At 37.6% G+C, this 72,089-nt stretch overlaps 1 non-coding gene and 1 pseudogene across 1 annotated transcript; one reads left to right on the top strand and one right to left on the bottom strand.

The window, feature by feature from the left end:
* Positions 1-17,129: 17,129 nt before the first annotated feature.
* Positions 17,130-17,235, bottom strand: LOC140852324 (small nucleolar RNA R71). The gene has a single exon (XR_012135226.1). It is a non-coding gene; the product is annotated as a small nucleolar RNA R71 (small nucleolar RNA).
* Positions 17,236-18,905: 1,670 nt separating this feature from the next.
* On the top strand, positions 18,906-39,510 carry LOC140852233 (uncharacterized; annotated as a pseudogene).
* Positions 39,511-72,089: the final 32,579 nt, after the last annotated feature.

Here is a 72,089-nt window from a genome sequence, read left to right on the forward strand (position 1 = left end):
ATGTTTCAACATATGAAAATAAATTTTTATAATATGTTTAACAATTAAACATACATAGGTATCTTCATTCATACATTTTATGTATCATGATAACTTTTAGATCAATACCAATTACATCATATTTAATATGTAATTCAGTTCTAAAATAATTTTATATCTAAATTTTATCCTATTATAATGAATCATAAATTATTTTAGATCTAATCTAAATATATTTATGATCAAAATAATACATAAAATTCTATTCATTTTTTTTTCATGAAACTGGATTACAACGACATCCCTACACATCATAAGAGAACCCAACGAATAGGCAAAAGAGAGATTAATCTCTTCAATCTCTTATGACCGGATGGTCTGGTGATCTCATCAATCTGAGTACTAAGCTACTAAGATCTAAAATTTAATTTCATATATAATTACATCAACATACAATTATTGACCAAACTATTTTATGTCATGAATATATCCTTGATCTCATCAATTATGTTCTTCATCTAATTCAATTAGATTTGATGTATCATTTACATCATATCAAATCAAAAATTTATCTTATACTAATTATAAAATACTAATTTTAGATTTGATATCAAATAGAAAAATAATTAGATGCAAATATGAATGCATAAAGAATTAATTTCTAGTAAAATCTATTTTCGCGCAGTGCTGAATTATGATAGGATTCAGATCTAAATATCCATCGAAACAGATATAATTTAAATCTAAAATAATTTTTACTTCATTAAAAAAATAATAAAATTAAAATTTTATTAAAATAAATTTAAAATAGATTTTTAATTCATATTATTTTTCATTAAAAATTTGACAACAGTAGAATTCTGTTATAATAGATTTACAACAACCTCAATCAACCATTGATTAGGCACCTCTAATTCAATCAAAATTAGATCAAAAATTTTATATAAATATATTTAAATAAAATTTAATATTATACAAAAAATCTCAATTATATCTCATGTAAATAATCATAAAAAATTTTATTTTATATACATATATTTTAGGCCTGCTCTGATACCAGTTGAAGGGGAGGAAACAATTTTCCTCCAGAATGCCCAAGTTGCATCTAAGAATTTTTTTTAATATTCTACTTATTTAAAGATCAAATCCTTACCTGAATCATAGTAGAACCAGAGATTAAATTTTAAATTATTTAATATAAACCTTCGCAGAGGCCTGGATATGCAGACCCTCTACTTCGCATGCACGTCAGACACCGCAGGAAAGCAGGATGAACTCTAATCTAATTGACTTCGCAACTCAATCAATCGAGGGGTGAGATATGATGGTGTGTCACCTCACATCAGTAGGTGGCATGCCCAAGAAGGATCCACACCCAAGGAGAGGAGGCGGCAATAAAGGGAGAGATGTAGAAGATGAATGACCTCTCTCTTCCCACACCTATCTCTCTCTCTTTTTCTTTTCTTTCAATTTGATTTGTTTGTTATTCTATTTTCTTCTTTCATCCATAGGTAGAGACCCTCTCTATTTATAGATGATTCTCATGACCCAATGAGAGGAGGACTCTTTATTCAAATCTGATTTGAATTGGTCCAATACTCATGAAAGAAGAACTCCTACATGAGATATAATTGCTATTACTTATGACATCCACTTTGCACCCACTTTTACACCTACTTGGGATGCCTCAAATAAGCACCAAATTAATTTTTGATCATACTTCATGAGTGTATATTTTCAGTATAAGTAGGAATACTCATATCTTATCCAAAACAGGTCCAATTCGAGTCTGATTCAAAGTCGATTCGAAATAATTTTGAAAGACTGTCAATCCTAAACTCTTTAAGACTTTTATACCAAGTCTAAATTAGATTTTGAACCTATTTAAATCTAATAAATTTAGATCTAATCTAAAATTAATTAATACTTAAATTCAATCTTTCATATGTTCCATAGATCATAGATAGAAATTGTTCATCTCCGAGATTTAACCTGAACCTTATGTGTAGTGCTAGCTAGACATAGTCAACTCTTCAATCCCGTTTGACTCATAACTCAATTCTTAATCAAGTTAGCTTATATGTTCAATCAAATCAAGTACTTTCAGATTGGACATATAAACATAGATCAATTCCTTTCTACTTTGTCTGACTTGTGTGCGTGACTCCATAGGTTCAAACACTAAGCCAGTAGCACAGAAACCAATTCCTGCACTAATCAAAATACCATCTAGCAATGGTTTTCGACATCTAGATAGGTTAAATTATCGTAAAAGAATATTTCAAAATTCATACTCATGGTTACCGCATAATTCATCCTTTTGACCCTGGATGCTCTAGGATGGTCTCAGGTTAACTGTCAACTGAGATTACTTCATCCACATTGTATTTCAACCTTTTAAATTCATCTCATGGATTACCCTGGCCAAGGCTTTACTAAATTAAAATACAGCGATACATCAACTCCAATAATTCAGAGGGGTCAATCTTATCTTGATCCACACACAGACTTTGTAGGTACTTGACTGTACCCAGTAGCCTTCCGTCACTGTATTAAAAATCTAGATAGTTTGGCACCAAAGCATAGTGAGTTGCTTACAAGTCACTATGGTGATCTCAGGTCTGAAGGATATTTATATTCATATATTTCAGGAGCAACTCTTGACAGCAGAATGCTCAGTAGGTGAGTCACTTATTCAGTGATGATGTACCTTTATATCTCATCTGTATGCCATACCAATGTCACCACACTCTTTGGTTAAGAGGACAACCAATCCATATGACACACAATAACCTTTACTCGATAAACGTCATCATTCCGTAATGACATATCATTTGGTCGCAAACTTGTTTAAGAACTATATGATAAATTTTTTCTTTATCGTACACTAACATAGTTCTAGAGACTTCATCACAGTACAAAAATTTAAGGAAGATGTCACTTTATGATGAAAAATATCAGAATAACTATTATTCAATAATCAATAATTCATATACAAGGATGAACTCAATCGTTACACGATTGATTTTAGGATATAATTTTCAACAATGAACAATCAGAGAGAACTTTCAGATCTATATTCTCGATCATGAAGTTCGACTATCCATACTCAGGTATTGGGTTCAGAATCCTAGAAGTGATAGATTAGATCTATTACTAAATATTATTTTTGGTTCACATGCTTGTCTTTTTAGATTTAGATTTTTATGTATATAAATTCACATCATCGATCCATTTATCAGAGTTTTAAGATCAGATCTTATGTATGTATTTATAGATTAAATAATTTAATCTAATATTTTTTTGCTAAAAATTTTTTGAAATGCATGCATGAAACCCCTATGCATCCCAATAGTGGTATCAGAGTCATGGTTCGATATAACATGATGTTATATGCATTTAGATCTATAATTTAATTTAGATTAAATTTGATATATAATATTTAGATCTAAAATTAGTTATAGATCTGATCGCATAAATTGATATAAGGTTGTCCTGCTGTAAGGTTTATTCCTTACAGTGCAAAGGTTATCCTAATTTATGCTGATCTTTATAAAATTTGATTTTAATTTAAAATATATAAAATTTATTTATAATAATTATTATTTAATTTTGATATAATCAAAATATAATAATCAAATTTGAAATGATTTAGATTAGATCTAAATTATTTAGATTAGATGATCTGAGCAGTGAAGTAATCAGATCGGATTTATCACCAGACTGTCCGATCATAGGAGGTAATAGAGATTAGATCTCTCTTTTTCTTATTTAATTGGGTCTTCTTATGATATATAGGGGTGTCATTATGATTATATCCTATAAAGATGAATGCAAAAAAAAATTTTACTTTTCTTAAAATCCTAAGATTGTGTATATAATATATTGTATGAAAAATAGCTGCATCTAATCTTTGTAAATAAAATCTAGAATCATGAATATATTTAGAATAGTTTTAAAATAATTTATGATTAATTTTATTACTATTTATACAAAATTATTTTGATCTAAAATTAATATAATTATTGTAGTTCGCCTGTTGAGTCAACTAAGTATTATTTGGGTTGACTCAGGATCCTAGCTCAGCTCAATTTTTGTTGAGCTGACTCATTGTTATAGGCTAAAAATTATGATTAATAATTTATTATCAATGAGTCAACTAAGTCTTGGAACTTAGTCGACCCATTGTGATGAGTAGGCTCAATCCAGAGGTGAGCTGATTCAAGTTTCAGATCTAAATGATTGTGCATAAAATTAATTATAAAAATATTTTATAAAATTTAAAACTATTTTTAAATATCGAACCCCTCTCCACAATCTCAAACTTAATTAAGAATTAAGTTGAATCTATTTGATCTAGAATTATGAATTAAAGATCTAATATTATTTGCATAAAATATGGATGATGAGTTTATGGGTTAGCTTGATCAGGTCCTCCTAATTGAATTAGACCTAGGATTAGAATCAAAGATCAAATAGACTAAGAAAAAAAATTAGATTAAATTAAATTTTTTTAGAGCTAATACAATAGTTGTAGTTGGTCGAGTCCATATCTTTGATTAGACCCAAATAGACTTTGATCTTGAGCTCAGCAGTCGAACCCAAATCTATTAGTAGATCCAATTGAAATTAATTAATCAGTTGGTATCTAAGGTAAGTTTGACAGTCTTGACTAGTGGTCATTAATTGGGAGCTACTCGCATAGATTGAGTCTATGACGAGTTAATGGCATATCTCTCTCACCGATCTCATTTACCTAGCTAACATGGTTAATCAAGTTTTGATCAGATCACTTAATGATTAGGATTGACCCATGCTTACTAGAAAATCAGTTCGACTGATTTAGGTGCCCCTAGTTCAACTTGTCTTTATCCTCGACATGATTTGATGAAGTCAGTGGGAGGATTGATGACTTGTCAGTTGGATCGGCTTGTTTCTAATCCATCCTGATCTGACTTGGTGAAGTCAGTGAGAGGATTGAGATTAGTTGGTCTATATATTTAATTCTGATAAATTATGTTATCCAAATCTTCTGAATTATTAGATCCATAAAAGAAGCTAGTTATAGTGATAACTAGATCATAGTCTCCTATTAAGGTGAATGATAATGGATCTATTATTTCTGATTGATATTGCAGATGCCATCCATCTGCTGTTTCTCTGAATGATAGAATTATTATTCATCATATGATGACTCTATTATACTATCTGATGAATAGTTGGGTTGATCGAGCCATACTCGGACCTAATTATTCATTAGATAGAATCACTGAGTAGATTTATGTTAATGGTTGGACCTAACCAAAACTTTCAGTGGAGGCCCATCACCTACTAAAATAAAATCTGAGGTAAAACTAATTACTAAAAATTATTTAAAAAAATAATTGGTTGAGAACTTATCCACAGAGGCATATGAGTTAGTCGAGCCATACTCGGGCCTGTATGCAGTCTGTGTGGATTCTAGTACTCGTTAAAAAATTAAGATAATTCTTTGAATTGGAGGTAGAGGGCTACCAATTTGTATAAAATAGTGAGAGAACCTTTAGACTAAAGTTCATATCTTTAGGCTTGATTAATTCATATACTAATTAGGTCTGTGTTTTTCTTTCTTTTCAGAAATGGCTAGTAATTTATCGCTCCACTCGCTGTTTGATAGTGATGAGCTTATTGGATCCAACTTTGATAGCCAGTATCGAAAGTTGAATAATGATCTTGAGCCTAATCTAGCTAAAAAATTTAGGACTGAATCGAGTCAAGCAGACTATGACCCATATAGGTTAAAGAGAAATGAGTAATTAGTTGCTGATCAAGGTGCTTATATGATAACACCTTGTAATTTCTTCATACGTGATACTACTACCTGGGTATTGGATATCAAAAGTTTAGTTCACATATACAATTCATTGCAAGGACTTTAAGTTAGTAAAAAATTTAAGAATGACGAGAGATTCCTAATTGTGGGAGATGGAGGTCAAGTTCCAATCCGAGCTTTAGGAGTCGTCAAGCTTGTTTTCAAGTCTAATAGTATCATTTTAAGTGATTGTCACTATTGTCTATCTTTCTTGATGAATATAATCTTTGTTGGTCTTTTGGCTAAAGATGGTTATAATTTATCAATAAAAAATGATTATTATGATATCATTATGAATGATGTTACAATAATGTGAGGACAATTAAGAAATGGCATCTATGTATTGTCACAGCCTATGAGCGTAATGTACACTCCAAATAAACATCCAAAGTTAAATAATGTCACAGATGCCTACCTTTGACATTGCAGACTCGATCATATTAACAAAAGTAGAATAAACAGGTTAGCACAAGAGGATATCCTCAATATCAATGATTGTGAATCATTGCCAATCTGTGAGTCTTGTCTTCTTGAAAAGATGACTAAGTCACTTTTTACTGAAAAAGGTGAACGAGCTAGTGAAGTTCTAAGTTTAATACATAGTGATATTTGTGGACCTATGAATATTAGTGCCAGAGGAGGGTATAGCTATTTCATTACGTTCACAGACGATCTATTTAGGTATGGATATATCTACTTGATGAAACATAAGTTTGAATTATTTGAAATATTCAAACGATTTCATAATGAAGTAGAGAGACAAACTAAAAAATATATTAAGACTCTTTGATCTGATCGAGGGGGTGAATATCTTTCTAATAAATTTCTAGCATATCTTGAAGAAAATGAGATTTTCTCACAATGAACTCCTTTAGGGATACCACAGCATAATGGTATCTCAAAAAGAAGGATCAAACTTTGTTAGACATGGTTCGATCCATGATGGGATTTGCAAGTCTATCGATCTCCTTTTGGGGATATGCACTTGAGATAGCTTGTTTTGTGCTCAATAATATTCTGAGCAAGTCAGTTAGTAAAATACTATATGAGATATGGTTAGGACGTAGGCTGAACCTCACTTACCTTAAGGTCTAGGGGTGTCCAGCTTATGTCAAACGATTACAAACCGACAATCTCGGACTTAAGTTCGATAAGTGTAATTTTGTAGGATACCTCAAGAAAATGAGAGAATACTACTTTTACCATCCTACTGAACAAAAGATATTTGTCAGCAGTAAGGCACACTTTTTAAAAAAAAGATTTCTTAGTGAAGGAACAAGTGCCTCTAAAGTCAAGCTTGACGAAGTTCGACAGGTAGAAGACAGTAACTGAATCTGAACTGAATTTGATAAGATCAAATCCAGAGCCCGATATACAAATATCTTTAAGGTGATCCGATAGAGTACCGCGTCAGTCGGACAGATATCTAGATTTCTTGATCCGGGATGGAGATCTTGTTGAGCTCGATGAGAACAATGAGGATCCAGTCACCTATATGGATACAATGCAGAGGTCCGACTCTGAAAAATAGCTTGAAGCCATGAAATCCAAAATAGAATCCATGAAGATCAACAATGTGTGGACATTGATTGATCCACCTGAAGGGATAAAATCCATAGGGTGTAAGTGGGTCTTCAAAAAAAAAAAGAGTACAGACGAAAAGGTTGAGACCTATAAAGCCCATCTGATTGCTAAGGGGTATCGTTAATGTTATGGTATTGATTATGACAAGACGTTCTCTCCTATGGCAATGCTCAAGTCCATTCGGATCATGCTTGTGATAGCGGCATACCTGGACTATGAAGTTTGGCAAATGATATGAAGACAGTTTTTCTAAATGGAGAGTTGAATGAAGAGCTGTATATGATGCAACCTGAAGGATTCACATCTATAGATGAATCCAAGGTGTGCAAGTTTCAAAGATCTATTTATGAATTAAAGCAAACATCTCGGAGTTGGAACATACATTTTGATAAGGTGATCAGAACGTATGGCTTCATTAAGAACGGAGAAGAACCTTGTATATATAAATGGGCTAATGGTTCAGTAATTATATTTTTTATTTTGTATGTGGATGATATTCTCTTAATCGAGAATGGTATCCCAGCATTATAGAGAATAAAAGTGTGGCTGTCATTACAATTCTCCATGAAGGATTTGGGAGAAGCAGTCTACATCTTAGGGATGAAGATCTATATAGATAGATCTAAAAAGCTGCTTGGACTCTCCCAATCAACGTACATAGATACCATGCTGAAACAGTTCAGCATGGAGAATTTCAAAAAAGGCTATCTTCTAATAGGCCATGGAATTTCTCTCTCGAAGAAGGATTGTCCGACAACCTCTCAAGAGAGAGAGCATATGATTAGAATTCCATATGCCTCGATAATAGATTCTATAATATACACCATGACATGTACAAGATAGGATGTGGCATACTCACTAGAGTAGTGAACAGATACCAATCAGATCTAGGTGAGAATCATTGGAAGGTTGCAAAAACTATCTTTAAGTATTTGAAAAATACTAAAGACCAGTGGCTCTTTATGGAGAATTTGACTTGAAACTCATGGAATATATTGATTTTAGTTTTCAGTCAGATCATGATGATAGCAAAAGCATGTCGGGATACATCTTTATCCTAAATGGTGGAGCTGTCTGCTAAAAAAGGTCCAAGCAGCACACCGTAGCCAATTCTATTTACGAGGTAGAGTACATCGTGGTATTCGATGCTGCAAAAGAAGCTGTATGACTGAGAAATTTTATCATCGAGCTTGGAGTGGCACCCTCTATTGATGGTCCAATTCTGCTTTATTGCGATAGTACTGGAGCCATAGCTCAGGCAAAGAAGCCGAAGGCACATTAGCGGACAAAGCATATTCTACATCGCTACCACCTTATTTGAGAGATCGTGGATCGAGATGATGTCGACCTTCAGAAGATCGATGGAAAAGATAACCTGGCCGGCCCATTAAGCCCTTGCAGTAAAGGAGTTTGAAGATCACAAAATGAAGATGGATATACGATACTGTGCTAATTGGCTTTAGTACAAGTGGAAGTTGTTAAAAAATATGTCCCAAAATCAATCGTCAGTCTGTTGATGGTTGTGCTATTTGATGTAATTGTATATGAATTAATTAATAAATATTTATTTGATAATTTTTATCATAAGCTTGTACATCTTCTACATCGAACTTCTGTGTTATGATAAAAGTCCTTAGGACTATTTTAAATCGATAAAAGAGAATTTATCATTTAGTCCTTAAATGAGTTCACGATCAAATGATATACTATTACTAGGATGATAGACATATCAAGTATAGATCGTTGTATGCCATATAGATTGGTTGGCCTCTTAACTAAGGAGCATAAAAATGCTGGTATGGCATGCAGATAAAAATAAGAGTACATTTCACTGAATGTGACCAATTCTGGAGCACTCTGCTATCAAGAGTCACTCTGAAAGGATATGGGTATAAGTATTCCTCCGACCTGAGATCACCATGATGACTTACAAGTAACTCACTGTGCTTTGATGTCAGACTACCTGAATTTTTAATTCAGGATCGGAAGGTTTCTAAACACAGTCAAGTACTTATGAAGTCAGTGCGTTAGTCAAGATAAAATTGACCACTCCAAGAGATTAGAGAGAATGCTTTGTGTTTCAATTTAGTAAGACCTTGGTCAGGACAATCTTTGTGAGAAGTCACAGGATTTATTAGGTTGAGATACATAATGGATGTACTATTAAAAGTTGATAGTTTAAACTCTAAGTCATCCTGGCATCAAGGGTCAAAGGGATGAATTATATGGTAACTATATCCAAATAGGTTCTTGAGTATTGTTTTGCATACATTTGACCTATCCAGACGTCGGGTACCATTACTAGATGGTTACTCCGATTGGTACAGAAATCAGTTTTTGTGCTATTGACTTAGGTTCGAACCTATGGGATTACACACATTAGAAGTTCTTCTTCAATCACATGGCTAATTTGAAGAGTCTCAGTAGATGGAGACTCTAGTGAAGAGTCCCACTGGATGGAGACTCTATTGAAGAGTCTCACTAGATGGGGACTCTAGAGAAGAGTCCCACTAGACTTGGACTCTATCATTAATGAAAGATTAATTAATGATTAGATCACTAATTAGTTAAATTTTATTGAACATTAAAGTCTGAATCAAGTTTGATTGAATTGGATTCAATCAAGTCAAGTCTGATTAGGTTATGAGATGACCTAATCGGTAAGGGAGAAATGATCCTGATTTGATCAGATCTATGGCTCAATTAATTTATTGATTTGATCAAATTTAATTAAAATTATAGAAGCTTAATTAGATTAGATTTATTATATTTTTATTTGGATCTAATTGGATTGGATTTGAAAAAAATTTAATTGGTTAAACCCTAGAGTCCCAAATGAGTGGAATTCTCTTTCTTGCGCCACTCAAATTGTCTTATACCTTTTCTCATCGTATAAAATCAATTTGTATATGAAAAAATTATAAAATAATCTTTATTTTGTTACCCATTAAGGATATAAATTTGTTGGTTTTGATTTGGATTCAAATTGATTTGAATTTCAACTTAAAATTTTATCCATATCCTTCTACACGTTGGCAGCTTCTGAAGGTGCCCATTGTGTACGAGAAAAAGAAATATTTTCAATTGATTTTTATGCCTAATTTTTTTTGGTAGGTCTCTCTTTAAGTTAGATAAGGATGAAAAAAAATTAGAGTTAAATTGAAATTCAAAATGATTTGAATTGCAATAAATTCCAGTCCTTATCCTGTCTTATCTGATTTGTGCGACAATCATAAAAAGGTCACATTTTTGTATACCAAACTAAGAGAGCTTTTCACCATGAGATACTAGAGAGAAAGTGGGGTAAAAATTCTTCTTTGGGACATGAGCTTTAGGTGGGTTTCGTTCTTCTTTGGTGTGAACAAAAGAGGAGACCATTCTCTTCTCGGGTGAGAGACCTAGAACTATTCTAGATTTTTGGATAAAGAAAAAATCAAAGAGAATAGAGTTTTCATCTAATTTTTCTTCACCATCCAACATCATCCTCTAATCCATCTTCAACATTAGAAAAGTTTGAAGCAATCGAAGAAGGAGATCAAGTCAGATCTGCCATCAAAAGCTGACTGTGCGAGTTAGTACTCCCGTAGAGGGTTGATCAGTTCGAGGAGATTCGTGTGGACCATCCATAGAGGCCGGACGTTTGTGAAGCTATGAGTGATTAGAGAAAACTTTCAAATCTATGTTCTTGATTGTGGAGTTTGACTATCCACACTCAGGTATTGGGTTCGGAACCCTAGAAGTGGTAGATTAGATCTATTACTAAATACTATTTTTGGTTCATATGCTTATCATTTTAAATTCAAATTTTTATGCATATAAATTTATGTCATCAATCTGTTTGTAAGAGTTCTAAGATCAGATCTTATGTATGTATTTATAGATTAAATAGTTTAATCTAATATTCTTCTGCTGAAAAATTTTTGAAATGCATGCATGAAACCCCTATGCATCCCAACAGATCTAAGATCAGTATCCTTTTGGATTGACTTGATCATATACGGAGTTTGATGAGCTCTGAGTATTTCCATGGTGGAACCCTCAGAAGCTTGGGTAGGTGACCTTGGATCAATGAATCCCTGTTCTATTGATTTTTCTAGAGGAGAAGCCATAAAGATGAATGCAAGATAAAGAAAAAGACGAAGAAAAAGAAGGATGATAGTAAAGACGGACCCACCAGAAATCCTAAGCAAGAAGAAGGTGGCAACTACAGCTCCCACGACACCTCTCTCCAAACCCTACAAACAAGAGGTAGGTTGGGTAGTGCCCATCTCTTCTATACTATTTATAGCATGGCTCTATGATGATTGCAATTTGGATGAATATTTAATCAGTCCACATGCGCCGATATTCCATTAGACACTAAAATGCACCCAAATTGGTACCACTGAAATGTCCAATCATTATGCCTAAAAATTTGCACACCATGATGCCCTCTTAAGAGATGAGCGCATGTCCCCCATAAATGCATATGTCCAATCGTCTATGCAAGTTGTGACCCCATGAGGAGCAACCACCGTGATGTATGACATCAAGGCATGCCTCGACTAGGCCACATCCAGAAGACTCTTGCCAGCATCAACCTTAGAGAATCAACTTGAAGCTCCAACATCAACCTTGATTGCCAACACCATGACAAGCATAGGAACAACTTATATTTCCTTCGCCCAAGTCAAAAAGATGTCTTGATCTTGAAAGTGGGGGGCAAATGATACACCCAAAGATGGACCATCCATCATGGTGCTGGTGACCCTATGGTAGTCTGACACATATTTTCGATAAAAGATGATAGAGCGACTACTCAGCCTCTTCCACTTGGTCCTTTACAACTGTACAAGAGGAGCTCTAGCATCTTCCATCTACTAGATGACAAGAAGCCAGCCATCTTGCTGGTCCACTTCCTTCTCCATCTAATAAGATCCATAATCTTAATAAACTCCAGAACATATGAGCTGTTATTCCCTAATGATCAAAGCATGCCCCCATAATGTCTACTCCCTAACAGTAGTGCATATTCTCGAAGACAATAGGTACCTACCTTCATCTATAAAATCCATCTTCTTAGGATCCTCTAGGTAAGAAAAGTTAATACTTACTTTGCATGCCTTCTCCTTGAGACTGGTTCAATACAAATTGGAATCCATCTCCTCCGAAAGCTCTAGATAATTCTGACTCCATCTCTGAACTTCACCTTCCATATGGCATCTTCTGGGCTTCCACCCTCCATTCACTTACTCCAATCTACCTTACTTCATACTCGGCTCTGCTACTAAATTCTTTCAAAAAGCTCAGACTTCTTTTGTTTATTTTTATGGGAGACTGGTCTAAGCATTGGAGGATCCCCTACTGGAGAACCCCCCAATATGAGGATTTTTCTATCTTTGGTGGTTTTATAGGATCCGACTTGTAGGATCGACTGAGGATCGGGTGCCAGAATTCGATCCAAAGAACTTACACGACCATTCTGTGATCAATTCTCTCTTTTCTCTTGGGCTCCAGGTCAACGGCCTGAGTAGCTTGACTCCCCCATAATGATGGATCTTATCCTTCTACCTCACTCCCTCCATAGTACTAGGTCACGAATTATGAAAATTGAAGGAGTTCAAACATATATCTCAATTTCTATGAGCTTCATGCATCGTGTCTTGGATTAATGCTGTCCATGAACTTCATTTTAGTTTGTTTCTATGATGCATCACTAGCATCATGCTAGATATAATTTTTCAAATGCTAGACCACTGGATCTAGCAAAAAAAGAAGACAAATGATAATTGAACTCCAACAAATCCCCTCGAGCTAAAAATTTTTTTTAGTATTTTAACAAAAAAGAGCTTTTATTTTATTTATAGGGACATTCTGCATAAATAATTGGTTAGATATATTACAGTGATGTCCTTTCAACTTTTTGTAATTAGTACTTGCACACTAAAAGTTTTATTTTTTTTAATTAAACTCTAGAATTTAGATTTTTGTTGTTAACAAAAAAGAGCTTTTATTTTGTTCATAATCCATGAACATATAATAATCATGCGAGATAGCTTTAGACAAAAATATCAACAATATCCTTACTTTGGTGGGAATGGAAGTATTGGGAATAGTATCCCAAAGCCAATCGTCAGCCTGTTGACGGTTGTGCTCATTTTTGTATTTGTACATGAATTATGAATTAATAAAAATTATTTTGGTATTTTTTATCATAAAATATTTCATCTTCTAATGAACTCTTATGTTGTGGTGAAGTCCTTAGGACTATTTAGACTCGACAAAGAAAGATTTTTTCGTTTAGTCCTTAAATCTGTTCGCGATCAAATGATACGTTGTTACCAAGAATGATAATATTTATCAAGCATAGGTCATTGTGTGCCATATAGGTTGGTTATCCTCTTAACCAATGAGTGTGGAGACACTGGTATGGCATACAGATGAGATGTAAGGGTACATCTGCACTGAACGTGACCGACTCCGGAGCTATTTCTGCTATCAAGATTTGCTCCGATGGAATATGGATATAAATATCCCTCCGATCTAAGACCGCCATGGTGACTTACAAGCAACTCATTGCACTTAAGCACTGGACTACCTGAATTTCTAATTCAGTGATGGAAGGCTGTTGGGTGTAGTCAAGTACTTGACTTGTCGGTGCGTGTGCCAAGATGGGATTGACCATTCCAGTTTAGGAGCTGTGTACAGTCGTATTTTAATTTAGTAAAATCTTGGCCAGGATAGTCCTTGTGAGGAGTCACAGGACTGTTTGAGTTGAGCATGATTCGGATGATCTGATCAGGGTTGACAGTTTAACCCTGAGTCATCCTAAACATAGGGGTCAAAAAGATGAATTATACAGTAACCATATTCATGTAAGTTCTGAGTGTTGCAATTGTGACTCTTCGATCTATCCAGACGTCGGGTACTATTGCTAGATGGTCACTTCGATTAGTACAAAAATTGGTTCTTATGCTACCGGCTTAGGTTCGAACCTATGGGGTCACACACATTAGAGGTTCCTATCTGATCTGATGGCTGGTGTAGAATCCAACATGTTTGGGACTCAGTGATCGAGAATCAAGATTCTCTGATCATGAGTTTCACACATTATGGGTACCAGGGTCAAGAGTCCCACTGGTTGGGACTTTTCGATCAGAGTTACATATCGATGAATTCTAATGCTCGATTGCCCATCGGATTTGGACTCAGTATTTATGAGAGATTTAATTAGTAATTTGATCGCTAATTAACTCAATTTGATTGAGTAATTATTTTTTGGATCAAGTCCAATTGAATTGGATTCAGTTGGATTTGACCCAATCAGGTTAAGAGTTGACCTAATCATCAAGATGGTTTGGTCCCTGATTTGATCAGGGATTGAGCTTAGTCAATTTCTGATTTGATTAAGATTTTATTGAGTCTAATTAAGTCTAATTAAGTTGGGTTTAAATTAGTCTAATTGGACCTAACTTATTTGGTTCAATTAGGTTGGTTTGAATAATAAAACCACCTTGACCCAATCTCCATGCGCCACCTCACTTCCATTGCACCCATTTGAATTCATGAGAAGGAACTTCTCATGAATTATTTTCTCACGCCAAGCCCTCTCCACGCCCCACTTTAATGTGCCAAATGAATGGATAAGGATGATTGGTTGGCCATTCAAATTCAAAATAAAGTTTGAATTTGAATGGGCAATCAATCTTTGCACTTTATCCTTTTTTTTACGCCTCATTTATTACATGAAAAAAGATTTCTCATAAAATACTCCATGCACAATTTAAGCCATGCCTCACGCCTTTAGTGGATAAGGGATGAGTTGGTGTCCATTTGAATTCAAAATTTGATTTGAATTCAAATGTGCAATTACTCATCTTTATCCTTTCTTTTGGATAAGACTTTTAACGTTGTTATAAAAGGAGGAGAAGAGTGGGGCGTGCAAAAAGAAAAATTTTAGAGAAAAATTCTGGGGCATGAGAAGTCTTGTGCGTGAGAAGAAAGTCCATATCCTTTCAAGAGAAAAAGAAAGAAAAGAAAGAAAAGTGGGTGCAAGATTTTCGGTGAGTTCCCTAGAGTTTTAGCCTGGGATTCGGAAAGTGAAAAAGTGAGCTACGAGTGTCGTGAGCCCACAAAATCTCAAGGAGATCTTCAACATCTTCTCAAGCATGTCTGTTGATGATTTGAAGCATTCAAAGAATCGACAGACATCGATCGAAGGTGTTCGATCAGCATCGATCGTCAAAAAGGCTCTACAACGAGCTAGCACTCATGAGGAGTCGATCAGACCGAAAGTTTCATGTGGATGATCCACAGAGGCCAGACACGATGTGTGGCTATATCATGACGATCAGACTCTTTCGACGGTGATCAGATTGCGGCGATCTACTACCTGCACAAAGGTATTATGTTCTGAACACATTACAATAAAGTGTTTATTGTTCAAATTTGAATTTCAAATTTAAATACATGCATGCTGATAAACATTTAATTTAAGTATTTTAAAGCAAAAAATTATATTTAATTTATCTTATTTATTAAAAATTTGATATTTTATTTTATGTTTTACAGGAAAGGTGATCGTCGATACAAAGAGTCCGATTCGCAGATCAAAAAGACTCAAGTTTGAAGAAAATTGGACTTAAAATGAAATTAAAATAAAAGAAGGATGCATACGGTATTATAGAAAATGAAGATACTATGCAAGAAATCCAAAAGGATATAGGCATCATTTTAAAGAAACAAAAGTTTCTTTTTGTAATTGGAAAACTTTTGTTTCTTGTTTCACGGGTGCTTTCCTCGTGAACGCGGGGCGCAAGCGGCACAGCGCGGGCAAGTGCGGGCACGGGTGCGAGCGGCACAGCAATGCATGGATCGCGGCAGCAGATGCGCAGGCGATGCGTAGGCGACGCGCAGTACGGGCGGAACGCGGACGACATGCAGGCGGGCGCGGACGCGGGTGCGACATTCGGATGCGCGGTCTTTAGTATTTTTTCTTTAGTCCCATATCGAAAAATCATGTAAAACTCTTCCCTCCTAACACCTATAAAAAGGCTCTTGTACTCCTATTTAAGGAGCATCCTAGAAATTCTTCTAGAGCCTTGCATAGAAGAAAAAAAAAGGACTACTTCATGAGCAACTAGGCTAGCAGTCTCGAAAGTGGAGAAGAAACTTTGTAACGACACAGAGCGGATTTATTGTTCTAAACTTTCTTGTATTTCTTTATATGCAATAAAGATTATACTTTTTATTTAAATTGTCATGAGTTCTTTATTTGCTCTCTTTCATATGCTTTTATTTATGCTTTCCTGTTAGATTAATATTAGGAATAATTTTTACTTTCTAGAGACGCACCGTGATCTACGGATACGGGGCGTGCCGAGGAAAGAAGAGTTCTTTACCTAGTACTTTCTGGAGACGCACCGTGATCTACGGGTACGGGGCGTGCCGAGGAAAGATAGGTATTTTTTTTAAGATTAATCACATCAATTTAATTAAAAAAAAGAGATACAACTCTGCTAGTACAAAATTAATTCAAAACTCCCGAGCTCTTTATTTTCTTATTACATCAATTTTAAGATAATTTATTTTCTAAATCAAAAATAATGCTTCTTTCTTTTATTTTGCAATCTCAACTTTGCCCAAGGTCCCTGAGGATACGATCTCGACTCATCCTACCTACGTAGTGAGTAGAGTTATTTTTGGTGAGAAATATTTTCTCATAGGAAAAACTAATCAAATAAGGAAAGCCATAACTAGTTTTTCCCAATTAGATGGAGAAATATTTCATGAAACATGGGAGAGATTAAAGGACCTTATTAGAAAATATCCCCACCATGCTGTACCCAAGTGGCAATTAATCCAATGTTTTTATGATGGGCTATCTGAAAGACATCGACAAATGGTCGATGCATCATGCGGTGGGACATTCATGCTGAAAAATGAGAATGAGGCATGGCAACTGTTTGAAATTTTAAGTGAAAATTCATTACATCATATGTCTGCCTCTATTAGAGATAAACCCATGTTAAACCCAAAGAGAGGTGGAATATATGAAGTAGGAAATGCCATAGATATCCATCATAAGGTAGATGAATTATCCCAAAAGTTAGATCGATTATTAAGTATAGGACAGTCACCTTCTCCATCCCGTCAGATACAAGATATATGTGCATTGTGTTCGAGCCCCACTCATTGTGTGAATGATTGTCTGGTTGCACCACAGTTTCCTGAATATGTACAAGAACAAGTCCATCAAGCCCAAACTACTCATAGATCAGAGAACAACCCCTATTCTAGTACGTACAATCCGGGATGGAGAAACCATCCGAATTTCTCATGGAAATCACAACCAGTGGTTCCTCCAGTGCAACAAAGATCAGGTTATCCGGATGCAACTTATAGGCATCCATCCCAGCTACAATACCAGAACCCTCCTCAACCCACTCCGAGTACTCATAGCTCGGCTTTCGAAGAAAAGGTACTGCAAGCACTTAAAGTACTAGAAATGAATACCCAACTCCTTCACTCCCATACGCAATCAATAGCACAGCTAGAGATCCAGATAGGTCAGCTAGCAACAGCTTTCAGTAGGAGGAAAGAAGGCAAATTACCCAGTTAGCCTATTAATAACCCAAAAGGACAGTACATGGCTGAAAGCTCCATTGGTCCTGAAACTTTTTTCGAACATGCCAAATCGATTATGACCCTTAGAAGTGAAAAAATCTTAAATCAACCTGAAGTAATCCAACAACAGGAGCAATCAATTTCAGCTACAACAGAAAAGAAGAAACTTGAAGAGAAGAAAGAACCTATTAACCCAGCACCTGCACCTAAAGCTCCACTTCCCAGTGCTTTAGAATCCTCTCTGCCTCTTGATAAGAAGGGTATAAAAATGAATGAAATGTTGGAACTATTTAAACAGGTTCAGATAAACTTACCTCTTCTCGATGCCATTAAGCAAGTTCCAACCTATGCTAAATTTCTAAAGGACCTGTGTACATAGAAACGAAAATCAAAGGCACAAATACCAAGAAAAGTCCACCTAACTGAGCAGGCTAGCTCAGTTTTCCAGCAAATTGCCCCACCCAAACTGAAAGATCCAGGTACCCCAATTATTTCTTGTGTCATAGGGGACCTCACGATTAAGAAGGCATTATTAGACTTGGGTGCAAGTGTCAACCTTCTCCCGAGCTTTGTATATGATCTATTTAGATTTGGAGAGTTAAAACCCACGACAGTGACCTTACAACTAGCAGACCGATCCATTAAGGTACCCCGTGGAATACTGGAAGACGTATTGGTGAAAATAGATGAATTTTACTTTCCTGTTGACTTTCTTGTGCTAGATATGGAATCTGGCAGCAACCCCAACCAAATACCAATCATCCTAGGTAGACCCTTCTTAGCAACCGCTAATGCTTGTATAAATTGTAGGACCGGAGTTATTGATGTATCTTTCGAAAATAAGAAGCTAAGGTTGAATATTTTCAATGCATCTTTGGGACCACCTATGTACGACCATAATGAGATCAACTTGTTAGAAGAAGTTATAGAAGATAAAGCTCCTGCCTTGCTCAACTCAGATCCTTTACAGGCATGTCTAACACATTTTGGAATGGATAATTTTGATATTGATGGATACACTGAAGAAATACATGCTTTGCTAGAACCTCCCAATTTTAGCACCAATCCCCCTTGGACTGTAAAGTACGAGCAATTACCAATTCAATCAAGCCCTCTGGTACCATCCTTAGAAGCACCACCTACTCTAGAGCTAAAGCCTCTTCCTGCCACGCTGAAATATTCATTTCTTGGATCCAATGACACCCTTCCAGTGATCATTGCATCTGACCTAACCAACGACTAGGAAGACAAACTTGTCGGGGTACTTAAAAAGCATAAAGAGGCTCTAGGGTGGTCAATTGCCGATTTGAAGGGTATAGATCCTTCTGTTTGCATGCATCATATTCACTGTGAGGTTGAGGCAAAACCACATAGGGACATGCAACGAAGATTGAATCCAAATATGCGGGAAGTCATGAAAAAAGAAGTAGTGAAATGGCTAGATGCTGGAATTATCTACCCAATTTCGGATAGCCAATGGGTTAGTCCAACCTAGGTAATACCTAAGAAGTCAGGTATTACCGTAGTAGAGAATGATGAGGGTGAGTTAATTCCTACTCGTGCAACAACTGGTTGGCGAGTATGTGTGGACTACCGAAAGCTGAATGCCGTTACTAAGAAAGATCATTTTCCTTTGCCTTTTATTGACCAAATTTTAGAGCGGCTAGCAGGACAAAGTTTCTTCTATTTTCTAGATGGATATTCGGGATATAATCAGATCCCGATATTTCCTGCTGATCAAGAAAAGACTACCTTCACATGCCCTTATGGAACATTTGCATTTAGACGTATGCCATTCGGTCTCTGCAATGCACCAGCCACTTTTCAACAGTGCATTTTGGCCATCTTTTCTGATATGGTAGATAAATTTTTAGAAGTCTTCATGGATGATTTTTCAGTATTTGGCTCTACCTTTGATGATTGTCTTCAGAACCTAGCCAAGGTTCTTCAACGATGTATAGAGACAAATTTGGTTTTAAGTTGGGAGAAGAGCCATTTTATGGTTTGTGAAGGAATCGTGCTTGGACATATTGTATCCAAGCGGGGGATTGAAGTAGATAAAGCAAAGGTTGAAGTAATCTTGAAATTGCCTCCCCCAACCTCGGTTAAACAAGTGCGATCCTTTCTAGGCCATGCAGGTTTCTATAGGCGCTTCATTAAGGATTTCAGCAAGATATCACGACCCTTGTGCAACTTGCTTGCCAAGGAAAATTCTTTTGATTTTAATGAAGAGTGTCTAACTGCTTATAATAAACTCAAAACTGCCTTAACCACTGCACCAATCATAAAATCTCTGGATTGGACCCTACCATTTGAAATCATGTGTGATGCTTCTGATTATGCTATAGGGGCAGTCCTTGGGCAAAGATTTAATCGAGAACCGCATGTAATTTATTATGCAAGTAAAACTCTTTCAGATGCTCAATTGAATTACACCACGACTGAAAAGGAGTTACTCGCTATTGTGTTTGCCCTAGATAAATTTAGATCATACCTTTTGGGCTCCAAGGTCCTAGTATACTCTGATCATGCAGCACTGAAACATCTGCTATCCAAAAAAGATACAAAACCTAGGCTGATTAGATGGATCCTTCTATTACAAGAATTTGATTTAGAAATTTTAGACAAAAAGGGCTCCGAAAACTTGGTAGCAGATCATATTTCTAGGATCCTGGTAGAACACAATAAAGAAAGGATTAAAGATAGGTTTTCGGATGAACAACTCTTTTCAATCTCTTCCACTGATCTTCTCTGGTTCGCTCATATAGTCAATTACTTGGCAGTGGGACAAATCCCATCTCACTGGACCCAACAAGAGAAAAATAGATTTTTCTCCCAAGTAAAGTACTATTTCTGGGGAGAACCAGAATTGTTCAAATATTGCCCAGATCAAGTAATCCAATGTTGTATCCCCGAGTGTGAAGTCCAAGGTATTCTTACTTTCTGCCACTCGTTAGCATGTGGGGGACATTTTAATGGAAGAAAAACTACAGCAAAGGTGTTGCAGAGTGGATTTTATTGGCCAACACTATTCAAAGATGCACATAAATTTGGCCGTAATTGCTTGCGATGCCAGCAAACAGAAAATATTTCGAGAAAAGATATGATGCCCCTGTCCCCTATTCTTGTTGTAGAAATTTTTGATGTTTGGGGAATTGATTTCATGGGACCCTTTCCCTCCTCATTTGGATTCGAGTATATTTTGGTAGCAGTGGACTACGTATCAAAATGGGTAGAGGCTATGGCAACTCGAACCAATGATCACAAAGTCGTGATCAAGTTCATTCAGCATAACATCTTTAGTCGATTTGGATACCCAAGAGCCATAATTAGCGATGGGGGTACATACTTCACGAATAAGCACTTCGACATGCTAATGAAAAAATACGGAATAACTCATAAAGTTGCCACACCTTATCACCCCCAGATAAGTGGTCAAGTTGAGGTCTCCAATAGAGAGATCAAGCATATTCTTGAAAAAATGGTAAGACTCGATAGAAAAGACTGGTCAGCATGCTTGGATGATGCATTATGGGCTTACCGTACTGCTTTTAAAACACCCATAGGAATGTCTCCTTATCGACTTGTATTCGAAAAAGCTTGTCATCTGCCGGTGGAATTGGAACATCATGCATTTTGGGCCATACGGCAATTTAACTTTGATATGAAAAATGCAGGTTCCAATAGGAGACTTCAACTAAATGAACTTGAAGAGCTACGCAATGAAGCGTATGAGAGTGCCAGAATTTATAAGGCTCGAACTAAAGCATACCACGATAAATTCATTGCATGAAAAATATTCGAGCCCAATCAAAAAGTTTGGCTCTTCAATTCTAGGTTGCGTCTGTTTCCTGGAAAACTTCGCTCATGTTGGGACGGACCTTTCATTGTAACTCAGGTATTTCCTCATGGAGCTATATAACTCAAAAATCTTAAACAGGAGAACACTTTTAAAGTGAATGGTCAGCGATTGAAACCTTACATAGATGGAATTAGTGATGGAGAATTAATTGAATCTGTTGATTTAGTGGATCCAAAACCGCCATAATACTCAATTCAGTCTGGCTGAAGACGTAAAACTTAGCGCTTGTTGGGAGGCAACCCAACGATTTCATATTTTTTACTTTACCGCAGTTGCAGAAATTTAGAACAAGAGTCTATTAATCAATGAAGCTATCTTCAACTTCTGAAGCAAAATTATCCCAGGTGCACTCTCTCCTTTTATTTTCTTTTTTTTCCTACTCCATTGAGGACAATGTAGATTAAGTTGGGGGGGAGAAAAGTAATCAAATCCTCGAGTATGGTCAGAAATAATTAGTTTTGTGTATCCAAATTTTATTTTGATTAAGAGTCAATTAGGCATCCTAAACAATGAATGATTAATGGTCAAGATAATTTTAGAGATACTAAGGAATAAATTATTAAGAAAACCCAATGAATGGTAGGGTTTAGACTAGACCAAATTTTAGGAGTGATTCTACAACCCTCTTCTTACTGATCTCAATAAAGAATCTGCTTCATGAGAAATTGGGTAGAAAGGTCGAGGTATGCAAAAATTCTTCTTAAAATTTACTAAAAAAAAAAGAGAAAAAAAAAACAACATTGGTTTTCTACTGAGTAACCGGGCCCTTTCGCCTAAGTAAGTGTTGTGGTTCGCGTAAAAAGGTAGACAATGTTAAATATATATATATATATATATATATATATATATATATTAAGGAGACTAAATTGTAAGAAGATAATAAACCTCTTTCCCATTAAGTTAGCGGATTTAAAGAGTAAAGTGGAGAGTTGGTGAAAGAAAAGCTCTTGAAATTTCTTTAGTTAATACTCAGCCACTAATTGGGTCAAATTGATAATCCAATGAAGTATCTCTTTAATAGTCTGACCAAGTATCACCTACCTTTTGGGATGCCTAACCTAACTTTTTATTCAAAATCAAGTCGGTACACAATGCTGATATATCTATTTTACTCGAGGACGAGCAAAATTCAAGTTGGAGGGTGTGATAAACACTTAATTTAAGTATTTTAAAGTAAAAAATTATATTTAATTTATTTTATTTATTAAGAATTTAATATTTTTTTTATATTTTACAAGAAAGGTGATCGCCGATACAAAGAGTCTGATTCGCAGATCAAAAAGACTCAAGTTTGAAGAAAATTAGACTTAAAACGAAATTAAAATAAAAGAAGGATGCATACGGTATTATAGAAAATGAAGATACTATGCAAGGAATCCAAAAGGATATAGGCATCATTTTAAAGAAACAAAAGTTTCTTTTTGTAATTGAGAAACTTTTGTTTCTTGTTTCACGGGTGCTTTCCTCGTGAACGCGGGGTGCGAGCGGCACAGTGCGGGCGCGGGCGCGAGCGGCACAACAGTGCATGGATCGCGGCAGCAGACGCGCAGGCGACGCGTAGGCGACGCGCAGCGCGGGCAGAACGCGGATGACATGCAGGCGGGTGCGGATGCGGGCGTGACATTCAGACGTGCGGTCTTTAGTATTTTTTTCTTTAGTCTCATATCGAAAAATCATGTAAAACTCCTCCCTCCTAACACCTATAAAAAGGCTCTTGTACTTCTATTTGAGGAGCATCCCAGAAATTTTTCTAGAGCCTTGCATAGAGGAAAAAAAAGAGACTACTTCATGAGCAACTAGGCTAGCAGTCTCGGGAGTGGAGAAAAAACTTTGTAACGACACAGAGCGGGTTTATTGTTCTAAACTTTCTTGTATTTCTTTATATGCAATAAAGATTATGCTTTTTATTTAAATTATCCTGAGTTCTTTATTTGCTCTCTTTCATATGCTTTTATTTATGCTTTCCTGTTAGATTAATATTAAAAATAATTTTTACTTTTCAGAGATGCGATGTGATCTACGGATACGGAGCGTGCCGAGGAAAGAAGAGTTGTTTACCTAGTACTTTTCGGAGACGCACCGTGATCTACGGGTACGGGGCGTGCCGAGAAAAGATAGATATTTTTTCTAAGATTAATCACATCAATTTAATTAAAAAAAAGAGATACAACTCTGCTAGTACAAAATTAATTCAAAACTCCCAAGCTCTTTATTTTCTTATTTCATCAATTTTAAGATAATTTATTTTCTAAATCAAAAACAATGCTTCTTTCTTTTATTTTGCAATCTCAACTTCGTCCAAGGCCCCTGAGGATACGATCTTGACTCATCCTACCTACGTAGTGAGTAGAGTTATTTTTGATGCTATCAACGACTACGCATCAAATTTTGTGGCACGCCCGACAACAGAACCAGAGGAAAGTAATCAAATCCTTGAGTATGGTCAAAAATAATTAGTTTTGTGTATCCAAATTTTATTTTGATTAAGAGTCAATTAGGCATCCTAAACAATGAATGATTAATGGTCAAGATAATTTTAGAGATACTGAAGAATAAATTATTAAGAAAACCTAATGAATGGTAGGGTTTAGACTAGACCAAATTTTAGGAGTGATTCTACAACCCTCTTCTTACTGATCTCAATAAAGAATCTGCTTCATGAGAAATTGGGTAGAAAGGTCGAGGTATGCAAAAATTCTTCTTAAAATTTACTAAAAAAAAAGAGAAAAAAAAAAAGAAAAACAACATTGGTTTCCTACTGAGTAACCGGGCCCTTTCGCCTAAGTAAGCGTTGTGGTTCGCGTAAAAAGGTAGGCAATGTTAAAATATATATATATATATATATATATATATATATATATATATATATATTAAGGAGACTAAATTACAAGAAGATAATAAGCCTCTTTTCCATTAAGTTAGAGGATTTAAAGAGTAAAGTGGGGAGTTGGTGAAAGAAAAGCTCTTGAAATTTCTTTAGTTAATACTCAGCCACTAATTGGGTCAAATTGATAATCCAATGAAGTATCTCTTTAATGGTCTGATCAAGTATCACCTACCTTTTGGGATGCCTAACCTAACTTTTTATTCAAAATCAAGTTGGTATACAATGCTGATATATCTATTTTACTCGAGGACGAGCAAAATTCAAGTTGGGGGGTGTGATAAACACTTAATTTAAGTATTTTAAAGCAGAAAATTATATTTAATTTATATTATTTATTAAAAATTTGATATTTTTTTATGTTTTACAGGAAAGGTGATCACCGATACAAAGAGTCTGATTCGCAGATCAAAAAGACTCAAGTTTGAAGAAAATTAGACTTAAAATGAAATTAAAATAAAAGAAGGATGCATACGATATTATAGAAAATGAAGATACTATGCAAGGAATCCAAAAGGATATAGGCGTCATTTTAAAGAAATAAAAGTTTCTTTTTGTAATTGGGAAACTTTTGTTTCTTGTTTCACGGGTGCTTTCCTCGTGAACGCGGGGTGCGAGCGGCACAGCGCGGGCAAGCACAGGCATGGGCGCGAGCGGCACAGCAGTGCACGGATCGCGGTAGCAGACGTGCAGGCGACGCGTAGGTGATGCGCAGCGCGGGCGGAACACGGACGACATGCAGGCGGGTGCGGATGCGGGTGCGACATTCGGACGTGCAGTCTTTAGTATTTTTTTCTTTAGTCCTATATCGAAAAATCATGTAAAACTCCTCCCTCCTAACACCTATAAAAAGGCTCTTATACTCCTATTTGAGGAGCATCCCAAAAATTCTTCTAGAGCCTTGCATAGAGGAAAAAAAAGAGACTACTTCATGAGCAGCTAGGCTAGCAGTCTTGGGAGTGGAGAAGAAACTTTGTAACGACACAGAGCGGGTTTATTGTTCTAAACTTTCTTGTATTTCTTTATATGCAATAAAGATTATGCTTTTTATTTAAATTGTCATGAGTTCTTTATTTGCTCTCTTTCATATGCTTTTATTTATGCTTTCCTGTTAGATTAATATTAAGAATAATTTTTACTTTCTGGAGACGCACCGTGATCTGCGGATACGGGACGTGTCGAGGAAAGAAGAGTTGTTTACCTAGTACTTTTCAGAGACGCACCATGATCTACGGGTACGGGGCATGCCGAGAAAAGATAGGTATTTTTTCTAAGATTAATCACATCAATTTAATTAAAAAAAAGAGATACAACTCTGCTAGTATAAAATTAATTCAAAACTCCCGAGCTCTTTATTTTCTTATTACATCAATTTTAAGATAATTTATTTTCTAAATCAAAAATAACACTTCTTTCTTTTATTTTGCAATTTCAACTTAGCCCAAGATCCCTGAGGATACGATCTCGACTCATCCTACCTACGTAGTGAGTAGAGTTATTTTTGATGCTATCAACGACTACGTATCACATACTATATATCATATTTAGATCCTAGTGCAGGGTAAATTTATATTAATTAATTAGATTAATTAATAATTTTTCACTGTAAAATCATGATTTTAAAAAAGTTTTAAAATTACCATTTTATCCCTGCACTGAATTTTCCCACAAAATGGTATCAGAGCGGGTTCTTAGATATGATATATATATTTGAATGTGTAGATTAAGTTGTAATCTAAAAGTTTAAATTTGAAATTTAAAATTCAAAATTTGAATTTTGAATTTTGAAAGTTATTCGAAATTCAAAATTTAAAAATTTGAAATTTAAAATTTAAATTTTGAATTTTAAAATTTGAAATTCAAAATTTAAAATTTAAAATTTTGAAATTTGAAATTTGGTTGAAATTTTAAATTTGAAATTCAAAATTTAAAATTTGAAAATTGAAATTCAAAATTTAAAATTCAAAATTTTGAAATTTGAAATTTGAAATTTATTTGAAATTTGAAATTCAAAATTTAAAATTTGAAATTTGAAATTTAAAATTTAAATTTTAAAATTGGTATATTTAGATATACTTGATCCAAGTACAAGTAATCAAATTGGGTTGGTTGCCATGGCCGTCCGGTCATAGGAGAAAAGCAGGGTTTAAAGGCCCTCTCCTCCCATTCGATGGGGTCTCCTATGGCAGTAGGGGTGTCGCTGTAATTATATCCCATGCAGATGAAGCAGTGAAAGGAATTAATTGTAAAGGTTCAATTATGAAATTTATCATAAATGTGTTAGATTAGATCTAAAAGAATATTCATGATTTATTTTGATTGAGTTGTTTTCTATTATGTAATTAGCAATAGGATTGCTATTTATGAAATGTGCTGATCTATTTGTGAAATGAGTCAACATATTTGGTGAATAAAAAATAAAACCTTTCAAATTTGAAAATTATTTTCGAAATACCAAACCCTGACCCATCTGCCCAAATACTTAATTAAAAGAATTAAGTGTTGTCTAGTAGGTCTAGAATTGTGAATTAAGACCTAAGACAGTTGCATGAACTTGTGGGTCAATGGGTTAGATGGATTAGGTCCATAATTGGGTTAGACCTAAAGTTAGCTTAAAGAAATGGACTAAATTAGAGTAATTGGTCAAATCTAATCAAAAGTTAAATTAGATTAGGTCAAGGATACTCTAGACTCAACTCCAATAGTTGTAGTTGAATGGGTCCATGTCTTTAACTAGACCAAGATGGACTTAATTCATGACTACGTGGTGGAACCCTATTTAATAAGTTGATCAAATTAAAACTAATGAACCGGTTGGTGTCTAAGGTAAGTTTGGCATTTTGACCAGTGGTTTTTAAGCGGGAGCTACTCACAGTGATTCGATCTCTAACGAGTTAATGGCTTATCTCCACCACTGATCTCACTTACCTGGCCAACCTGGTAAATTAGGTTTTGATTAGAATACTTGGTGATTAGGGCTCACCCATGTCATTAGGTAAATCAGTTTGACTGATTTAGGTGCTCCTAATGCTAGCTTTAATTAAATCCTTTTTTAATCTGACTTGATGAAGTCAGTGAGAGGATTGAAATTGGCTGGATATTTTTTTCTCATCTATCCTTTAATAAAATCCTCAAAAATTATTAGATCCCTAAAAATGATTAAGTTATATTGATAACTAAGTCATAGCCTCCCATTAAGTGAGTGATAATGAGTCTATTAGTTTAATAATCATTAGAGGCCCAAAGGCCTGGTGCTTATTGACTAATGAAATTATCATTCATAATATGATAATTTGGTTTGAGTCTTTCTGATGGTGGTCAGGTTGGCCGGTCAAAGTCGGGCCTGATCATTTATTGGTCCAATTCACCAAATCAAATCATATTAATGGTTGGACCTAACCAGATCTTTTCAGTGGAGGCCAAAGCCTACTGATTAGGTTCTGGGGCAAAATCAATTACTAGAAGTTGTTTAGAGAAACAACTGGTTATGAACCTACCCATAGATGCACATGGGTTGACCAACCAAAGTTGGGCTCGTGTGTAGTCTGTGTGGATTCTAGTACCCACTAAGGAATTAAAGTAATTCTTTGAATTAGAGGTTGAGGCTACCAATTCATAAAAATACTGAGAGAAACTTTAGACTAAAGTCCAAGTCTTTAGTATTTATAATTTATGTACTAATAGAGATCTGATTTTCCTTTATGCAGCTATGGCCACTACCCTGTCTCTTCGATCATTATTAGATAATGACAAACTCATGGGACCTAATTTCGATAGCTGGTATCAAAAATTAAAAATCATCCTTGAGCATGAGCGGATCCTTTATGTAGTAACGGATCCGGCACATGAGGAGCTAGCCCCGAACATTAGAGGAATGGTCCGAGACACTTATCAGAAGTGGCTCAACGATCGCACCACCGTTCGGTGCATTATGCTGATGGCAATAAATGATGAGTTCAGTCGTAGGTTCGAGAATGCCCAGCCACAGGAGATACTTCAAATGTTGAATGACTCCTTTGGCACGCCTGATGACGTTGAAAGGTACAAAACTAGTTGTGCCATTTTCAATGCTCGGATGAGGGATGGAGCCTCAGTCACTGATCATGTACTGTACATGATCGAAATGATTGAGTGCCTAAGTAAACTGGGCTTTTCCTTGCACAAGCAGCTCGGTAAGGATGCGATCCTTAATTCATTGCCCAAGTCCTTCCTCCCCTTCCTTACTCATTTTCGGATGACAAAGCCTGCGGTGAACTACCACAACTTGTTGGGGTTGCTGCAGAACTTTGAGAAGGATCACCAGCTCCATAAGGAGTCGGTGAATGTTGTGGGAGGGTCTTCTTCTTATCGTCGACCCTTTAAAAAAGGGAAGAAGAAGAACAAGAAGAAGAATAAGAAGGTGCAGCTGCATGTTGGAACGTCTGCACAGGGTCAAACCTAGAAATGCAAGCCCGACCAGAGCCAGGCGGAGTGCTTCTTTTGCAAGAGCAGGGGCACTGGAAGAGGAACTGTCCTCTATATATTGCCTCCCTGGATCCGAACAGGCCGAAGAAGAAGCAAGGTACTTATATGATAACACCTTGCAACTTTTCCATTTGTGATACTACTGTCTGGGTATTGGATACCGGAAGCCCTTATCATATTTGCAATTCGATGTAGGGTCTGCAGGTCAGTAGGAGATTTGATGAAGGTGAGAGATTCCTGAACATTGAAGATGGAAGCAAAGTTTTAGTTCTAGCATTAGGAATCATAAACCTTATAATTAATTCTCGAAACATAATTCTGAGTAAATGTCACTATTGTCCAAGCTTTTTATTAAATATTATTTCTATAGGCCTTTTAGCCATGAACGGTTATCAATTTTTAATAAAAAAAATATTTGCAATATCATTTTGAATGGTGTTACAAAGTTTGTTGGACAACTTAATAATAGAATTTACTTTCTATCACAACCTGTTAATGTAGTTCAAACCTCTGGTAAATGCCCTAGAATAGATTATGTGTCAGAAGTCTACCTTTGGCATTGTAGGCTAGGTCATATCAATAAAAACAGGATAAACAGGTTGGCTCAAGAAGGAATTCTTGAAGTAGGTGATTATGAATCACTTCCAACCTGTGAGTCCTGTCTTTTTGGTAAAATGACCAAGTCACCTTTTACTGAAAAAAGTGAGCGAGCCAGTGAACTCTTGGCTCTAGTACATTCTGATGTATGTGGACCCATGAGCTCAAGTACAAAAGATGGATATTTCTACTTCATAACCTTCACAGATGACCTATCGAGGTATGGGTATGTCTATTTAATGAAGCATAAGTCGGAGTCATTTGAAATGTTCAAACTATTCCGAAATGAGGTAGAAAAATAAACTGGAAAGTGTATTAAAATTTTTCGATCTGCTCGAGGAGGTGAATACCTTTTCAATAATTTTCTGACATATCTTGGGGAGAATGGGATTCTCCCTCAGTGGACTCCTCCTGGAACACCACAACATAATGGTGTATCTGAAAGGAGGAATCGGACCTTGTTGGACATGGTTCGATCCATGATGGGGTTTGCTGGTCTGCCGATCTCTCTCTGGAGATATGCACTCGAATCAGCTTGTTACCTTCTAAATAGAGTTTCGAGTAAGTCTGTAACCAAAATGCCATATGAGATATGGATAGGACGTAAGTCAGTACTCTCGCACCTTAGGGTTTGGGGGTGTCCGGCTTATGTTAAACGTTTAATTACGGACAAGCTAGGACCTATTTCTGACAAGTGCAATTTTATAGGGTACCCAAAAGAGACCAAAGGGTATTACTTTTACCTAGCTGATGAGCAAAAAGTATTTATCAGCCTTAAGGCAATCTTTTTGGAAAAGGAGTTCCTTTGTGAAGGGACTGTTGCCTCTAAGGTTGAACTTGACGAAGTTCGGCAAGTGAAAAAATCAACACAAGTTGCTGAACCTAAATCGGATTTGGTTAGATCAGATCCAGAGCCTATTGTTCAAGCACCCTTAAGGCGATCTGGTAGAGTACCACGTCAACCGGATAGATACTATGGTTTCTTGGTTCGGAACGGCGATCCTATCGAACTTGATGAAAATGATGAAGATCCGATCACCTACATGGATGCAATGCAGAGATCCGACTCTGAGAAATAGCTGGAGGCCATGAAATCCGAAATGGAGTCCATGAAGGTCAATGATGTGTGGACATTGGTTGACCCACCCAAAGGAGTAAAACCCATAGGGTGTAAGTGGGTCTTCAAGAGGAAGAGAGGCACAGACGGAAAGGTGGAAACCTATAAAGCCCATCTGGTTGCCACGGGATATCGTCAACGTTATGGTATAGACTATGACGAGATGTTTTCTCCAGTGGTAATGCTCAAATCCATTCGGATTATGCTTGCGATAGCTGCCCATCTGGACTATAAAATCTGGCAGATGGATGTGAAGACAGTTTTCCTAAATAGAGAGCTGGATGAAGAGGTGTATATGATACAACCTGAAGGATTCACATCCACAGATGAGTCTAAGGTGTGCAGGCTACAGAGGTCCATTTATGGACTTAAGCAGGGATCCTGGAGTTGGAACATATGTTTTGATAGGACGATCAAGACGTATGGCTTCGTTAAGAATGAAGAAGAGCCCTGCATTTATAAGTGGGCTAATGGTCCTACAGTAGTATTTCTTGTATTGTATGTGGATGACATTCTCTTAATCGGAAATGATGTCCCTGCATTACAGGGAATAAAGATTTGACTGTCGTCACAGTTCTCCATGAAAGATCTGGAAGAAGCTTCCTACATCCTAGGGATGAGGATCTATAGGGATAGATCTAAAAGGTTTCTTGGTTTATCTCAGTCCACATACATTGATACTATGCTGAAGAGGTTTAGCATGGAGAATTTTAAGAAAGACTATCTTCCGATAGGCCATGGAATTTCTCTCTCGAAGAGGGATTGTCCGACAACACCTCAAGAGAGAGAGCGTATGGGTAGGATTCTATATGCTTCGACAGTGGGATCTATCATGTACGCCATGACATGTACACGACCAGATGTGGCATACTCACTAGGGGTAGTGAGTAGATACCAATCTGATCCAGGGGAGAATCATTGGAAGGTTGTTAAAACCATCCTGAAGTATTTAAGAAATACTAAGGACCAGTGGCTTGTTTATGGTGAATCGAACTTGAGACTTATAGGGTTTACAGACTCTAATTTTTAGTCTGATCACGATGATAGCAAAACTATGTCGGGATTTATTTTTATCCTTAATGGTGGGGCTATCTGCTGGAAAAGTTCCAAGCAGCACACAGTGGCTGATTCAGTTTGCGAGGTGGAGTATGTCGCTGCATCAGATGCTGCCAAAAAAGTGGTGTGGCTGAGAAAATTCATCACCGAGCTCGGAGTAGCACCCTCCCTTGTTGGTCCAGTTCTACTCTACTGTGATAGCTCTGGAGCCATTGCTCAGGCGAAGGAACCAAAGGCACACCAACGGACGAAGTATATTCTACGCCGCTACCATCTCATCCGAAAAATTATGGATCAAGGTGACGTCGATCTTCAGAAGATCGACGGAAAGGAAAACCTGGCTGACCCATTCACTAAAGCCATTACGGTGAAGGAGTTCGACAACTATAAGTCAAAGATGAGTATTAGATACTGCACCGATTGGTTTTAGGCCAAGTGAGAGATTGTTGGGAATAGTGTCCCAAAGCCAATCATCAGCCTGTTGACGGTTGTGCTCATTTTTGTATTTGTACATGAATTATGAATTAATAAAAATTATTTTGGTATTTTTTCATGATAAAATATTTCATCTTCTAATGAACTCCTATGTTGTGGTGAAGTCCTTAGGACTATTTAGACTCGACAAAGGAGGATTTGTCGTTTAGTCCTTAAATCTGTTTGCGACCAAATGATACATTGTTACCAAGGACGACAACGTTTATCAAGCATAGATCGTTGTGTGCCATATAGGTTGGTTGTCCTCTTAACCAATGAGTGTGGAGACACTGGTATGGCATACAGATGAGATGTAAGGGTACATCTGCACTGAACGTGACTGACTCCGGAGCTATTTCTGCTGTCAAGATTTGCTCTGATGGAATATGGGTATAAATATCCCTCCGATCTGAGACCGCCACAGTGACTTGCAAGCAACTCACTGCACTTAAGCACTGGACTACCTGAATTTCTAATTCAGTGACGGAAGGCTGCTGGGTGTAATCAAGTACTTGACTTGTCAGTGCGTGTGTCAAGATGGGATTGACCACTCCAATTTAGGAGCTGTGTACAGTCGTGTTTCAATTTAGCAAAACCTTGGCCAGAGTAGTCTTTGTGAGGAGTCACAGGACTGTTTGAGTTGAGCACGATTCGGATGATCTGATCAGGGTTGACAGTTTAACCCTGAGTCGTCCTAAACACAGGGGTCAAAAGGATGAATTATACAGTAACCATATTCATGTAGGTTCTGAGTGTTGCGATTGCGACTTTTCGACCTATCCGGATGTCGGGTACCATTGCTAGATGGTCACTTCGATTAGTACAGGAATTGATTCTTGTGCTACCGGCTTAGGTTCGAACCTGCGGGGTCACACACATTAGAGGTTCCTATCTGATCTGATGGCTGGTATAGAATCCTACATGTTTGGGACTCAGTGATCGAGAATCAAGATTCTCTGATCACGAGTTCCACATATTATGGGTACCAGGGTCAAGAGTCCCACGGGTTGGGACTTTTCAATCAGGGTTACATATCGATGAATTATGATGCCCGATTGCCCATTGGATTTGGACTCAGTATTTATGAGAGGTCTAATTAGTGATTTGATTGCTAATTAACTCAATTTGATTGAGTAATTATTTTTTGGATCAAGTCCAATTGAATTGGATTCAGTTGGATTTGACCTGATTAGGTTAAGAGTTGACCTAATCGTCAAGATGGTTTGGTCCCTGATTTGATCAGGGGTTGGGCTTAGTCAATTTCTGATTTGATTAAAATTTTGTTGAGCCTAATTAAGCCTAATTAAGTTGGGTTTAAATTAGTCTAATTGGACCTAACTTATTTGGTTCAATTAGGTTGGTTTAAATAATGAAACCACCTTGACCCAATCTCCATGCGCCACCTCACTTCCATTGCACCCATTTGAATTCATGAGAAAGAACTTCTCATGAATTATTTTCTCACGCCAAGCCCTCTCCATGCCCCACTTTAATGTGCCAAATGAATGGATAAGGATGATTGGTTGGCCATTCAAATTCAAAATAAAGTTTGAATTTGAATGGGCAATCAATCTTTGCACCTTATCCCTTTTTTTACGCCCTATTTATTACATGAGAAAAGATTTCTCATGAAATCACTCCATGCATAATTTAAGCCATGCCTCATGCCTTTAGTGGATAAGGGATGAGTTGGTGTCCATTTGAATTCAAAATTTGATTTGAATTCAAATGTGCAATTACTCATCTTTATCCTTTCTTTTGGATAAGACTTTTGACGTTGTTATAAAAGGAGGAGAAGAGTGGGGCGTGCAAGAAGAAGATTTTTGGAGAAAAATTTTGGGGCGTGAGAAGTCTTGTGCGTGAGAAGGAAGTCCATATCCTTCCAAGAGAAAAAGAAAGAAAAGAAAGAAAAGTGGGTGCAAGATTTTTGGTGAGTTCCCTAGAGTTTTAGCCTAGGATTCGGAAAGTTAGAAAGTGAGCTACGAGTATCGTGAGCCCACAAAATCTTAGAAAGATCTTCAACATCCTCTCAAGCATGTCTGTTGATGATCCAGAGCATCCAAAGAATCGACAGATATCGATCGAATGAGTTCGATCAGCATCGACCGTCAAAAGGGCTCTACAACGAGCTAGCACTCGTGAGGAGTCGATCAGATCGGAAGCTTCGTGTGGATGATCCGCAGAGGCCAGACACACTGTGTGGCTGCATCGCGATGATCAAACTCTCCCGACGATGATCAGATTGCGGTGATCTACTACCCGCACAAAGGTATTGTGTTCTGAACACATTACAATAAAATATTTATTGTTCAAATTTGAATTTTAAATTTAAATGCATGTATGCTATATATCATATTTAGATCCTAGTGTTGGATAAATTTATGTTAATTAATTAGATTAATTAATAATTTTTCGCTATAAAATCATGATTTTGAAAAAGTTTTAAAATTATCATTTTACCCCTGCACTGAATTTCCCCACAGGAAGGATATCATATGGTGATCATATGGCTCCTTTCATTTCTCATTCTTTCTTCCTAAATAGGGCTTCCCAATCTGATTTCAATTTGGTTAAGAGAGAGAAAAGAAATGAGTGAAGGGAGAACAGATTGTTGAGAGAGCAAAGAGAGAAGAGAGAGAGATATATAATGGAGGGAGAATAGAGAAACTATGAATTTTCATGACTTCAAGTACCAGCTCTCTGTTAGGGATGCAATAATGCAAATATATTGGATTAGATTAGGTTATGAGTAACTCTAATTCGATCTAATTTTTTTATCAGATCCTAATATTGGATCAAAACCTAATCCAATAGATAATTGGATTGGATTTGATCAAGTCTACATCCAAAATTTTCAAACCAATAGATCATTCAGGTCGATTTGGATCCATATATAATCCAGTCCAAACTAGGGGCGGCAATTTTTGACATGACCCACGAGCCTGCATGAACCCGACATATAATTAAGCAATTTTGGATTAGGTTTATGCAGGTCAGGTCGAATATGGGTTGACCCGATTATGACCTACACAATTTCTTGTAATTCACAGGTTGACCTGCAAACTCGAATATGACCCATATAACCTATTTAATATTTTTATAAATTTATTAAAAAGTAAGATTATTTTAATCAAATCCATAACAATTCTAAACCCTAACAACACCTAATCTCAATCTAACCCCCCACCCCAAAGACTCATAGCTGCACCCCACTCTCTGCCTCTTCTATTCTCAATTTCTCTATAGTCTCTCTCTCTCTCTCTCTCTCTCTCATGCCAAGTGGACCAAGTGTGAGCTTTGCAGCTTTGCTAATTACCACTCCCATTTACCATCCTAACATCAACAACAGAGGTAAGGAAAAAAATAAAACTATAACTAATAATAATAGCTATAAATTTAAGGTACTGCACACCTAAGTAAATAACTATTATAAGCTTACTCTTCTAGCAATTTTCCTTAATTTGTTACTATTTTTTAGGGCTATTGTGGTTTAATATTTATTATATTTATACTTGATACAATGTAAAAGTCATCTTTGTTTATAGGTGTTTGTGTAGGCTGTGTTCCCTATATTTCACTAGATTGATGTAAAACTTTCCTTGACCAAAATATCATTTTTTTTTTGTACCTCATATTTTGGATTAGAAGAGTTTAATCTCCATTTAGTTTTTTTATCACTTCTGCATATATATATATATATATATATATATATATATATATATATATATATATATATATATATCATCCTTTGCATTCAAGTCTTTTAATTGGACTCTCCTAGTTATTATAAAATAAAATCCATATATTATTAAGGAGATATTGTTTAAAAAAAAATAGATTTGATTTCATAAATCTAACCAAGATTTTATATTTCTTTTTTTGTAGATAAAAATAAAACTATATTTTTTTTCTAATTATTTGGGTCTTACTTGTCTTGTAAATCTAATTAAATAGAAGTTGCTTACAATATTTAGATTATAAATTCTAACCTGGATGTTGTTTAATGTAAATGGCTGAAAAAGCAGAAGAGTTCTTCAAATACCATCCAGAGAAATGAAAGCATTATGGGAGAAGAGGACTGCATTGAGATTGAAGATGAGGAAGAAGAAGATGCAGCTTAATTAGCAGAATCAGTTAAAACAAAAGACAAAAAGACTGCAAAAGGGAGGCAAAAGCAAACTTCAGATGTGTGGATGCACTTTGACGTGTTGCCAATGGTAGAAGATGGAATCAAAAGAACTAAGTGCAAATATTGTGGTGTCATTTATAAACACAGCAACAGTCATGGAACAGGTAATATGAAATGACACATTCCAAATTGTATTAGGAGAAATACAAGAGATGTTGGGCAATTGCAGATTTCTTAGAGTAGTGCTACTACCTTAGTTAATGCTTTCTCTAAAATTAGTCCTGAAAAGTTTAAGGAGTTGTTGGTGTCTTGTATGGTTATGCATGATTTGTCATTTTCATTTGTTAAGTAGGATGGGCTTAGGGTAGTTTTCCAATACTTAAGGTCAGAGATTTATGAAATCATGAAATCAAAATTATTATTTTTTTTAACAATATCTCCTTAATAATATATGGATTTTATTTTATAATAACTAGGAGAGTCCAATTAAAAGACTTGAATGCAAAGGATGATATATATATATATATATATATATATATATATATATATATTATTAAGGAGATATTATTAAAAAAAAATAGATTTGATTTCATAAATCTAACCAAAATTTTATATTTCTTTTTTTTGTAGATAAAAATAAAACTATATTTTTTTTCCTAATTATTTGGGTCTTACTTGTCTTGTAAATCTAATTAAATAGAAATTGCTTACAATATTTAGATTATAAATTCTAACCTGGATTTTGTTTAACGTAAATGGCTGAAAAAGCAGAAGAGTTTTTCAAATACCATCCAGAGAAATGAAAGCATTATGGGAGAAGAGGACCGCATTGAGATTGAAGATGAAAAAGAAGACGATGCTGCTTAACTGGCAGAATCAGTTAAAACAAAAGACTGCAAAAAGGAGGCAAAAGCAAACTTCAGATGTGTGGATGCACTTTGACGTGTGGCCAATGGTAGAAGATGGAATCAAAAGAACTAAGTGCAAATATTGTGGTGTCATTTATAAATGCAACAACAGCCATGGAACAAGTAATATGAAATGACACATTCCAAATTATATTAGGAGAAATACAAGAGATGTTGGGCAATTGCAGATTTCTTAGAGTAGTGCTACTACCTTAGTTAATGCTTTCTTTAAAATCAATCCTGAAAAGTTTAAGGAGTTGTTGGTGTCTTGTATGGTTATGCATGATTTGCCATTTTCATTTGTTGAGTAGGATGGGCTTAGGGCTGTTTTCCAATACTTAAGGCTAGAGTTGAAGATGATAAGTAGGAACACTTGCAAAGCTGATTGCATTGAAATGTTCAAGAGAGAAAGGGCTAAGATAGAAAATATGCTAGCTTTTGTATCTGGTAGAGTGAGTTTGACATCAGACTTATGAACTTCAATGACCACTGATGGATATATTTACTTAACAGTCCATTTCATTGATAAGGATTGGCATTTGCAAAAATATACTTAGCTTTTCTTTTATGCCTTCTCCTCATAATGGAATATCATTAGCGGAGAAGATTCACACTTTTTTAAGTGATTGAGATATTGATACTAAAGTGTTTTCAATTACTTTAGACAATGCATCATCAAATGATGTTTCGGTTAATATGTTAAGAACTCAATTGAACTTGAGGTAAGGGTTGGTATGTGATGGAGAATTTCTTCATCTTCGTTGTTATGCTCACATTCTTAATTTGATTGTTCCAGATGAATTAAAAGAGATTGATGAATCTATCCAAAAGATTCGTGAGAGCATCAAGTATCTTAAGGGTTCCCAAATTAGGAAACAAAAATTCTTGGAGTGTGTTTCTCACAGTCCTCTTGATTTTAAGTGAGATTTGAGGCAAGATGTGCCAACTAGATGGAACTCTATATTCATCATGCTTGATAGCATACTTTACAATTCTCGTGCCTTTATGCATGTGGAGTTGAGTGATTCCAATTTTAAACATTATCCATTAAGAGAAGATTGGGTGTAGATAGAGAAAATTGTTAAATTTTTAATAATATTTTATGAAAGCGCACTTATATTTTCTAGAATAAAATTTTCTATTTCAAATTTATATTTTTCTACCATCTTCCAAGTTTACGTGCACTTGAGGGAACAAATGTTGAGTGAAGACATCTATATGAGCAATACGGCAACAAAAATGCACTCCAAATATGAGAAATATTGGGCTAATTTTAGTATTCTGTTAGTCATTGCTGTCATTTTGGATCCAAGATACAAATTCAGCTTTGTTGAATGGTGTTACAAAAAAATTTTTGGTGATGATTGGGCTAATCGAGTATCATATGTGATCAAGAATAAGTTGTTTGCTTTTTATAATGAGTATAGTAGCATGCATGTACCAACTCCAACTTCATCGACATCAACTTCATCAACTACTAGAGTCAGATCTCAAAGCAACTTTGGGCAGCCATAATCAAATATTTCTATTGAGATGGATGACATTTTGAAGGTATATTAATGTACGTACTTCTAGTTTATATGTTAATAGCTTTTATTAATTTAGTTTCTATGAGTTATGGATTTCTAGCAAGTAGTGATTACGAGTTGTCTATGCATGCATTACTTATATTTTATACTTGCTAGTTGCTATTCATATTGGTTTTTGTAGGAGTTTGATGACTTTAAGAGCCATGAATCTGGTCCATAAAAAATCAGCTTGAGCTTTACTTAGATGAGCCAAAGGTGAGGAGAAATGTCAAGCTAGATGTGCTTGCTTATTGGAAAGCAAACCATTTTCGATATCTTAAGCTAGCTACAATGGCAAGAGACATTCTTGCTATTCCTATTTCAATTGTTGCTTCAGAGAGTGCATTTAGTGTTGGTGGAAGAGTACTTGACCAATTTTGGAGTGCCTTGAAACTTGAGAATGTGGAAGCAATTATATATCTTAGAGATTGATTGTATAGAGAGAAAGATAATGAATTAACAATTATGAATTTGTTATTTAATGCAATTATTTTTTCTCATTTTATGAATTACTTCATGTTTCTTAGATTCTTGTTTTTTATAACTTTCTCATTGGTGGCACTTAAAGAGATGACAAAGGATTTATTGAACATGAAAATTGGGGATGATGATAAAGAGGAGGAAGATGTTCTTGAGTGTGCAAATTCCATGAACACTTGATGTTTATAATGTATGAACTATCGATTATGGAGTGTATTTTGAAGTGAGTCTCGATGGTTTTGACTTTTTAGAGGAGACGTAGCTTGTGAACTTTTATTATGTTGTGTTGGAACTTGGATGGCTATATTATTATGTATTTTGTTGATTATTGGTTGTTATTTGCTGTTAAAACTTTGTTGATTTATGAAATTTAAGTATGGATATGTTTGTGGTACGATTTAATTACTCTTACATTGAAAGAGATTTTTATTTATGATTGATGCTAGTTTTTATATATATTTTTAGTAGGTTTGTTGTATCACCAGTATTGTGGATTTTTGTTGGGTCTTGTTTGGTTTCTTTATGGATTTTATTTTTTTTCAAGTTTTATACATCAATTTGTTAATTGTGTCATAAATGGGTTACATGGATAATCCGCTTAAAAAGTTATCTGTGTATAGGTTGTGAATCTTAACCTGTTTAATAAATATGCTGGGTTCGAGTTTATGTTATATGGGTTGGGTCATAAATGGGTCAATCTATTTATGGCCCGTCAACTCGTTTTGCCACCCCTAGCCCCAACCTGAAAAATTTTGGTCCAGATTGGGTCTAGGTCAAATTAGCTAACTATAATTTAATTATCATATAGCAAACTACTATGAACAACACAAAGTAGATAATAAACAATATTGCTCTCAAAAAATGTTAGAATATATTGAAACCTATTTTTATGTCAAAACATTGCTCATACAAGTACAAAATCACAACTTAAAGGCTTAAATGGATTCAGATCCTAATAGTACACTGGGGTCAGGTTGGGTCAAATCATAAAGTAGAAAATCCAAAATTGACCTAAAAATCTAATGGATTGGATTGGATCAAAATTCAATAAACCTAAACTTGACTCGAAAAATGAAATGGATCCAATTTTGAAATCTAGTCTGACCCCACGAGTCCTTTAAAGCAAATTGGATCGGATCTAAGTGGGTTAGGTTGGGTTGAATTATGGGTCAACCTGACCCATTTACTGCCTTACTCTCCCTAAATCTTCGACTAAAGCTCCTATTTGCTCCTTCTCATTTTCTGTAACTATGGGTTGAGGGCTCCATTGAACATCTCATGGGCTATAGCAAATTTCAGGTGTTGGTTCTATAGATGCTTCATATATGAGATAAGAAAATATTGACCATATGATTGATTTTGGTAATTATTAAATCTTAAGTAATTAGCATTCTAATTATGTATTTCAAGGATTGGATATAGGACTTTTGAGATAATAAAGATAAAAAAAATATCCATAAAAATAATCTCCTCTAAAAAAGCTAAGTCAAGGCAATTTAAGATGAAATCTTAAATTTCAGACTTAGTGGAGTTGATCTCAAGAAGAAAGGAGCCGATCTCAGCACTGCAACAGACTAAAAATAGAAAAAAAATCAAAATTAGACAGTTCAGAAGTCGACCCTAGTGAAGAGGAGTCGACTCTAGCACGTTGGAGAAAACTGACACGTAGGCGAGCCGGTTCGAAGAAGATCCAAGCTCTCTCTCCGAGAAGATAGAGAGTTATTTTTCAAACCCTGTGGACCAAGCCGACTCGTGACAAATTTGAGCCAACTCGAAGTTAAAAGGAGTCGACCCCAAGCACAGGGACAGCATAACGGCTAGTTTTTTGCAACATCTCCAAAAGTCATTTTTTCACTTTATTGGTTAGTTCAAGTCCTCCAACGGTTCAAACTCTTTTTCTAGACATTGTCAGGCTTATTAAAAGGTTGAGAATCAAAAGAGAAAGCAAAAAAATGGATCAAAAAAAGAAAAAATATTTTTTTGATTGAACTTCATTGAACACATTTGAGAAAAAAGAAAAAGAAAAATTTGAGCACCAAATTCAGAGGACATTCAAGAGTAATCTTTTACAACATTTTCATCATCCTCTGTAGCTTTAAAGAAGAGTCATCAAGTTTCAAAAGAGTAACCTTTCAGCCTCTTCTTCATGCATAAAAGAGTTTTACTTTTCTATTTTATTTTTGAGTTGAATATTAATTCTTGTATTTTGTTTCTTTATAAATTTCTTTGAGGAAAAGAAACTTAGAAATTAGGTCCATCTAAATCCAAAATTGGACTTGTTAGATTTTAATTAGTGAGCCTGTAAAATCAATTGAGTTGATTGTGAATCCGAAAATAATCAGTGTAAGATTTTGATTGGTGATCCCAAAAAATCAATTGAATTTGTTTGTGAGTCTGAGTAGAATAAACACGTTGTAATCAAGAGGATTGTAGTAAAATTTTCAAGAGACTCTTGGGAGTAGACGTAGATATGGGATTGCACCGAACCACTATAAATTTTTTTTATATTTGTATTGTGCTTGCTTTCTTGCACTTAATCTTTGCTTTATATTGTTTTTATTACACTGCTTCTCTCATATCTTAAATCTACTATTGCATATATTAAACATTTCACAACCACATTAGTTAGATTAATTTGAAGCATATTATAGTTTAAATTCAAATTTAGCTAAAATTTTTAAAAAATCCAATTTATCCCTCCTCTTGGATTGCTATATTTCTGAGCAATAGAAAAAAATGTTGATTTTAACTTTTTTTCGGGCAAAATCTCTTGCAAATCTCTTACATATGATCATGTGAAATTTGTTGGCACTGAAATGAAGTGCTGGGAGGTGGGATGGAATGATTAATATGAAAGATTTCAATCTATAAATAGTTGCAGATACAGCAGTTAGGTGAAGGGTGAAAATTACGAAATGTTGAAGAAATATTTCTATAATTTTTTAGTAGTTTTTTTTATTTTAAAATGAGATGGTAAATTAGTAATTTGATATTTACTATTCATGATGTTATATCTTTACTGGATAGATGGGCTATATTATAATAAAAGTTTAAATTTTGGCGTCTAATTGAAAAAATTAAAAATTTTGAAACATAAGTACAAAAAAAGTTGAAGGGTGTCATTATAATTTATCCTAACTTGTTTTGCTCTAACAAACCACATGGCATCTTATAGAATTTCCATTATTATTTTCTTTTTTCTTGGATGGAGAATTCCCAATAATGTTTAGCATATATTATAGATTTTTGGCACCACATGCCTTCAATATGTTACCTTTAATTGATATTGGGAGGTGAAATGCAAGTGAGAAGAAAGCTCACTGACTTAGATTTTTTTGGAATTCTGTATGAAATCAAAACTGTTGTGTTGGGTATAAAATAACCCCTACCGAAGTTCGTAAGAAGCCAACCCTCCCAGGACTCTTCCGGTTTCCGATCTTGTGCGGTGTCTTTCTGAACTCCCCTGGCTATCTGAGCTTCCACAGTACCATCCGGACTCCTCCAGCAGTCGACCTTCCACAGTGTCCTCCAGATTCCTCCAACAGACGAACTCCTATCGTACCCTCCAGATTTTTTCAATAATGAGCTCCTTCAGTCGTCTATCAGACTGCTCCAAATGCTCTCTGGGCTTCACTATCAGTCGATTTTCTACAGTGATCGACTACTCTCCGAATCTCTTCCAGACTTCCTCCTGTCACGATCGACTTTACTCCGAGCTTCTTTCGGACTTCGTCAATATCCGGACTTCTCCAGCAGCAGGACTTCTACAGTAACCAGACTCCATCCAAGTTTCTATAATGGTCGACCGTCTTTCGAACTTCAGTCGAGCTTCTACAATAAGCGGTCTCCATCAAGGCTTCCATGGCAATCGATCTCCATCCGAGCTTCTACAGTAAGCGGCCTCCTTCCGAACTTCTGTAAGAACCAGACTCCGTCCGAACTTCTACAGCGGATGGATTCCAGACGAACTTCTACAATGGACGGACTCCAGCAGCTGGATTTCTACAGTGACCGACTGTCTCCTGTGTCTTCCATACCTCTCCAGCCATCAACCTTCAACAGCGCCAATCGAACTTCAACAGTACCAACCAGACCCCTCCAATGGACAAATTCTCTCCGGACCCCTCCAGCGGTCGACCTTCCACAGTGTCCTCTAGACTTCTCCAATGGACAAACTTCCACAACACCTTCCAGACTCTTCTATCGGTCAACCTTCTATAGCGCCTTCCAAATTTTGCTATCGGTTGACCTTCTGTCAGATTCCTCATGCAACCGGACCTCTCCAGCAGACGGTCTTCAGACAAGCTTCTACATCAGACAAATTTTAGACGGACTTCTCTAGCAATCGGACTCCAGCCGAATTTCTCCAACAGAAAGTTTCCGTCCAAACTTCTACAGCAGATGACTTCCGTCTGCAGCATCAACGCCTAAGGCATCCAACAACAGTTAACCCGTCAGCAACCTCGAAAATATCCGAGCTTCTCTTAGATTGCTGAGATAGAGAGCTATTCCGCTCCACCAGACGTCCCAATCGAGCTTCAGCTGTCCAGCCTGAATTCTCCAGCAAGTTGCGACAATGGACACCACTCCACTCTCTGTAACAAACTCCATGTGGCCCTACCACTCTCTGACAAGTCGTGACAACGGACACCACTACTCTCTGTAACAAACTCCACATGGCCCCGAACGGCCCACTACTAGGCAGTTACAGACGTCGCTGTCAATCGGTTATGCTCTTCCGTCTATAAAAGAGACCCCCCAGATACGTTCTCCTCTAAGCTCTAAGCACTATCTCTAAACTCTGTTAAAATCCCATTCGAGTGCTCCATTTTTGTTGAAGCAGAGTACTGACTTGAGCGTCGGAGGATCTTGTCGGAGCATCCCCAACTCCAGTTTAGACTTTTCTTGCAGGTCCCGACGGTGGCCGTGATCCCCTCGACTCCAGCTTCTCTGACATTGGCAGAATTCTGCACCAACATAATTGGTGCTAGAAGGAGGGGCGTGTGTCTTCGCAGGATCCTTGTTCTTAAAGGAGTACTCAATGAGACTGTCTTCGGTCATCTTCTTCGACATCTTCTTCTTCTTCTCCGACCAGATTCCAACCTGATGCCTCCCCGAAAGGCATCCACCAGGCGATCTATGACCTCCATGGCCAGATCTCAGGAAGATCCGCCAGCTCCGACATCGTCTCTAGTTTTCCATGCTCTTCCTCCTCTGGCAACGACAGTCAGCATGGAGCAGTTCGACCTGCTGGTTCAGCAGGTCAGGGGCCTCACCGAAGCGGTGCAGACCATGCAGCAGTAGTAGCAGCAGCAGCAGCCGCAGACATCTGTGCAGCTGGAAAGAGCATCATCAGAGTTTCAAAATCTGATGATCGGATGGCTCACTTGGGCATGTCGCCCTGTATCCCTCGGAAAGGAGAAGCAGAGGGTGGAGAGCCCTCTGTCTGATCATGATTCCACCCTCAGAGGGTCCCTACCTCCGTTCTGCTAGAAGACCCTCGAGATTCACGATCGAGAGGATCTCCTGGATTAAAGGTTCCAAGAGATGAACCGGCGGATCGAAGAGCTCCGCTATGCTCTCCCTGCTTACGGTGAGGATATCTGTACTGACCCTCTTTTTTCTCAAAGGATTATGCAGGAATCAATCCCGTCGAACTTCAAGCTCCCCCAATTTGAGAGCTACGATGGGACCTCAGATTCGGTTGACCACCTGGAGGCCTTTCGGACAATGATGCTGCTCCATGGCGCGCCAGACGCCATCCTGTGCCGAGCTTTCCCATCTACCTTGAAGGAAGCAGCAAGAAATTGGTACTCGACATTGAAACCGGGTACTATCTTCTTCTTTGATCAAATGAGCCACCAGTTTGCGGCTCATTTCATCAGCAGCCGACGTCTCCTGAGAGGTTCGGAGTCCCTCATCAACATCAAGCAAAAAGAAGGAGAATCCATTCGAACTTATGTCAACCATTTTAACGCCGCTACATTGGAGGTCCAAAACTTGGACTAATCAGTTGCAATGGCCGCCCTGAAGAGAGGTCTTCAAAAGAATGACCTTCTATTTTCCCTGAAAAAGAAGTGTGGGGATACACCAACTGACCCCTGTACGTCGACTTACCCTCGGACCGGTCCGACCGACGCCCGACTCTACCCACCAGACCGATGAACGATTCCAACAATGACTCCGACAATGACTGCTGACAATAGTCGACCGAAGGTATACCGGCTAAACAGACCAATACTGCTTCCAACTGGCCGAATGGCCGAACCCACATCACCGACTCACTGTTGGGGCTGGCAGTCGACGTCTGACTTCCACAAGGCACCAGATCAGCCGATGGTATCTTCGAGTCACCACCTGATGTCCTGACAGTCGAATACCGACATATAGTCGGCCAACCCGTCCGAACGCTATACAACCGCTATGGGCTGTTGGCCCACCAGGGACATGTGGTACGGCCATCCTGGGGTATTGTCCTGCCAAGGACATGGATTAATTCCAATGACTTGACAACCCATGGTGATTTGATAGCCTCTGACGATTTGACAACTCTCCAGTTGTTAGCACCATTAATGGCGAGACCATATCGCCTTCTACTATAAAATGGGGTAAGACATCAGTTTTGGTAAGCACCTTTAGGCTCTCAAGCGCTCTTGAGCTTTCTCAAGCTCTCCCTAGCTCTCCCCCACTGAGCCCCTGATTTTTCACTGTTGCTTAGTCTCCTCTCTGACTTAACCATCGGAGGATTCCCGCCAGAGGCATCTTCGGTCAGTGAGGACTTTTCTTGCAGATGCGTGACCCCGACGATCGGACGATGAGGGGATTGGCCGCAACAAGAAGTATCTCAAGGACTTTGCTGATTTGCTGGCTCGGGCCGAAGGATATGCCCAAGTAGAGAAAGCCTTCAAGCTGAAGGATGAGGAGGCCGCGAAGAAGCAGCAGGCGGGTGACTCCAGCAAGCCCGCAGCTGAAAAAGGGTCGAGTGAAGCTCGGCCACGTTCTCGAACTCCCTCCGGACACAAGCGTGTCCGAACTCCCCCTCCCCCCCGAGCTCGTAGGTACAGAAGTTCGGACCGTAGAGTTCGGTGGAGCTCTCCCCCAGGAAGATTCCATAGCTACGCCTCTCTTAATGCTACAAAAACTCAAGTGCTGATGGAGATCAGGGAGAAGCTGCCAAGGCCAGAAAGGATGCACACACATCCCGGGAAGTGCAATCCTAACAAGTTCTGCCTCTATCATCATGACCACGGCCATGACATAGAGGAGTGTATTCAGCTTCGAGATGAGATCGAGGAGCTCATCAGATGAGATCGGCTCAACAGATTCATCCGACGTCGGTCTGAAGGTAGGGAAGATCGATCGAGGGCCCTACCACAACCAGAGCCATCAAGGAAGGATGAACAACCTGAAGATCGGCCTCCAATCAGGATCATCAACACCCTCTCTGGAGGACTCCGACGGGGAGCAGCCAATGGATCGGTCGGACTGCCCAAGCAGCAGAGAACTGAAGAATCTATAACCTTTACTGAAGAAGATGCCCATGAGATTCAATTCTCCCATAATGATGCGGTCGTAGTTTCTTTAAATATTGCTGACTATAATGTATGCTGCATTCTTATTGATAATGGAAGCTCGGCCGATATTTTATTTTATGATACATTCTCAAAAATATCCATTTTGAATGATCGATTAGGGCCGATAAGCTCTCCATTGGTAGGGTTCACTGACGATGCTATGCCAGTGGAGAGAGTAATAACTTTGACCATAGTTGTAGGTCGGTGCCCGAAATAATCTAGAGCGCAAGTGAATTTCCTGGCAGTAAGGGTGCCGTCTGCCTATAACGCAATACTCGGCCGACCTGGCCTTAACGCCCTCTGAGCTGTGGTATCGACCTACCATTTGAAATTGAAATTTTCTACAAATCAAGGGGCCGGAGAGGTTAGAGAAGATCAAGTCCTGGCAAGACACTGCTATAATATAACCTTACAAAGAAATGGTCAGTCTGACCCCTGTCCGGTTGATGGATTAGACACCCACGACGATTTTGCTGAAGAACGGGGTGAGCCAATTGAAGATCTTGTCTCAATTCCTTTGAACGATGGGAATGAAGAGCACGTGATGAAGATCGGCTCCAACCTGAGAGAAGAGGTACGGACATGGCTTATCAATTTTCTACAAAAAAATATGGATGTTTTCACTTGAATTCCGACGGACATGCCGGGGATTGATGCGGAAGTCATGGAACACCGTCTAGCTGTTAATCTCAAATATTGGCCGATGAAGAAAAAAAATTCAAGGTCATGTACCGGAAAGGCAGAAGGCAATAGCTGAGGAAGTTGATAAACTCCTGAAAGATGGGTTCATCAGAGAAGTCAACTATCCGAACTGGGTCTCTAATGTGGTTCTCGTCAAGAAGGTGAACGGCAAGTGGAGGATGTGTATAGACTTCAAAAAGCTGAACAAAGCCTGCTTGAAGGATAGTTACCCTCTGCCCAGAATTGACCAATTAGTGGATGCAACCTCGGGCCACGAGCTTCTCACTTTCGTGGATGCATTCTCCAGCTACAATCAAATCAGGATGGCACCAGAGGACGAAGAAAAGACTGCTTTTATCATTGACCGTGGTCTTTACTGTTACAGGGTCATACCTTTTGGCCTAAAAAATGTAGGGGCGACCTATCAACGGCTGGTGAACAAGATCTTCAAAGAGCAGATCGACCGTAACATGAAGGTCTACGTGGACGACATGCTTGTAAAAAGCAAATCCTCAATGAATCACGTCGCCGACCTTGAAGAGACCTTCAGTGCCCTTCGAAAATACAAGATGAAACTGAACCCAACCAAGTGCGCTTTTGGAGTAACCTCAAGAAAATTCTTGAGCTTTATGGTATCGGGGCACGGGATCAAAGCAAATCCGAAAAAGATTCATGCCATCCAGAAAATGATCGCCCCAAAGTCAATAAAGGAAGTTCAGCGCCTTACTAGGAGAGTAGCAGCTCTGAATCGCTTCGTCTTAAGGTCGGTCGAACGGTGCCTACCTTTTTTTTAGACTCTCAAGCAGTCGAAGAACTTCTGTTAGACCACTGAATGTCAGCAAGCATTTGAAGAATTGAAGAACTACCTTGGCTCACCTCTGCTATTGGCAAAGCCCGAACCTGAAAAGGAGTTATTCCTATACCTGACGGTCTCCCCTGTGGCTCTTGCAGCAGTTCTAGTTAAGGAAGAAGTAAAAATTCAATGGCTGATCTACTACATAAGTCGAGTATTGAGAGATGTTGAAATCAGGTACACTAAGTTAGAGAAACTAACTTACATCCTGTTGATTGTAGCCCGAAGGCTTCGACCTTACTTTCAAGGGCACACCATAACACTGCTCACCGACCAACCGATTAAGGCAGTTCTACATCGAGCGGATGCTTCCAGAAGGATAGCTTAATGGATGGTCGAGCTCACAAAATTCAACATCAACTATCGACTTCGGTCGACGATAAAAGCCCAGATATTAGCAGACTTCATAGTAAAATGCACTATCCTGGAAGAAGCCGAACTTGAATGAGGTGAAGCTGACAACCCAGGGCTCCAGCTGAACTCCCCTGAGGAAAGAACAGATCTCCCTGATGGTTTTTGGACCCTCTATGTGGACGGTTCCTCCAACATGTCAGGCAAGAGCGCGGGCCTGATCTTGATCAATTCGGAAGGAATTATCGCAGAGTACGCGCTGCGCTTCGAATTCTCTGTGACAAATAATGGAGCAGAATATGAAGCTCTGATTGCAGGACTGAAGATCGCCAAAGAATTAGAAGTAGATCGACTCCAAGTCTATAATGACTCCCAATTGGTGGTGGGACAAATCAGCAAAAACTATGAAGCTCGGGAGGACAGTATGGCCAAGTATCTCGAAAAGATAAAAGAGATCATCCCTGCCTTTGGCAGCTTTGACATCAAGTAGATTCTAAGAGCAGAAAATACCAGGGCCGATCTTCTCTCCAAGTTGGCTACATTGGCTCCGGCTGAACTACCCAAGGAAGTCCTCTTCGAAGTTCTGAAATGTCCAAGTACGGAAGAACCACAGCTTGTAATGGAGATCAATCATGAACCTAGCTGGATTAACCCACTGGTTGTATACCTCAAAGATGGGGTTCTTTCTCATAATGCAAAGAAGCTCGGAAGCTTAGAAACTAGGCCTCCCGATATATCCTTTATGAGGGCAAGCTGTACAAGAGGTTGTACTCTTTGCCCTTCCTGAAATGTCTCCGGCCTTTTGAAGCCGACTTTGCCTTGTGGGAGGTACATGAAGGAGTCTGCGAAAGTCACCTGGGGGCCAGATCTTTATCTCATAAATTGCTCCGACAAGATTATTACTGGCCTACAATGTACCACGACTCCATTGAATATGTCAAAAAGTATGATCGGTGTTAGAGATATACGAATATCCAAAGACAGCCTGCCTCCGAACTTACACCTTTGAGTGCCCCATGGCCGTTTGCACAATGGGGGATGGATATCCTTGGACCTTTTCCCATAGCGTCCGGGCAGCGGAAGTTCCTCCTGGTGGCAATTGACTACTTCACCAAGTGGGTCGAAGCCGAACCTTTGACGAAAATCACAGAAGCTAAAGTGTAGGACTTCGTCTGGAAGTCAATTGTTTGTAGGTTCGACTTACCCAGAACTCTCATTACTAATAATGGGCGACAATTTGCTAGATCAAGGTTTGCTAAATTTTGTGAGGACTTAAACATCTCCCATAACTTCATGTCAGTAGCCCATCCGCAGGCAAATGGCGAAGCCGAGGTGACTAACAGGACTTTGTTGCAAGGAATCAAGGTGAGACTTGAAAAAGCAAAGGAAACTTGGGCAGATGAGCTTTATCATGTGTTATAAGCATACCGAACTACCCAAAGACTGCCCACGGGGGAGACCCCCTTTGCCTTAACCTTCGAAACAGAAGCCGTTATCCCGATTGAACTCAAGCTTCTGTTGGTGTGAGTCGTGGCATTCGACGAGCAGCACAACTCATAGGATCTCAAGGCCAACCTCGACTTGTTAGAAGAAAAGTGAGAGATCGCTCAAGTTCGGATGGCAGCCTACAAGAAGAAAGCAGCCCGCTACTACAACTCCCGGATCAAGAGCAAAGCCTTCAGAGTGGGGGACTTAGTACTTCGGCGAGCCACTGTTTCATAACCTCAGAACCAAGAGAAACTTGTCCCAAACTGGGAAGGCCCGTATGAAGTCAGGGAGGTAGTCTGGCCCGGAACATACTATCTAAAAGAGCTCGGAGGAGTGGACCTTCCGCGACCATAGAATTCGAAAAAATTACGAATGTATTACCGATAACTTTACCTTAAATAAAAGTTTCATATTTGCATATCTTTTCTTTTGGCATGAGCTTATAACGACAGGGAGTAGCTCCTTCAGACAATCGAAACTAAATGTGTCAGGAATAAGAGGAGAACCTCATCCTGACACAAACGAAGGTCCGATTATTAAGAGACTGGATAGGGGGAGAGGCCCTCGCAATGGCCCTTATGCACCCCCACAGCCATGTTAGGAACAGGAGGAGAACCTCATCCTAACATGAGCAAAGTCGAAGACCCGATTATTAAGAGATCGGATGGGGGGAGAGGCCCTCGCAACGATCCTTATACGCCCCCACAGCCATATTAGGAACAGGAGGAGAACCTCATCCTAACATAAGTAAAATCAAAGATCCAATTATTAAGAGATCGGATGGGGGGAGAGGCCCTCGTAACGGCCCTTATGCGCCCCCACAGCCATATTAAGAATGTGGAAAAATTTAGTGCAGGGGTAAAATGATAATTTTAAAATTTTTTTAAAATTATAATTTTACAGTAAAAAAATATTAATTAATCTAATTAATTAATATAAATTTATCCTACAATAGGATCTTAATATGATATATAGCATGCATTCATTTAAATTTGAATTTCGAATTCAAACAGTAAACACTTTACTGTAATGTGTTCAGAACACAATATCTTTATGCGAGTAGTAGATCGCCGCAATCTAATCACCGTCGGGAGAGTCTGATCATCACGATGCAGCCACACAGTATGTCTGACCTCTGTAGATCATCCACATGAAGCTCTCGGTCTAATCGACTCCTCACGAGTACCAACTCGTTGTAGAGCCTTTTTGACGGCTGATGCTGATCGAACTCCTTCGATCGATGTCTGTCGATTCTTCGGATGCTCCGGATCATCAACAGATATGCTTAAGAGGATGTTGAAGATCTCCCTGAGATTTTATGGGCCCACGACACTCGTAGCTCACTTTCTCACATCCCAAACCCCAGGCTAAAACTCTAGGAAACTCACCAGAAATCTTGCACCCACTTTTCTTTCTTTTCTTTCTTTTTCTCTTAGAAGGATATGGACTTCCTTCTCACGCACAAGACTTCTCATGCCCAAAAATTTTTCTCCAAAAATCTTCTTTTTTTTTACACACCCCACTCTTCTCCTCCTTTTATAACCACGTCAAACGACTTATCCAAAAGAAAGGATAAAGATGAGTAATTGCATATTTGAATTGAAATCAAATTTTGAATTCAAATGGACACCAACTCATCCCTTAACTACTAAAGATGTGATTTCATGAGAAATTTTTTCTCATGTAATAAATGGGACATAAAAAAAAAAGATAAGGTGCAAAGATTGATTGCCCATTCAAATTCAAACTTTATTTTGAATTTGAATGGCCAACCAATCATCCTTATCCATTCATATGACACATTAAAGTGGGGCGTGGAGAGGGCTTGGTGTAAGAAAATAATTCATGAGAAGTTCCTTCTCATGAATTCAAATGGGTGTAATGGAAGTGAGGTGGCGCATGGAGATTGGGTCAAGGTAGTTTAATTATTTAAACCAACCTAATTGAATCAAATAATTTAGGTCCAATTAGACTAATTTAAATCCAAATAAATTAGGCTTAATTAGGCTCAATAAAATTATAATCAAATCAGGAATTGACTAAGCCCAACTCCTGATCAAATCAAGGACCATCTCGACGATTAGGTCAACTCTTAACCTAATCGGGTCAAACCCAACTGAATCCAATTCAATTGGACTTGATCCAAAAATAATTACTCAATCAAATTGAGTTAATTAGCAATCAAATCACTAATTAAACCTCTCATAAATACTGAGTCCAAATCTGATGGGCAATCGGGCATCAGAATTCATCGATATGTAATCCTGATCGAAAAGTCCCAACCAGTGAGACTCTTGATCCCGATACCCATAATGTGTGGAACTCATGATCAGAGAATCTTGATTCTCGATCACTAAGTCCCAAACATGTAGAATTTTACACCAGCCATCAGATCAGATAGGAACCTCTAATGTGTGTGACCCCACAGGTTCGAACCTAAGCCGGTAGCACAGGAACCAATTTCTGTACTAATCAAAGTGACCATCTAGCAATGGTACTTGACGTTCGGATAGGTCGAAGAGTCGCAATCGCAACACTCAGAACCTACATGAATATGGTTACTGTATAATTCATCCTTTTGACCCCTGTGTTTAGGATGACTCAGGGTTAAACTGTCAACCCTGATCAGATCATCCGAATCGTGCTCAACTCAAACAGTCCTGTGACTCCTCACAAGGACTACCCTGGCCAAGGTTTTGCTAAATTAAAATACGACTGTACACAGCTCCTAAACTGGAGTGGTCAATCCCATCTTGACACACGCACCGACAAGTCAAGTACTTGACTACACCCAGCAGCCTTCCGTCACTGAATTAAAAATTCAGGTAGTCCAGTGCCTAAGTGCAGTGAGTTGCTTGCAAGTCACCGTGGCGGTCTCAAATCAGAGGGACATTTATATCCATATTCCATCAGAGCAAATCTTGACAGCAGAAATAGCTCTGGAGTTGGTCATATTCAGTACAGATATACCCTTACATCTCACCTGTATGCAATACTAGTGTCTCCACACTCATTGGTTAAGAGGACAACCAACCTATATGGCACACAACGACCTATGCTTGATAAACATTATCGTCTTTGGTAACAACGTATCATTTGGTCGCAAACAGATTTAAGGACTAAATGATAAATCCTCCTTTGTCGAGTCTAAATAGTCCTAAGGACTTCACCACAACATAGGAGTTCATTAGAAGATGAAATATTTTATGATGAAAAATATCAAAATAATTTTTATTAATTCATAATTCATGTACATATACAAAAATAAGTACAATCGTCAACAGGCTGACAATTGACTTTGGGACACTATTCCCAACAATCTCCCACTTAGCCTAAAGTCAATCGGTGCAGTATCTAATATCCATCTTCGACTTGTAGTTATCAAACTCCTTCACCGCAATGGCTTTAGTGAATGGGTCAGTCAGGTTCTCCTTTCCGTCGATCTTCTGAAGATCGACGTCACCTCGATCCATAATTTTCTAGATGAGATGGTAGCGGTGCAGAATATGCTTCGTCCGCTGGTATGCCTTTGGTTCCTTCGTCTGAGCAATGGCTCCAGAGCTGTCATAGTAGAGCAGAACTGGACCAACAAGAGAGGGTGCTACTCCGAGCTCGGTGATGAATTTTCTCAGTCACACTGCTTCTTTGGCAGCATCTGATGCAGCGACATACTCTGCCTCACAAACTGAATCAGCTACTGTGTGCTGCTTGGAACTTTTCCAGCAGATAGTCCCACCATTAAGGGTAAAAATAAATCCCGACACACTTTTGCTGTCATCATGATCAGACTGAAAACTAGAGTCTGTAAACCCCATAAGTCTCAAGTCCGATTCACCATAAACAAGCCACTGGTCCTTAGTATTTCTTAAATACTTCAAGATGGTTTTAACAACCTTTCAGTAATCTATCCTGGATCAGATTGGTATCTACTCACTACCCCTAGTGAGTATGCCACATCTGGTCGTGTACATGTCATGGCATACATGATAGATCCTACTGTCGAAGCATATGAAATCCTACCCATACGTTCTCTCTCTTGAGGTGTTATCAGACAATCTCTCTTCGAGAGAGAAATTTCATGGCCTATCGGAAGAAAGCCTTTCTTGAAATTCTCCATGCTGAATCTCTTCAGCATAGTATCAATGTACGTGGACTGAGATAAACCAAGCAACCTTTTAGATCTATCCCTATAGATCCTCATCCCTAGGATGTAGGAAGCTTCTCCCAGATCCTTCATGGAGAACTGTGACGACAGCCAAATCTTTATTCCCTATAATGCAGGAACATCATTCCCGATTAAGAGAATGTCATCCACATACAATACAAGAAATATTACTACTGGACCATTAGCCCACTTATAAATGCAGGGCTCTTCTCCGTTCTTAACGAAGTCATACGTCTTGATCGTCCTATCAAAATATATGTTCCAACTCCAGGATGCCTGCTTAAGTCCATAAATGGACCTCTGTAGTCTGCACATCTTAGACTCATCTGTGGATGTGAATCCTTCAGGTTGTAACATATACACCTCTTCGTCCAGCTCTCTATTTAGGAAACCTGTCTTCACATCCATCTGCCAGATTTTATAGTCCAGATGGGCAGCTATCGCAAGCATAATCCAAATGGATTTGAGCATTGCCACAGGAGAAAATATCTCGTCATAGTCTATACCATAACGTTGACGATATCTCTTGGCAACCAGACGGGCTTTATAGGTTTTCACCTTTCCGTCTGCGCCCCTCTTCCTCTTGAAGACCCACTTACACCCTATTGGTTTTACTCCTTCAGGTGGGTCAACCAATGTCCACACATCGTTGACCTTCATGGACTCCATTTTGGATTTCATGGCTTCTAGCTATTTCTCAGAGTCGGGTCTCTGCATTACATCCATGTAGGTGATCGGATCCTCTTCATTTTCATCAAGTTCGATAGGATCATCATTCTGGACCAAGAAACCATAGTATCTGTCCGATTGACGTGGTACTCTACCAGATCGTCTTAAGGGTGCTTGAACAATGGGCTCCGGATCTGATCTAATCAAATCTGATTCAGGTTCAGCAACTTGTATCAGTTTTTCTACCTGCCGAACTTCGTCAAGTTCGACCTTAGAGGCAACAGTCCCTTCACCAAGGAACTCCTTTTCCAGAAAGATTGCCTTAAGGCTGACAAATACTTTTTGCTCATCAGTTAGGTAGAAGTAATACCCTTTGGTCTCTTTTGGGTACCCTATAAAATTATACTTGGCAGACCTAGGTCTAAGCTTGTCCGTAATTAAATGTTTAACATAAGCCGGATACCCCCAAACCCTAAGGTGCGAGAGTACTGGCTTACGTCCTATCCATATCTCATATGGCGTTTTGGTTACAGACTTACTCGAAACTCTATTTATAAGGTAACAAGCCGATTCGAATGCATATCCCCAGAGGGAGATCGACAGACCAGCAAACTCCATCATGGATCGAACCATGTCCAACAAGGTCCGATTCCTCCTTTCAGATACACCATTATGTTATGGTGTTCCAGGAGGAGTCCATTGAGAGAGAATCTCATTCTCCCTAAGATATGTCAGAAATTCATTAGAAAGGTATTCACCTCCTCGATCCGATCGAAAAATTTTAATACACTTTTCAGTTTATTTTTCTACCTCATTTCGAAATAGTTTGAACATTTCAAATGACTCTGACTTATGCTTCATGAAATAGACATACCCATACTTCGATAGGTCATCTGTGAAGGTTATGAAGTAGAAATATCCACCTTTTGCACTTGAGCTCATGGGTCCACATACATCAGAGTGTACCAGACCCAAGAGTTCACTGGCTCGCTCACCTTTTTCAGTAAAAGGTGATTTGGTCATTTTACCAAGAAGACAGGACTCACAGATTGGAAGTGATACACAATCACCTACTTCAAGAATTCCTTCTTGAACCAACGTGTTTATCCTGTTATTATTGATATGACCTAGCCTACAGTGCCAAAGGTAGACTTCTGACACATTATCTATTCTAGGGTATTTACCAGAGGTTTGAACCACATTAACAGGTTGTGATAGAAAGTAAATTCTATTATTAAGTTGTCCAACAAACATTGTAACACCATTCAAAATGATATTGCAAACATTTTTTTTTATTAAAAATTGATAATCGTTCATGACCAAAAGGCCTACAGAAATAATATTTAATAAAAAACTTGGACAATAGTGACATTCACTCAGAATTACGTTTCGAGAATTGATTACAAGGTTCATGATTGCTAATGCTAGAACTGAAACTTTGCTTCCATCTCCAACGATCAGGAACCTCTTGCCTTAATCAAATCTCCTACTGACCTGCAGACCCTGCATCGAATTGCAAATATGATAAGGGCTTCTGGTATCCAATACCCAGGCAGCAGTATCATAAATGAAAAAGTTGCAAGGTGTTATCATATAAGTATCTTGCTTCTTCTTTGGCCTGTTCGGGTCCAGGGAGGCAATGTATAGACGACAGTTCCTCTTCCAGTGCCCCTGCTTCTTACAAAAGAAGCACTCCGCCTGGCTCTGGTCGGGCTTGCGCTTCTTGGTCTGACCCTGTGCAGACGTCCCAGCATGCAGCTGCACCTTCTTATTCTTCTTCTTCTTCCCTTTCTTAAAGGGTCGACGACCAGAAGAAGACCCTCCCACAACATTCATCAACTCCTTATGGAGCTGGTGATCCTTCTCAAAGTTCTGCAGCAACCCCAACAAGCCGTGGTAGTTCACTGCAGGCTTTGTCATCCGAAAATGAGTAAGGAAGGGGAGGAAGGACTTGGGCAATGAATTAAGGATCGCATCCTTATCGAGCTGCTCGTGCAAGGGAAAGCCCAGTTTACTTAGGTGCTCAATCATTTCGATTATGTACAGTACATGATCAGTGACTGAGGCTCCATCCCTCATCCGAGCATTGAAAATGGCACAACTAGTTTTGTACCTTTCAACGTCATCAGGCGTGCCAAAGGAGTCATTCAACATTTGAAGCATCTTCTGTGGCTGGGCATTCTCGAACCTATGGCTGAACTCATCATTCATTGCCATCAGCATAATACACCAAACGGTGGTGCGGTCGTTGAGCCACTTCTGATAAGTATCTCGGACCGTCCCTCTAACGTTCGGGGCTGGCTCCTCAGGTGCCGGATCCGTTACTACATAAAAGATCCGCTCATACTCAAGGATGATTTTTAATTTTCGATACCAGCTATCGAAATTAGGTCCCATGAGTTTGTCATTATCTCATAATGACCGGAGAGACAGGGTAGTGGCCATAGCTGCATAAAGAAAAATCAGACCTCTATTAGTACATAAATTATAAATACTAAAGACTTGGACTTTAGTCTAAAATTTCTCCCAGTATTTTTACGAACTGGTAGCCTCAACCTCCAATTCGAGGAATTACTTTAATTCCTTAGTGGGTACTAGAATCCACACAGACTACACACGAGCCCAACTTTGGTTGGTCAACCCATGTGCATCTATGGGTAGGTTCACAACCAGTTGTTTCAGAACCTACATGAATATGGTTACTGTATAATTCATCCTTTTGACCCATATGTTTAGGATGACTCAGGGTTAAACTGCCAACCCTGATCAGATCATCCGAATCGTGCTCAACTCAAACAGTCCTGTGACTCCTCACAAGGACTACCCTGGTCAAGGTTTTGCTAAATTGAAACATGACTGTACACAGCTCCTAAACTGGAGTGGTCAATCCCATCTTGACATACGCACCGATAAGTCAAGTACTTGACTACACCCAGCAGCCTTCCATCACTGAATTAAAAATTCAAGTAGTTCAGTGCCTAAGTGCAGTGAGTTGCTTGCAAGTCACCGTGGCGGTCTCAGATCGGAGGGATATTTATATCCATATCCTATTGGAGCAAATCTTGACAGCAAAAATAGCTCCGGAGTTGGTCACGTTCAGTGCAGATGTACCCTTACATCTCACTTGTATGCAATACCAGTGTCTCCACACTCATTGGTTAAGAGGACAACCAACCTATATGGCACACAACGACCTATGCTTGATAAACGTTGTCGTCCTTGGTAACAACGTATCATTTGATCGCGAACAGATTTAAGGACTAAATGATAAATCCTCCTTTGTCGAGTCTAAATAGTCCTAAGGACTTCACCACAATATAGGAGTTCATTAGAAGATGAAATATTTTGTGATGAAAAATATCAAAATAATTTTTATTAATTCATAATTTATGTACATATACAAAAATAAGCACAACCGTCAACAGGCTGACGATTGGCTTTGGGACACTATTCCCAACATGGAATAGGAGGAGAACCTCATCCTAACATGAGCAAAGTCGAAGACCCGATTATTAAGAGACCGGATGGAGAGAGAGGCCCTAGCAACGGTCCTTATGTGCCCCCACAGTCCTGTTAGGAATAGGAGAAAAATCTCATCTTAACATGAGCTGAAATTGACTGTGTCGGGAACAGAAGGAGAACCTTATCCTGACACAAATGAAGACCTGATCGTTTAAGATCGGATGAGGAGAAAAGCCCCCTCAACGGCTCCTCTACACCCCTACAACCCCATTAGGAGCAGAAGGAAAACCCTCGCCCAAACATAAAAAAAAAAGAGAGAAAGAAAAAAGAAAAGTGACAAGCTACGCCAGAGATAAGGAAAAAATGAACTACATCTAAGACACAAGGGACCTCGTCTCAACGAGGAAGAAAACTCTTGTCAAAAATCCTCAGTTTCTAAGGGAGAATCCAACACTAGCAAGAGAAAATAGACTTCCTCAAAGTAACAAGAAGTTCAGGCCCTAAGCTCGAACACCGGGAGAAAGCATCAAATTCGAATGGCCTTGAGAAGACCTTCGATCATGAACAAAAAGGACAAATCAACGCGGCGATGATCAGGAACCTTCAAACAACATCGACATCGAATCAGACAAAAGACAAGAGAAGCTCGGTAGACGACAACTCAGAGCAAGAATAGACAAGGTAATGAGAAAATTGCTTTTCATTTCATTAGTAAAGAGAGCATTATAAAAGCCTTTGAAGGCCAAAAAAAAAAACCATAAGAAAAGAAAAGAATACATGGAACAAAAGGTAAAAGAAGCTCTAAGGAAGCTCAGCTTCTTCTGACTTCGGACTCTCGGTTCCAGCCATTATCAGGGATTGCTTTAAGTTTTCAACTTCTTCTTCCAGTTCCTTCTTTTTTAACAGCATCTCCCGATACATTTGGTGAAATCATCTGCTTTCGCCCTCTGATTCTCGAAGCCTCTTCCTCAGAACTTCGAACTCCGCTTCTGCATCCTTGACCGCCTGCTGCTCATAGGCCAACTGAATTTTTAGCCGCTGCAGTTCGGCCTTCTCCTTTCCAAGGGCTATGGACAGTTCTTCCATGGTCCCTCTCAAGGATCGGAGCTCATCGAAGCCTTGAACCGAAACAGCCTGGGCTCTTTCGGACAACTGCTTCTGAAGGCGAGCAACCTCGTCGGTCATCGTCTTGAGCCTCCTTCTGTAGTTGTCTATTTGCCCACACCAGCCGACTTGATAAGTATTGTAATTCGTCTCGGCATCCTGTAGCTGCTTTTGAAGATCGAAGAATTTCTTCGACCAGTTTCGACCGTAGTCAGCCTGAGTTGGAAGCCAGGATGAGGTCCCTTCTAATTGGTTGAACTTCTCCCGTGCGGCTGCCAACTCGACCTGAAGGATGCCTAAGACCGAGAGGGATGCTGGAGGAGGACGAAGCTCTCAGAGAAGAAGAGGGGACCGAAGAAAAATCTCAGGCAAGGTGAAACCCCTGAAGGAGGAGGACGAGTTTAAATAGACCTCAGGATCCAGCGTAATAATGATTGCAGATCTTCTTTGGTCGATTTACAACCATCGCATGTCCCACTCATCGTGGCAGATGGCTGACGATTGACAGAATCATTATTACGTCGTACCTGGAGCAATGCTCCAGAAAAAATTTTGAAAAAATCTTTTCGGATCGCCTTGATTTGAAAAGACTCCAGCACCGACGCGCCAAATGCCAAAATATCTGAAAATAATCGAGTACAAAAATCAAGGGGGGCAACTTCGGCTGCGAAAATTTTTCTGTACTTCCTTCGTTCGAAACTCGAACTCAGAAGTAGGGGGGACTAGTGTTGGGTATAAAATAATCCCTGCCAAAGTTCATAAGAGGCCAACCCTCCCAGGACTCTTCCGACTTCCGACCTTGTGCGGCATCTTTCGGAACTCCTTCGACCGTCCGAGCTTCCACAGTACCATTCGGACTCCTCCAGCAGTCGACCTTCCACAATGTCCTCCAGATTTCTCCAACGGATGAACTCCTATCATATCCTTCGGACTTCTCCAATAATGAGCTCCTTCAGTCGTCTATCGGACTGCTCCAAATGCTCTCTGGGCTTCACTATCAGTTGATTTTCTACAGTGATCGACTACTCTCCGAATCTCTTTCAGACTTCCTCCTGTCACAATCGACTTTACTCCGAGCTTCTTCCGAACTTCGTTAATGTCCGGGCTTCTCCAGCAACAGGACTTCTACAGTAACCAGGCTCCATCCAAGTTTCTACAGTGGTCGATCGTCTTTCGAACTTCAGTCGAGCTTCTACAATAAGCGGTCTCCATCCGGGCTTCCATGGTAACCAATCTCCATCCGAGCTTCTATAGTAAGCAGCCTCCTTTCGAACTTCTGCAAGAACCGGACTTCATCCGAACTTCTACAGCGGATGGATTCCAGACGAACTTCTACAATGGACAGGCTCCAGCAGTCGGATTTCTACAGTGACCGACTGTCTCCTGTGTCTTCCATACCTCTCCAGCCATCAACCTTCAACAGTGCCAACTAGACCCCTCCAACAGACAAATTCCCTCCGGACCCCTCCAGCGGTCAACCTTCCACAGTGTCCTCCAGGCTCTTCCAGCGGGCGAACTTCCACAACGCCTTTCGAACTCTTCTATCGGTCAACCTTCTATAGCCCCTTTCGAATTCCACTATCGATCGATCTTCTGTCGGATTCCTCATGCAACAGGACCTCTCCAGTGAACAGTCTTCAAACAAGATTCTACATCAGATAAATTTCAAATGGACTTCTCTAGCAATCGAACTCCAGTCGGATTTCTCCAATAAAAAGTTGCCATCCGAACTTCTATAGCAGATGACTTCCGTCTGCAGTATCAACGCCTAAGGCACCCAACAATAGTTAACCCGTCAGCAACCTCAAAAACATCCGAGCTTCTCTTAGATTGCTGAGACAGAGAGCTATTCCGCTCCACCAGACGTCCCAACCGAGATTCAGCCGTCCGGCCCAAACTCCCCGGCAAGTCGCGACAACAGACACCACTCCACTCTCTGTAACAAACTCCACGTAGCCCCACCACTCTCCGACAAGTCACGACAACGGACACCACTACTCTCCGTAACAAACTCCACGTGGCCCCGAACGGCCCACTACTAGGCAGTTACGAATGTCGCTGTCAATCGGTTACGCTCTCCCATCTATAAAAGAGACCCTCCAGATATGTTCTCCTTTAAGCTCTAAGCACTATCTCTAAACTCTGTTAAAATTCCATTCGAGTGCTCTATTTCTGTTGAAGCAGAGTACTGACTTGAGCGTCAGAGGGTCTTGTCAGAGCACCTCCAACTCTGGTTTAGATTTTTCTTGCAGATCCCGATGGCGGCCGTGATTCTCTCGACTCCAGCTTCTCTGACATCGACAAAATTCTGCACCAACATGTTGCATTTAGGATGAAAATTGATCTGAATGCACTTCCACAATTAATGCCATGGATGGTGGTGATGTGTGATGATGTGGGCTTGTTAGTTAAGAGGCGGTGGAAGATAAAAGAGTGGATCAGAGTGTAGGGATGTATTTGATGTTTAGATGAAGTAGTTCATGAGATGTGCACGAGATCTCATCATTATATAACTGTGAGGCCCGGCCCAAGCAACGAATCCAAAGCCCAAAACAAAAAAAAAAAAAGGAAGGAAAACAGAGGAGAAGAACTCCCGAAGGGAGTCTTCTTCCTCCGTTCACTGGCTCCTAATCGGAGTCGGAAACAAGTTTCCTCCGGCTCTATTTAAGGAGGAGAACCCTCCTCTCTCCTCTCATCGAGAAATCTCGGGGCAAAACGGCGGCAATCACCGAAAATTCCTTACGGAGATCCGTCACTATGCCGTCCAATTTCTCGTCGAAAAAGCTTCGCCGGCGATGGAGGTAAGCCTCCTCCTCTTCCTCTCTTCTCCCCCGTCCTTCCCGTGCCGATGTGCACGCTCGCCGGCGATCGGAGTCGCCAGATTTTATTGCGGAAAAATTTTCTTTTTTTTGCCATTTTGCCGTCGTCGGTGGTCACCGCCGACCACCGGTTTGGCCCTCTTCTTATCGGCGAGTCACCCCCTCCTGCCGACGGCCACCCCACGCCGGCTGCGCCGTCGGCCGGCCAGCCAACGAGGGGACCTCATGGTCCCCTGTTTCGGCCCAAAGGAACCCACGGGAGAAAAAAAAAGAAAAGAAGAAGAAGAAGGAAAAGAAAAAGAAAAAAAAGAAAAGAAGAAGAAGGAAAAGAAAAAAGAAAAAAAAAAAGGGAAAAAGAAGCAAAAAAATAATACAATAATAATTTAATAATAATAAATAAGATTTTCTCCTCTCTCTTTCGTGAAGGAAAAAGAAAAAAAAAGAGAAAGAAAGAGAGAAAGAAAAGAAGAAAAGAAAAGAAAAATTATTAAATTAATTAATAAATAAAAATATAAATAATAAAATATGAGATAGAGAGTTTCTCTCTCTTTCCTCTCTCTTCAGCCTGAACTAGTATTTTCTCTCTCTAGAATTGGACTTTCTCTCTCTAGAATCCTCCGTCTAGATTATTTCTCTCTCCTAAGATTTTTAAAATTTTGAGAATAATGATGATAAATTTAAATGATCTTCATGATAGATTTTTGATCTGTGATCGTCGGACGGTACACCGACATCTATTTTGATCAGATCAGGTATTTTTAGATTTTAATTTCTATAATTTTATTAAATTATCCACATGATAATCTTAGCATGATTTGATCTGATCGATCGAATTTGTTGAATCATATTGTCTGAAGAATTCAAGATAAATTTTCTCTCTGTAGAATTTCTCTCTCTAAAATTTTCTCTCTCTAAAATATTCTCTCTCTTGATTGATTCTCTCTCTAAAAAGGTTAGTGAATGAAGAAATTTCTTTTAATAATTCTGATCTGATTATAATAAAGAATCCTGATCCATGATTGTCAGACAGCGTACTGGCACCTACCTTAATCAGATCATGAATCTTTAGATTTAATTATCCATGATTTTGATCTAGCCATGACTTGATTTGATCATGTTGATTTCACCAATTGAGATATTGGACCAATCGTAATGTTGGATTGTGTCACCTGATCAATTCAAATTGTACCTCATGAATTCTCTCTCCTCTGATTTTCTCTCTCCACTTGATTTTATGAAATCGATGAAGAAATCTCGGTCCTATCACTTCTTATCCAATTTGATCTGATAGTCAAACTTTAGATCGTTTAGGTCCTAATTAGATTTTGATTAGATGAAATTAGATGATCGGATCCAATCTAAATCATTGAAATATGGTATTCGTATTCTTTCTAATTATTGAAATTGATTCTGTATAGGATTGTGGATGTTTGATCATGGAATATCGCGATATGATCTACGAACAAAATTTTTGGAAGAAAATTTATAGAATTATGTGGATTTATTGGAATACATTCGAGGTAAGTAATGTTTCACTTTTTCTAGATTTATCAGCAAATTATAATGTATTTTTCTGACATGATTTGTGAAATGATGTATGAATTGGATGAATGGTATTTTGTTATGAAAATATCTTATTTGAAATGTTATGATGAAGCATGATTGAACATATTGATTTCATGATGCATTACATTGATTGATTTCGATACTACTTGATTATATATTTTATTATTGAAATTAGAATATGAAATATGATTTATGAAGAATTATGATATAAGAAACATTATGAATTGACAACTTGACTATGTAAAGGACCCCGCCAATGGGGGCATATACGTTGGCAATTGATTGTTCTGAGGATTTATGTCGCCAGCGAGACCAGCGACATGTCGCCAGAGAGACCAGCGACAAACCGCCAGCGAGACCAGCGGTTCCAAAGGATATGGCTGTCAGATGATTCGCAGCCTACCGCAAGCAGATACGCGGTATTATGACCCTGCCACAGAGAAAATATGATCATAGCTCATGGTTGATGAAAAGAAATTAAGAATAAAAGAAATTGAAATCTCGAAAGAAACTTGAATTTTCGAAAAAGAAATGAATTTGGCATGAATTATGTTGCATAATTGAAATTGATTTCGAATTGATAAACTATATATGCTTATTTTCTATAAATGATTATTTACTTAAATGTCTGATGAAATCTGTTGAAAAGTGATCATTGCTTACTAGGCTGTCTAGCTCATTACCTCCTATTTTATTGTTTTTACAGATGTTAAGAAATTAAGATGATACAAGATATGAATGGAAGAGTGATCAGAAGCAGAATCCTTATCTTTTATTTTAGGTTGAAAGTCTTATTGAATTTGGTGTAAGACCTATGAATCATTATTGAATTTATTAAGATATTAAAGAAAAAATTTAGATCGTTATATTTTGGATTTAAATTATTGACTAATTATTCCGCTGTTGTTTTAGGATAGTATGATAAGATGCCTTGCATGCTTATGGGAAGAGTTTTCTATGAGTATGCGACGGTTGCCATGACCCTCGATTCAAAATCTCGGGTCGGGGGCATGACAATTATAGTGGTATCAGAGAATAAGTAGATAAATTATGAAACATAGAATCAGATATTGAATGGGTGTTAGTGGATAGACACCAGGGACATTATAGTGTAGATCTTTGATAATTGTAGTGAGAAAAATATTTATAAATTTTGTTTAAATATTGAGATTATGTATGAAAGGATCACAAGAGATTATGACATATGGAGTTTGAAATATGATGGATAATCTATTGATCATAATATGATTAGTTAGATCTTGATCGAAAGTAATCACAAAAGGATTGACATAAAATTTTATTATGCATTGTGGTTATTAATTTGATCATTAGTTATTCAAGTGAATCGTAAGTTCAAATTCGATATGAGAATAATACTATAATATTACTTCTAGTTGAGAAGTTGACTAGATAAAGATTTGACGATAAAATATTGTTTCAGGATGGACTAAGAAAAATCTTTTATGATGCTTGATTGGAATATTTATCGAAATTGAATTTGGTATGTGGATTATATATAAAGTGGCATATTAGGATGAATGCATATTTGGAGATATTGCAAAGAAGCTTATTTCTTATTGATGAAATCGATTATGAGGTTGTAGAATATTCATCGTACTGGAATCTTTAATCATCATCCTTAGATCTATAAAATAGATTTTATTATGTCTCTTGGAGACTACCTGATGTATATGAAATTTTAATTTAAAGATTTCGTATCTAAGTTGATCAAGAGATTTTCTGATATTATTGTTGAGATTGTTAATGAAAAATTGATATCTTCAGATTAAGATAAAAGATCTGATTTATATTTATTTCAGATTAAGGGATCCATGTGAATTTACAATTTAGAATTTTAGATTTAGGAATTGATATGGAGTTCCTTTACTTTTGTTAACGAGGTCCCTAATTGAATCTACTATTAAATGAAGATTTGACTTTTTTTGAAGCTTGTATGATTGTTATGAAAGGATATTTGATAGATATTGAAGATCCTAATGATAGAAAGTTTAGAAAAAAAAAATAATGATTTAAAATTCTTATATATTCTGATTATGTCCAAATTTGGTGGAGCATCGAAAGATTTTTTTTCTTCATTAATTTGACTTATAAAGATTTTTGGTTTGAAAATTATTGAATTGAATTGATATGAGAATTAAGATTTGATTCATATTGATTATAGTAAATCTATATGATGGTTTTAAATATGATATTGGACTCAAGGGTTAATCAAGATTATTGTACACCAGTAGAAGTATGAATGAGAATCAGAAGTTAATCTTTGACTTCAATTAAAATTTAAAATTTTTAATTTTTTTTTCTATTGATAAGGTAAAAAAAAATAATTTGATCAAATTTTTTTTTGGTGAACCTAAGAAATTTTGATTGTTAGATCATAGTATGCAGCAGAAGTATGGTAATCTGGATTACTTTGAGTAAGTCAGGAATGTTGATTCTCTGAGTCAAAGAATTATAATAAATAATATAGTTTGATATAAAAAAATTCATGGATATTAGAAAGAATAATATTTTAAAATTTTGAATTATTTTAGATATCCTAATGTAATTTTTAAAAGTAGAGCTTCCACTTACTATGCTACAAAAATAATTAGCATCCTAATTCTAGGATGAGTGGACCTTTGATTTTTGATTTTAGATTTAGAATATTTAGAGATAAATTTTTTCTATCCTAGAATTAAATTTTATAATTCTCTATTTATTAGAAAGAATTTGAGATTGTTTATCGAATGATGATTTCGATCTTAGATTATTATACTCAAATATTTATCTCCAGGGTATAACAAAATTTGAAGTTAGAACTCTTTTGATCATTATTATTTCTCAGACTGAATGGAAAAGATTGAGGTTATCTATTGATATTGACGATTGTTCTATAAAAGATAGATTGGAGTTATTCATAATTTGATAATAAATTGATTAATTAAGAGTTGTTAATGTTTAGATAAAGAAAATTGATATACTTACTTAGAATAGAGACATTGATTTTGATTATAAGAAAAATATAGTTTTGATTTAGATCAATTTTTGAGTTATTGGTTTTTATTATAGAATGACTTAATGATAAAATTTGCTTCAAAAATTAGAATATTTAAGAGTTTGAGGGTTTGAGTAAGAAAATTTCGATGACTAGAAATAGTGATATTGATTCAATCAACAATGGTGATATTGATCTTTATGAAATGACTTAATGATAAAGTTGCATCAAGAAATAAAATATCAAAAGTTCGAGAATGAGATTGAAATGATAAATCTTCAACCTTTGAAAGTACGAATAAGAGAAAATATTTTTAAATTTTGATTGATTGAGATGTCATCATATGATTCATAGAAGTATATTTTTCTATCTTATGATGGGTTAAAATTAAGAGTGGTTAATATTTTGAAATAAATAAATAAATGAATGAATGATGATGAATGAAGTTTTTATGCAAGAATAGAGACATTGACCTTTTTCTATTCACAAGAGATAGATTTGATTTTAATTTGAGTCATGAGATATTGAATATTAATTTTTACAGAAAATAAGATCATAATTTTGAAATCTTGAAACATTGAAAATCTTTGAGATGGTAATCTTGATAATAAGAAAATGGATGGTTCCGTTTAGATCAATATTTGATGTATTTACTTTTTCCTTATGGAATGATTTAAGAATGAATTTATATCAAGAATTAGAATATTGAAATATTTGTGGATGAGATTCAAGTAAGAAACTATGAAGACTCAGGCAAAAAAAATTTCGAGGACGAAATTTCTTTTAGAGAGGAAGAATGTGAGGCCCGGCCCAAGCAACGAATCCAAAGCCCAAAACAAAAAAAAAAAAGGAAGGAAAACAGAGGAGAAGAACTCCTGAAGGGAGTCTTCTTCCTCCGTTCATCGGCTCCTAATCAGAGTCAGAAATAAGTTCCCTCCGGCTCTATTTAAGGAGGAGAAACCTCCTCTCTCCTCTCATCGAGAAATCTCGGGGCAAAACGACGGCAATCACCGAAAATTCCTTACGGAGATCCGTCACTGTGCCGTCCAATTTCTCGTCGGAAAAGCTTCACCGGCGATGGAGGTAAGCCTCCTCCTCTTCCTCTCTTCTCCCCCGTCCTTCCCGTGCCGATGTGCATGCTCGTCGGTGACCGGAGTCGCCGGATTTTGTTGCGAAAAAAAATTTTTTTTTTGCCATTTTGCCATCGCCGGTGGTCACCGCCGACCACCGGTTTGGCCCTCTTCTTATCGGCGAGTCACCCCCTCCTGCCGACGGCCGCCCTACGCCGACTGTGCCGTCGGCCGGCCAGCCAACGAGGGGACCTCACGGTCCCCTGTTTCAGCCCAAAGGAACCCACGGGAGAAAAAAAAAGAAAAGAAGAAGAAGAAGAAGGAAAAGAAAAAGAAAAAAAAGAAAAGAAGAAGAAGGAAAAGAAAAAAGAAAAAAAAAGAGAAAAAGAAGCAGAAAAATAATATAATAATAATTTAATAATAATAAATAGAATTTTCTCCTCTCTCTTTCGTGAAGGAAAAAGAAAAAAAAAGAGAAAGAAAGAGAGAAAGAAAAAAAGAAAAGAAAAGAAAAATTATTAAATTAATTAATAAATAATGATATAAATAATAAAATATGAGATAGAGAGTTTCTCTCTCTTTCCTCTCTCTCTTCAGCCTGAACTAGTATTTTCTCTCTCTAGAATTGAACTTTCTCTCTCTAGAATCCTCTCTCTGGATTATTTTTCTCTCCTAAGATTTCTAAAATTTTGAGAATAATGATGATGAATTTAAATGATCTTCATGATAGATTTTTGATCTGTGATCGTCGGACGGTACACCGACATCCACTTTGATCAGATCAGGTATTTTTAGATTTTAATTTCTATAATTTTATTAAATTATCCACATAATAATCTTAGCATGATTTGATCTGATCGATCGAATTTGTTGAATCATATTGTCTGAAGAATTCAAGATGAATTTTCTCTCTCTAGAATTTTCTCTCTCTAAAATTTTCTCTCTCTAAAATATTCTCTCTCTAAAAAGGTTAGTGAATGAAGAAATTTCTTTTAATAATCCTGATCTGATTCTAATAAAGAATCCTGGTCCATGATTGTCAGACAGCGTACTGGCATCTACCTTAATCAGATCATGAATCTTTAGATTTGATTATCCATGATTTCGATCTAGCCATGACTTAATTTGATCATGTTGATTTCACCAATTGAGATATTGGACCAATCGTAATGTTGGATTGTGTCACCTGATCAATTCGAATTGTACCTCATGAATTCTCTCCTCTGATTTTCTCTCTCCACTTGATTTTATGAAATCGATGAAGAAATCTCGATCCTATCACTTCTTATCCGATTTGATCTGATAGTCAAACTTTGGATCGTTTAGGTCCTAATTAGATTTTGATTAGATGAAATTAGATGATCGGATCCAATCTAAATCATTGAAATATGGTATTCGTATTCTTTCTAATTATTGAAATTGATTCTGTATAGGATTGTGGATGTTTGATCATGGAATATCGCGATATGATCTACGAACAGAATTTTTGGAAGAAAATTTATAGAATTATGTGGATTTATTGGAATACGTTCGAGGTAAGTAATGTTTCACTTTTTCTAAATTTATCAGCAAATTATAATGTATTTTTCTGACATGATTTGTGAAATGATGCATGAATTGGATGAATGGTATTTTGTTATGAAAATATCTTATTTGAAATGTTATGATGAAGCATGATTGAACATATTGATTTCATGATGCATTACATTGATTGATTTCGATACTACTTGATTATATATTTTATTATCGAAATTAGAATATGAAATATGATTTATGAAGAATTATGATATAAGAAACATTATGAATTGACAACTTGACTATGTAAAGGACCCCGCCAATGGGGACATATACGTTGGCAATTGATTGTCCTGAGGATTTATGTCGCCAGTGAGACCAGCGACATGTCGCCAAAGAGACCAGTGACAAACCGCCAGCGAGACCAGCGGTTCCAAAGGACATGGCTGCCAGATGATTCGCAGCCTACTGCAAGCAGATACGCGGTATTATGACCCTGCCACAGGAAAAATATGGTCATAGCTCATGGTTGACGAAAAGAAATTAAGAATAAAAGAAATTGAAATCTTGAAAGAAACTTGAATTTTCGAAAAAGAAATGAATTTGGCATGAATTATGTTGCATAATTGAAATTGATTTCGAATTGATAAACTATATATGCTTATTTTCTATAAATAATTATTTACTTAAATGTCTGATGAAATCTGTTGAAAAATGATCATTGCTTACTGGGCTGTCTAGCTCATTACCTCCTATTTTATTATTTTTACAGATGTTGAGGAATTAAGATGATACAAGATATGAATGAAAGAGTGATCAGAAGCAGAATCCTTATACTTTTATTTTAGGTTGAAAGTCTTATTGAATTTGGTGTACGACCTATGAATCATTATTGAATTTATTAAGATATTAAAGAAGAAATTTAGATCGTTATATTTTAGATTTAAATTATTGACTAATTATTCCACTGTTGTTTTAGGATAGTATGATAAGATGCCTTGCATGCTTATGGGAAGAGTTTTCTATGAGTATGCGGCGGTTGCCATGACCCTCGGTTCAAAATCTCGGGTCGGAGGTGTGACAATAACCCTGTCTTGATCAATTTGCATATGAACCATGAAGCTGCAACCTAAAAATTGATACTATTGGATCAACAAAGTAAGAACACCATTGCTCATTTACCATCCAAGTCTTATTTCTTCTGATTATATTTCGAATCTCCAACAAACTTTTATGATAAGTGCAAATAACAATACTTCAGTCCAATAACATTTAAACTTATCTCAAGTAAGAATCGCTATGCTGATATTAGGGTCTAGATCAGTAGCTCAATAGCATAGTTCAGTATGCCTTAGTGTCGCTTCATGCCAGGCCAATATGGACACAGTATAGAAGGCAAGGGAGAGGGAGAATTGGAGAGAAGAAAAGAGAAAGGGAAGAGGAAAAGAGAGGGAGGAAGGGAGAGAGAGGGAAAAGACCGATGAAGGCTAGTGGAGTGCATCCGGCATGACAAAAATGATAGAGAAGAAAGATAATGGAAAAGAGAACAAGAGAAAGAGAGAAAGGAAAAGAGGATGTGCAAATGTCCAGTAGAGGTCGACAGAGGGTTGAGGAGCCATGCAAAGAGATAGAGGAGATGCTTAGCCTTTAGTTTCTCTATTTCTTTAGAAATAGTGATCCATATGGAGCTATTTTTTTATTTTTGAAGATTTAGTGAAATCGACAAATTTTTTATTTTTTATCTTAAAAAATTAAATAAAATTAGTAAAAAATTTACCAACTTCATTTAAAATATTTAAAAATAAAAAAATTCCTTTCAAGATCCTATTTCGAATGGAATGATATAGGAGAACCGAAAATAGAACCCTCTTTTTTTCCCTTCGTATGGCTTCGAACAACCTCCATAGCCATTTAGCACTCTCTCTCTCTCTCTCTCTCTCTCTCTCTCTCCCTCCCTCTTTTCTCGTCGCCCTTCTCCTCTATCATCGTTTTCTCATTTGCTTGCTAGAATCATCCAATCCATAGTTGGTATGTCCTAAATGATCCGAGGTGGCTCCACCGTCATTGATCCAGAGAATATGGATAGTATAAAGAATTTATTTTTAAATTGAGAAAAAGAGTGTAATTTAGAGAGATATTGAAAAAATAGGAGTAGCCATGCCACTTTTCCTTATCCCAGCGGGAAATGCGGATAATTCATAAATGCGATGAAATCTGGA

Source organism: Elaeis guineensis, chromosome 10, assembly GCF_000442705.2.
Source record: "Elaeis guineensis isolate ETL-2024a chromosome 10, EG11, whole genome shotgun sequence".
Taxonomy (NCBI): Eukaryota; Viridiplantae; Streptophyta; class Magnoliopsida; order Arecales; family Arecaceae; genus Elaeis; species Elaeis guineensis.